Below are 63,380 nucleotides of genomic sequence, written 5' to 3'. Positions count from 1 at the left end.
GAAATGAAAGAGAACAAATGGAAATGTTCTAAAACAGGGGCATAGTGACTTCCTTGAGAATACCAGGCAGCTCTATAATATTAAACTACTGTATAGAGATTTGGTTCCTTTTTTTTTTTTTCACTCAGTGTGACCTTTTAATCCACTGATTTTTAAGTACTGATCTGATTGTTACACAAAGCCTAAACTATCAAACACTTGTGGCCATTCTCAAACTGATATAATAGCCCTTTCCTGTTTGGTGAATGGAAGATCATTTGCTTAGATAAATTTCTAAAATAAATTTCAGTCACACTTTCATTTTCACTTAGAGAAAAGTCATTAGACGAAGATCTGCTTTCATAACTTTACACGTGCCTTATCCTAACATGGTACCTACTAAGTGTGCAGTATGCTGGTTCTGGTATTTTGTTGAGCATTTCTATACTTTGCTGAAGAAAAAAACCAGTTCTTATCATTATTAGAAATAAAGAAACATCTACAGTTCTTTGCTGTGATGACAGACAGCAGAACTGAAAGATCAAAGGAAACAAGAGGGGAGATTATGCCTTTTATGAGTTCTGGAAGTAAAGCTGTATGTTAAAATAAATTTTTACTTGTGTCCATATGCAAAAAAATAATTTCTGATGTAAGCAGCACAATTTTCCAGAGTTTTTGTGAGATCTGGACATACACAGTATCTCAGATCAGTCATCCAAGAACAACAGGTGTTATTAATGTTTGCTGAGAAAAAAAAATCCAACCCTGAAACAGAAAAGCATTAACAGTGGAAAACAATCTTACCTAGAAAAGAAGCAATAAGTAAGTCCTCAATATATTTATTAGTTAAATTTGAGTTTACAAAGGCTCCATGAGCAAAGGTGTTGCCAGGAAAATTAATCCACACACACTAGAGGTTTATGTTCAAAAAGAGCACAGAGAAGTCCTGTAACTTTATTTGAATAGAGGGAGAGGACATAGGGAATTCCCCATGGGGTCTCTCAAAATTTTTAGGGGACTTTTTATCCTTGTATTCTCACCACATTTCCCTCCCCTACTGGCTGAGGTACTTGAGAGGTACAAGCTTCCTGAAACACCTAATATCCCCTTTTTTTCTTTTTCCTTGTGTCTCTATTCTCTTACTCTAAATCCAGACACATAGCACAGTCTTGAGTAACAATCTGTGTCAATTAGTGGAATTCTTATGGAATTTATGGTTCCCCCCACTGCTTCTTTCAGCTGGCCTTATCTACCATCAGGGTCTGAATTTGTGTGTAAAGGCACCTCTTTCTCATTCCTTTCAGTCTAAAGAAAAAACTGGTTCAGCACAAGGTCAAGATGCAGAATGAATGTTGAATGTAAATATCCTTTTCCTTCCACCAAAGCAGATTCTGATAATGTTTTTCTGTACCAACTGTAAAGGGTGGGCACTCAGCACATCAAAGGATTGCAAATATAAGTTTTGAAAAATGACGATTTTAGGATCTCATGAGTGAGTAAGAGACTGAATTTCACAGTTGAAGCCTTTTACATGAAGTAAATTGATGCACTGATCAATGAAATTATAAAAATGAAACAAATAATAGTTCATAATCATTTTTTAAACCTTCCAGGTGTGCAAAACTGTACAGTCTGCTGGAATGAATGTGAAATAGGACCTGAAGCATAATGCTACCTGTGTCACTGACTCACAGTAGCCCTGAGGAAGTCACTCTGACTGTCTGCATGTAATAATGCTATCATATAGCTCATTTGGGTGTGAGCAGGTTCATTAGTTAATACTTGATATTGCTGTAAAGTGCAAAATGTTTTGCGAGTGCTTCGTATTGTTATTTAAAAAGAAATAAACAGGAAACGTCAGTCAGGTAATGTCATCACTGAGACATTAGATCCCTCAATGACAGTGGTAGACACACAATGACAAGGAGTGACAGAGGCTCGAAAAACGGCATTCTTTATGGTTAGAAACGTGCAAAACCGGGGCTTTTTCACAGGTCTTACACAACGCAGGACATTAGCCACTGCATCTCCTGATGGCTCATTCCTCCTTTAGGCGCATGAAGCATCTCTATGAAATACTGAGGTCAACAGACAAGACAGATCCCCATCAGGATTTTTTACACGATAATTAAGCTGATTGCCGATCTCCGGGTTACTTTTCCTCCGAGCCGAATGCTTGTAGGAGCTGGAGTCTGAGAGCACACCCCGACAATCCTCACGGAAATTTTTGGCGTGCGGCTCAGCACCACCTCGGCCGCTCTCATTTTGATGCGGCCGCCCTACAGCGCACCCCTAAAGGCGTAAACAGGCTCGTTCAGCCCATCATAATTTAAACTCCACTTTCAGCATCTCTCTCTTGGGTCCTGCTGACACAGTTTACGGATCTAATCCTAATAGGGATTCCCCGGGAAGGGAGCGGGCCTGCCAGCAACCTCTGCGGGCAGGGCCTGTGGGGGCCTGGCGCGGGGCCTGGGCCAGCTCTGAGCATCTGGCCCTGCGGCGATTAAAGATCCTCCTCAGGGCGCGCCGGAGCGCGCTCCTTCAAAGCGCCGCTTCCTGCCGACTCTTCAGGGAGTTTGGTGGCAGCCTGAGAGCGGCGCAAAACCAAGAAACTGGCTGTGCTGGGAGGACCTGGAAATGAAAGACGCATTAGGAAACGCCGTTCTTCGCCCAGGACAAGTATCGTGCCTTGCCAGAGACCCAAAAAAGGAGAGTCAGAGACCCCGAAAAAGACAGTCAGCTTGACTCGACCCCTGCACGCGGCTGCTCACGCTGCACTGAACCCCACTGCCGTCGCGCTCCCACACAAACCCCGCCTCGCCTCACAGCCACGCCTCTTTCCCACACTCCGGATGGCCCCGCTATAGCTTCACTCGCTGCTCCGTGCCCAACTCCAGCATGGCGACACGCGCCTCACCAGCTTGCCCTGCCCTTTTTCAAAATGGGAGCTTGAGTTCAGCGGGCGGGGCTGCCCGTAGAGGCTGGGAAGGCTTCCTGCCCTCCTCTCCCTGGAGCAGCATGGTGGTGCCGGGCGCTGCCGCCCCGCCCCGGTGCGGTCATGTGCCGCGCGTTGCCGGGCACTGCGGAGGCGCTGCAGGGACGGGGCGGCCGCGGGGCGCAGTGAGAGCGGAGCTGCACCTGGACCGGAGCTGCACCGGCACCGGGACCGGGATGAGCTGCGCGGCTCTGCTCTGGGGCACGATTCTGCTTGCCTGCAGCTGCGGCCCGGGGCCCCCCAGGGTCGGTGCTGCTCCGCTCCTGGCGGCTACCTACGTGCTGGACGATGCCAACGGGCTGGGCAGGGAGTTCGACGGGATCGGGGCTGTCAGCGGCGGCGGGGTGAGCGGCTCCTCCGGGGCTGCCGTGCTGGTACCCTCTTCAGCGCGGCAAGGGGCTCCTGGGCTGGGCATCTCGTCAGGGGGAGCGTGTGGTGGCTTCGGTGGGGCCTGGGCCGGCGGTGTCGCGGAGGGGAGCCCTGAGGACTGGCGGGGTGTGGGGACACCCACACGGCAGGAGCGGGGCTCGGCGCGGGAGGCCTGGGGGCTCTGAGGGGAGCGGTGCGGGCAGTGGTCCGGCTGCGGGGGAGATGGAGCCGGGCTCCGCTCTGCGCCAGCCCTCCGGCCGCCTGCGCGGGGGCTTTTCAGGGTGCCCAGGGCCAGCCGGGTCTTGGGTGCTGGTGGAGGAGAGCTAAGCCAGGGTGGATTTTTAGGTAGAGGGTCTTAGTTTTACACTGCCCTGTGTTTTAAAATGCTGGACGAGCCGCAGCCGCTTGTCGTCTTTCGTGTGGTCCAGGCATCAGAGCCGTGAGATTCCCGGAACTTTTACCCCCTCTTCGACCTGCTGAGATGCTTTCTTTAGCCTCCTGCCTGTGTCCCCTGCGAGCTCCCCTTGCTTTGGCGTATGGTGAGCAGGGAGAGTTGAGCAGAGCAGATGTCCTGCTGGGAGAGAGCTGCCTTTTGCTTGTCATAAAAGCCGTATGATCTCTTTGTTTCTCTGTTCTTTGGACTCTGTTGGCAGTAAATTCCAGATAACTGGAGTAGAAGGAAGTTGCAACCTGTGAAACCAGAAATGCACAGCTGAAGGTTTAGAGACAAGTTATGTCGGGGCTTAGCTGGGTTCCTGGTGCTATAATTAGTTTTGTAGGCTTATTAACTCTGTGAAAGGCATAGACTGAAAAGCTGGCATGTACTTACACGTTTGAAAGTTGTGTTTCCACATTTTCACGTTTTCTTTCCATTTTAGGCCACATCTAGACTCCTGGTGAACTACCAAGAACCGTATCGCTCCCAGATTTTAGATTACCTGTTCAAGGTAGAGTTGGTTTCACTGCTACAATGTTTAATTTCATGCAGAATTTCTTATTGTGTAATATTGGAACTCCTATAGTATATTCAATGCTGCTGAAATGAGACAAAATCCCATCTTGTCAAGCATCTGTTTTAATGTTGATTGTTATCAGAACCCTAAATTTTTGGTGTTTTGTTCAGGAGTTTGTTCAGGAGACTTTCTTCATATTGTTGTGAAAATTCCTTTTGTGTTTTCACAATGTGAATGTGTTTGAAAATGTGTTTTCAAAAATGTGTTTAACCATATATTGGATCATCTGTGTGGGCTAAATCATAAGTCTTTTCTGTGGCTAAGATGGGGGGTTTAGTTGTTCGTAGTGATTGAAAGCAAGGGGTTCTTAGAGACAGTTTGGATTTTTTTGGAGTACAGATAGATTAACATAGCATAAAAATGACGGTGCAGACTGCAGGTTTTTAACAGCAAATCTATTCCAAACTAGTCTCAAGAACAACTTCAGTGGCTTTAGAAGGTATAGGAAGTTCATTGGTTTGTAAGCTGTGTTAGTTAGCAAGTGTAACCTGTGGAGTTACCCAACTTAATATATGGTAAGATTATGGCAATGGACATTAATAGCTTGTTTTGCTTTTGGCACTGTAAATTACTCTGCTGGAAGAGGATGTCATGTCACTTTCAAGTAATGCAATCCAGATGGCTGGAGGGGAATAATTTACCATGCAGTTTAAAGAATTAATTTTCAATGGTAGAGTAAGGTGTAATATGTGCCTGAGGAATCAAAGCTGGTTTTTTGAGACTAAAGCTGTGTGTTACTAATATGAATGTTCTGATTAGGCATGTGGTAAAAGAAAATCTAGACAGATCATGATTTTCAAAGAATTTTTGATGTGCTCTTTTACCAAAACCTCTTAAACCATCATGTCTGGGAGGGGTGTACCTTGCCTCTGTATCCTTGTCTTTTAGAGTCAATTTTCATGATGGGAATGGGAGAACAAATGTGTTAGAAGTTTAAAACAAAAAATGTCAAAAAGAGGAATGGTAAATTGGAAATACTTGTTTTGCTGTAAAAAGCAAACAAAAATCCCAACTTGTAAGTCAAAAGACATGTCATCTATGCAGCAATTTTTTAAAATCAAATTGCATTCTTATGTCTTAAAACGTTTTTTTAGATACCAAAATTATACTTGGGTCATTCCATGCAGGAGGCCAGCTTATTAGTGGTTATTAAAATAATGATTAATTGTAAGTTCTGACTTGAGCAACTCTTAAGCCACTAATGGCTAGAAGAACATCTTGGCGGTAGAATCACTTGTATGAGCTTAAATTTTGTATTTGGCTTCACCAGTCAGATGCCAGGGGAGGGGTATAGTGGAATAGCCAATTGTTTTCCAGTGATGAGTTTTTTCCTCTCTTGCCTGTTTGTAGTTTCCAGATTATTCCTGATCTGTTATGTATGCTCTTTCACATAAACGGTGTAACACTTTACAAAAATGAATAAAAAATACCAACTTCAACAAATTGATTTTAAAAGGAAACAAGTTTGACTTCTAATATCCTTAAAATACTGCTGTGTTCCTCATATATTCTGTTCTGCTTTCATAGTACTTTGGTATTTTCTTGAGCATAGCCTATTTAAAATTTGCATGGTTGTGGGGAAGTGTTGTTAATGGTGCAAGAGTCAATGAAATTGTTGTAAGATGAGTGTACTATTTATCCTGGTGGATTTTCTTTTGAAAAGCAGAAATTTATATAATCTCTCATTACATTTATAATGGGTGTTTATAAAAGTAAAACAATTGCAATTTCAGCATGCTCAAAATTGTACACTTCTCTTATTCTTCTTGTTAACAGCAGGATTCTATCTGTTCTTCTGTCTCTTTTTTCCACAGCCAAATTTTGGTGCTTCTTTACATATTCTCAAGGTAGAGATTGGAGGTGATGCCCAGTCAACAGGTATGGATTTTGCATGAGCAGCATTTAACTGCTCATTTCAGTGATGCTGTAGGTAAGGTGTGCTGCACATGGAGCTGAGGCATGGAGATAGCTGAACTGAGTTGCAATAAACCATAATGCCTTGTACAAGAGAGATTTACACCAACATTCTGGAAGCAGTTCTCACTATCATATGGTTAATAGGTTGCATTCTAAAGCAAATGAGTTCTTTTTTTTCCCCCTACCATAGTAGGTTTCTGAGCATTTCTCACACATGAGTTTTGCAATACCAGCTACTTGGTCTTAAAAGCATGAAATGCAAAGGCATCTGATCAGAAGCAGTTACATTTCTTTTGTTTAATTAGCTGCAACATTTCACTGAAGTGGCATTGGCTGGCAGTAGGCAGTATTTTTTTTCTTCCAGGGAAGGGTTGCAAATGAAATGTCTTGATGTAATTTGCCTAGCCTACCTACTATATTTACATACAGGAGAAACTATTTAGTAACTGGTTGTGACTAAAAGCTGAGGAGCAGAGACTGCAGCTTGGGTTTTTTTAAAATTTTTTTTTTTTTGTGTGTCTTTTTCTCAAAGTAAATCTGGCCACATCAGGAACAGACTTAAAACCAGACACAGTTAATAAATAGAAAGCATAGAATCTGATTTTGTGTTGTTACATATGTGTATATATATATATATATATATATCAGTGTATGTATACTTGTATGTGTATATATATATATATATACACATTTTTTTCCCTGTAATGTCTATGTTTTATATAATTAGATACTGTTTTTTGTTCTTGTGTTTACTTCACAAAAATTGACATGATGAAAAGTACTGTACTGGGTTTAAGAGCTTGGCCATGAATTGCTGGGTGGGGGTAGTGAAGTTGTCTTCAGGCATGCACAGACCTCTTCAAACACTGCTGGCTAAGGAGAGTGTCACATACTTGTGTGATGGTTTCCAGTTTTGAAAAGGAGAACAATAAGATACATATATCTCAGTGCACTAGACTGCAGCTCTTCTTCTGGCCTCACAGGTGTGATCAGGAGTTCATTTGAAAAATGTGATACAGAGCCTAAATTTGGAATCTAATTGTTTCATGTCCCTGACAAACTTACGTATAGCCAAGTGTTGGTAAGGTAAAAAAATGAATCCTATTTTCTGTAATGAAATGTGCTGTTTCAGCAGGCTTCATTTAAAACAAAATCTCATTAGAAGAGCTCTCTGCATACAATTTAACATCAGTTGCATAATTGTTGCAGTCATGTACGCAAGTTGCAACTTGACTTTTGTGTGTAAGGACTTCCCATGCAACACTGGTTCTTTTGCGCCTTTCTAGTTTGTTTACCTTTGCCTGAGGAAATTCAGCACATAGCATTCAATTCCAAAAAAATTTTCCTGCACTTACAGAACACTGTGAAAGTTGTAAACTACATATTTTACTGTAAAAATAAAAAAAACACACACCCTCTTTCCTGTAATTGAAAAAATTCATGGTAGTTCTGTCTTTTCTCTCCCTGGATTTGCCTTGTGCGGAAGAAACAAACTATAACCTTCTTTTATTTGTTTTTTGGTTTAGAGATAACTTGCTTGTATAATGATTTCTTTTCCTCTTAATCTTAATGCTGTAACATTCATAGTGGTTGTTAATATCAAGATATGAGACAATAGCAAATAGAAATTTAGTGTTATCATAGCTAGAGATAGAAAATGCGTAATAGCTAACCACATCTGATGTTAAAAGCCAGCAAAAACCCTTCAAAATAAAAATATTAAAATTATCCTAAGTTAATATGCTAAGAATGAAGGGTATTGCATTTATGTCCCACTATTCCCTTGGCTTTGAAATACATACCAAGGAACTTGTGAACCATGTTGGAGATATGTGCTTGCATACTATGTTAATGAGCAGTGCAGAAAACTTCATGATGTGTAACAGCTTATGACACAGAAGATAATTGTGAGCTACCTGTCTCTTTCCTTCCTAGACGGTACTGAACCCTCCCATATGCACTATGAAAATGATGAGAACTACTTCCGGGGCTATGAATGGTGGCTGATGAAAGAAGCTAAAAAGAGAAACCCCCAAATTAAACTGATTGGTAAATTATTTTGAGCTTTTAGATTTAAATGGCTTTTTATTCCCCTGACTAAATTACCTATCTGTCCCTTAATTAACATTTTAGTCGGGAGATGTTTTGATTTTGCAGTAGACAAAGTAGAATCTCTAATATTTGTTCAGCTTGTCTTGATGCTTACCGTGTTTTACCCTGTTACAATAGTACAACATCCTGACAAGAAGTATAACAAATATCTAATAATTTGTTTGTATTAAGTAACTAAAGCTTTTAGTGTATTGCAGCAATGAACATGATTGATTTATCATGAGAGATGAATTCCCAAATAGTTGAGTAAAAAAAATTGGGAGGGATAAAGTAAAGTTACCGCAAGTATAAATGTGTAAATCTTTCACAGACTGTATTTGATTAAATGTTCTTATTACAAACCAATCAAACACTTCCTCTTTACTGTAGTGATTCTGGTCTTCTGGTTTATCCTGCATCTGTAGTTGAGTTGTAAGAGGAGTTTCCTTACTTCCTGTTTTAATTGTGAGTTGTGTGTGTGCTGTGACAATGCAAGTGTGGAACCTTAGGTTGTTTTTTTGTATTTTGGAAATACAAAATGTATTTCACATGAAACAAGGTAAGAAATCTCTCGGTTAAAAGATGTCTAATTTCCCCACCTTTCAGTGGGCTTTACCATATCCAGCCATGAAGCAAGGCTTGGTGCAGGATTTGCCAGTCAGGTTCTGTTAAGCTTACCATTTATGACTAATTGTAATTATTAATAATATCCCTCTTCCCTCACATCAACTTCTCAACAAAGGAAGGATGATTTACTTTTGAATTAGCCTATGGTATCATATACAAGTTGGCTGGACATGTAGCAGCATCTGGTTAGATTAATTTGTTTTTCTTACTTACTGCAAGATCCAGGGAGCAGCTGAGACTTGGAAATGCTTTTTCATGATCCTAATCTTCCTTCCTCTCTTATGATCAGATCATCATGTCTTCTTTGGGAGATAAACAATTTTTCATGTTCTGGATTTACCCTTTGTCTTTAGCTTTGTAAATTTTTATCTTAAAATCTTTGGATTTTTAAACCTGTTAGAGCTAGTACCATAAAATTGACAGATTATATGCTGTCAGTTGTTCCCTAATAACAAATGTTTCCTAGCTCAGAAAACAAAAGTAGCTATTAATTACTTGATCATAATTTGTATTAGACCATACTCTGCAGTTAGATAAGTTACATTTCATTGTCTTCACTGGAACCAAGCAAGTTTCAAGTGCCTATCTGTTCCTTAATTTTAGGTAGAGAAAATTACAGCTTGCTCTTGAAGCTTTTTGAATGATGTAGACCAACCACTTACCTTATTCATTTGGTTTTCTTCTCTCTTTCCAGGATTACCTTGGGCATTTCCAGGATGGATAGGGAAGGGGGAAAATTGGCCCTATGACTATCCAGATATCACTGCTTACTATATTGTTTCTTGGATATTAGGAGCAAAACAGTATCATGATTTGGACATTGATTATATTGGGGTCAGTAAAGCAAAATCTCCTGTATATTTTGTGTGTATTTTATCTATCTTCACTCCTAAAATCTTGGTCTTACCTCTCTTTATTGATGATTGGAGGAAGAGGAGGAGGATGGCAACAGAATTTTTTTTTTTTTTTGTAATTGCAGTGTTGGCTTGTACTGTTGCTAGGGGAAAGGCAGTAGTTGTGTTAGTTTACAGTCTTCCTGAAATTATGGCTGTTAAAGCAGAGCAAGGGTCGAATGGTTCCTACCTTCCCAGTTTTAAAACAAAGTTACCAAAGAATTTGAGAGTTCTTTTACCTTTTCTACCTTGTTTGTTCTGCTTGTGTTTCAGCAGTTATCAGATGACAAAAACATCAGTTAACACAGTTTGAAAGTCAGCTAACATGACTTAACATAAAACATGGTTGTTATTTTGCAGAGGAGCAATCTTTTACAACTTTTTCCATTATTACCTGCATTATTTATAGTAGATAGAAGTGCGTATTTTACAGTACAACTACTTTGTTGTCCTATAGTGCATTATATGGAAGTAGTGAATGAATGTCTGAGAAAATAAATTTGAGATGAGATAGAGAAGCAGACAATCTGAAAAAACCCTTCAAGTTCACTATTTGAGCAAGAAAGTGTGTCTAGGATTCCTCTAAAATCAATCCTGTACTTACTGGACACTTATTTTTGACTCTTAAATGTCTTGATATGAGAAGTTTAGCTTCAGAAAAGCTGAAAATCACTTCAGCAGTCCAGAACAAAGCTTCAAAAACTGTGGTTCCTATCCCTCAGAAGTCCGACCTTTCTGCTGCAGTGTGGGAAGGTGTTTCTCACTAATACCTCCTCAGGAATGTATCCCCCTTGAGGTTGCTAGCTTATTTCAGTTAGATCAGTCTTGCACTGTGGGTAACATAGTGATACTTCAGCAGTTCAGCTGTGGGGAAAGGGAGAGCAATTGCTGTTACATTTTTCCCTGCCCTATGTTCTTTTAGTAGAAAGTAAGTTCTGCACTTCATGTATTTGAGTAATGTTGACTTTGGTGTTGTTACTTCACAGTGATTAGCCTTAAAAATTTTCTCCTTGTAAGAAAAGGGAATTTTGGCTTATCCAGATATTGTCTCATTTCTTTGTGGATCTGAAAATAAATCTGAAATACAGGGAATCAGTGAGAGGTCTGTGAAGGCTCAGAAGCTATCAAAACAATTTCAATGCTATTATGGTTGTATATGGTTAGCCTTTACCACTCTTTCTGCTGTAAGTATATGTTCTGTATCACTATTTGCTTTATGATGAGATGAGCCTTTCCTTAAGTAATGTTTTGATTGGCTGATTTCTGAAGTTTCATGTTAGCATTTATAGAAAGATATAGAAATATCAAAATCGATATTACTTACCCTATCTATAGGAAAGTGCTTGTACCTCACCGGGTAATCTAAACCTTTACTGGTGCATGTGAGTCACAGTGTTCATGCTGTGGTTGGAAAAGAAAGCAACAAGATTTCTGCCTATGTCTTTTTGGTAGAAAGGAAGACCAGTGTTCCTGCTTTTGAATTTTGAGCTGTGTTTTGTTTAAGCTCTCTTTCCATAAAAGATGAAAATTTCGAAATTAGTTAATTTTCTATCTGTTTACTTAAAATATGCTGTATCTCTTTTGTGTTCAAGCTTGGATGTAGTCCTGTGTAAATTAGAAAGAACAGTTATCTTTATCGATTTGTTCAGTGTGTGAGTTACTCTCGCTCTCTTACAACCCCATGTATTGCAACAGGGGCCCATTCATTAGGCCACGCCTTGAAGCCACAATGAATTTCTCAATGATTTCTAGCAAACCATAGGGCCATTGGTAATGTAACACTGCTGCCATTGTAGAGCTCAAGCAGCTCTAGCATTTTTGTCAGCGAGAAGGAAATCAGGGGACCATAGAGAAAGATTAACAAGCACCTACTATGAACTTTCATAAAGAATTTTCCCCAGAAAAGCTGATAACAAAACCAACCAGTACTTCCCTCTAGCACACGGAAACCGTAGAGTTGATTAATGGATTCTATAATCTTACAGATATATATATATAAATGAAATCTTTAATTCTCCATTGACATATCCTGATTTTTCTAAATGGATTTTACTTTCTCTTTATAGATATGGAATGAAAGGGCATTTAATAGCAAATACATTAAGGTATGTACTATTTTCTTATTTCTGTGGAGTGCTTGTCCTGCTGTGTGCAAACAATTAGCATTTCTGAATTTACGTAGGAAAGGGACCTTAATTCTGCAACTATATCACTTACTGAACTCTGTTTCTTGTGGTTGCATGCATGGAAAGATAACATGTTCCGATATTTAGATTGTTTATTTTGTGTATCTGAAACTGTTATTTTGGATTATTATTTTGGGCACGTCAGTGTATGCTAAATGCTAGGACTTCTAAATGTTAGTGGAAGCTTTAATGAAAGCTAGTTGATGCTACTATCATACAAACTCAAATCATCTTTATACTGGCTTGGATATAGCTAGAAGCTAGAAGATCTAGAATTGCTGGAAATTCTGTCGCTAAGTTCTGTGATTACAGTGCCCTTAAATATTGTTATTAAACCACAGTAAAGGCTCTGTGTTTTTAACTTTGCAAAATTCAGTACCTTTTGTTTGAAAAAGCTGTAGGGACACAGTATTTCACATAACCAACCTTGAGATAGCTCTAATATTTTTCACTACTGAATGTTCCTGCAGCCCCCCAGCCCTGCTTTGAAAACTCTTCTGTTTGTTACATTGTCTTGCAGTGAAATCTTAAGCAAAAGCTTCTGCTTTGTTCCTTTCCTTGTTGTTGCTTTGAGGCTAATACACAATGGGTGATCTTTAAATCCTACCTTTCTATATCTCACAGAATCATAGAATGGCTTGATTTGGTTTGGTTTGAAAAGGACCATAAAGATCATCCAGTTCCAATCCTCCTGCCATGGTCAGAGACACCTTCCACTAGACCATGTTGCTCAAAACCTCATCCAGCCTGGCCTTGAACACTTCCAGGGATGGAGCATTCCCATCCATTCCCCCTTGTCCTATCACTACATGCTTTTGTAAAAAGTTCATCTCCATCTTTTCCTGTAGGCTCCATTCAGGTACTGGAAGGCAGCAATTAAGTCACCCCAAAACCATCTCTTCTTCAGGCTGAACAATCCCAAATCTGTGTCATGTCACCATCATCTGCTTGTCTTGGCTTCCTCAGTGGAGAAAAAGAATATGAACAAACTGTTGAGTCTAGGGGCAACATTCTACTTTATAGCTTTTTGAATACTGTTGAATTGGGACTGAGCATTTGGCTTCTAGAGCTGAATATTTAGTTTAAAATTTGACCTTAAATTCACACAAATATTTAATGAAAAGTTTTCATTAAACATCTCTTTTACCATTTATTCTCTTACAGTGTCACTTGGCACCACTTCTCTCATCAGCACAATAGTTCTGTTTGCACTCTGCCATTTCACAAGAGGTCAATATACTGAAATGTACTGCTACACACCAAACAGTTTTTGTGATTCCTGTTAAGTTCATAACAGATAAGCTCTTAGTTATCTGGCTAAATTTTTAGTTGTGAGATGTTATTCTAGATACTTCATCCACTGAGATGCTAGTTATGTTTCTTAATAATGTAAAAAAAAAAGAAGAAAGAAATGGAGGTTCTAATACTTCTAAATTCTTCAAGAAGACCCTGTTCTTTTATTTATATGAATACTGGGTGTGAGAGAGCTATTCTGCATATGTTATTGTGGCGTGCATTTTGGGTGCATGCAGTTCTGTGCCCTTGGTACTTCCCTTTCAGCATGGAAATTGTGCAGCCATTCATTTTGTTCTTCTGAGCTGTCTCTGTGGTTAGGCAATTTTTCTGAGTATCTAGGTAGCTACAATGCTTTAAATTACAAGGACCTTTTAATATTATGAATTTTTCTTTTGGTAGACTTTTTGTTTCAAAGGTTTCAAACAGCTGAACAGAACTTCATTGCCACTTTTCTTAGTAAGTTTTATGTCTTAATTAGTTTTAGATCTAGATTGTCATCAACACTTAGACTTTGATTTCTGTCCTTATTTGATTACATGAAAAATGGAAATACTCCCTATTTATCTTCACATTGCCAGAGGGCTATTACAAGAAATTATTTAAGGGTCCATGCCTACTGATCTTTGAATCAAATTGAAAAATCTTATATGCATGCATGCATACACACAGTTCATCATTCTTTAAAATTGAAAAAAGCATTGGGTTTTTCCCAGATGCAGCTATATGTGCAAGCTGCTGAAAATATGTTTTTTAATTTTTCTCATTTTTTAAAAAAATTTCTGGTTTGAGTTTTTAGATAGTACCAGCCCTCTATAAGGCTGAGTATGTTTTGTGTGGATATATTTTATCTAAGAAGTTCCATGAACAAATGTGAGCTGTTTATCATCTTTAACAGTGAAATAGTAAAGACAAACTGTAAAGACAGGAATTCTTTTCTACTGACATGTTTGAATTCAAAGTTGGTTGCCTCCAGTTTTGTTGTAAATATGCAATTCTATGTTTATTCATTGCTTTCCTTGAAAGTCAGTGAAACATGAGAACCATTAGTGGGTAAACTTAAACACTTAAAACATCAAGTTTTTTTTGGTTTTTTTTTTGTTCAGTGAAATAGGCAGTGAAAAAAATGTTTTGGCGCTCTTCATTTGAACAGGACTGGTGTTTGGCAGAGATTCCTGTTCTTGTAAAAAGCTGCATGGATAGGTCTTTTCTATTTTAAAACTTCAATCCCTGTTTTTTCAATATACTTTTTTTGGGATCAGGTTAACTTTTGCTTCTGATCACTTAGGGAGGTATGTCCACTTTATAATTCAGCCAGCTCTCATTTTTAGATTAGCTTAACATGACTGACTTTATGATAAATCCATTACTTTTGTGTAAGGAATTACATACATGCCAGGGAGTCAGTATGCTGAGACTGTCCAAGTGGAGTATATGTGTGCACATGTGGTGTCAAAAGTTATCCAAGTGCTGAGAATCTCATTTTTGTGTAATGACTATCTCAGTCAATGAGAACACTTCAGTTTAAAAAAATACTTTCCATTAACTTTTTCTTAGTTGCCACCATAGCTCTTGTTTGAGATGTGAGAACTTTTCTTATCCATCCTGGTCTGTAAACAGAGTCTTTCACTGACTCCTTCCAAAGTTCTTGTTTTCAGTCTGAAATTTCATGTTGCCTCATTGATGAAGGCTGTATTTTAAGTGGTGTTATCTGTTACTAAGGTGCTTCGACATTATTTGGACAGACTGGGTCTATGGAACGTTGGCATCATCGCTGCGGATGGAAATTGGGACATCTCAAAAGAGATGATAGCTGATCCCTATCTTAATGATGCTATTGAGGTAGTCGGGTAAGTGTGGGAGAAGGGAGACATTTTAAACATTGCTGTTGCTTCCTATTTATAAGTCTCCATCTCCAGTTTCAAGAGTCATATATTCTTATTTCATACTTCCTAGCTGTTTCCATTTTTTCCATCATTTTGTCCAGTGGTGATGGATTATTCTTTCTTGTCTTTCTCCTTTCAGTTTAGTACATGTGTAAGCTGACCTTGTCACTCTTCCATCATTTCTTTAAAGTGTCCATTTAGGAGCTGTGTTTTAGGCTTCTTAGCATTAGCAGGTGACAGGAAACTTCTAACTAATCTGCATGTGCATGTTCCAAGTCAGAAAAACCTTAGGATTGAATTCTTGGTCTGCAACTGGTTTTCATTTCGGTTGAACTTGAACTTTCAGAGTGGAACTTACCGCCGTGGGCTTTTCTGTGGCTGCAGCTGAGATTTTTCTGGTCAGAGCTAGAAGAGCTAAAGCTAGAAGTTTCTTTTTCTTGCTTGTATCTGATAACAGATAATATTACAAATGCATGCACTGACAGTAACGTAGAAGTAACATCAAGCACCCAAAGTTTGTAAACTAATACAGCCTATCTCAATTTTGGCAGCTGCGAATGCCTTCTGTTGGTGTTTCAGCGAATGTCAACTCAACTGTTTGCCTTCACTCTTGTTCCATAATACACTTTATTACTTGATTTTGGCAATTTATTCTGCTGGTCTTGTTCTCTTTCTAATCTCTGGTTTCTCAAAATTATACATAGTTTTTAAAAAATTTCATGTTCCCAGTGGAAATGTTGTGTACAGATACAAATTGTTCACTTGTGTTACATTTGTTAACTTGTTTATCTCTGTTGTTAACCTTACTGCGATAAGAACATTCTTGTGGTCACTCGCGTACTGTTTATCCTCTGTATGTAAGGAAGCATGATATGCTCATCATAGTTTATATGAATGCGTGGTTCAAAGGTTATAGCAGGTCAGTTCAGCAGGGATTCTATAAAGAAACTGCTTTTGTATTTGTTGAGCTTGTAAACACTAATCAACTGAAAGTGGCTGCCTGAGAAATGCCAATTATAGTGTCAGTACTGAGTAACTCATTTGGTTTAAAAAAGACTTAAAAAAAACTTTCTTAGGTTAGGCAAGACTTGCAGTTCAGCAGGTGCATTAGGAAATGTTTTAGTAATGATTTCCAAGACAGTACAGCTTGAAGAATGACTGTGTACAGTTCTTGTTTCTTTAGGAACTTGGCAGAATCAAGGATAGAAGTACTTGTTTATGTTTGTGTCTTTAGAACCACAGACATGTTTTAGTTGTTGTTTAAAATGTAAGTTCTTTTTGTCAGAGGTTTTTCTTCAATGTCATACAGATCTTTCCTCAACTCCCCCTCCACCACTGATCACAAAAAAATGAACAGTTAGGTTTTTTCTGTGCAGTGGTTTTGTTATCTATCAAGAAATTAGGGTTACTACAAAATGAGAACAACATGTTTCTCAATCAATGCTGACTTTAAGGTACTACCTACTCCAGAGAGTTCTGCTGACCTAGTGAAAGATAATAGTATTTAGATGTCTGTCCTTCAAATGCTCAGGTTCAGAAAGTTCATAAACATCTTGTAGTTTAGCCATCAGCCCTGTAACATCTAAGTGGCTAATCTGCAAATAGAGTATACTGCATGAAATGTGATATGCTTTGTCTTAATCTGTACTTTCGTGTCTGTAAGAACAAAATGTTTTTAATTTTTCCTTTTCTTATGTATTTTGGAATTCAGTATGGTAGAAGAAGGTATCCTTTGAAGTCACTTTGTATTTGACAATCTTGTATGTATTGTTTGCTGTAACAGTTGTCCAAGTTGCAAAAACCTGAACTGAAGCATAGTATTTTTTCAGCTAGTGCTGAGGAAGATGCTGCCTTTCCAAATATAAAGTTTTGACAATTTGAAAACCAATTTTTTTATTTGTTCCTTCTCTCTGTTCTTTGCTCTCCTTTTTTTTTCCAAGCTGTTGAGGTACACATTGGATAAGCATGGTCTGGAGCAGGTGAGGATCATAGCCAGCGATAGACTGTGGGAGCCCATTTCCTTTGTCATGATGATTGACTCTGAGCTCCACGGAGTGGTCGATGTGATTGGGTAGGGGGTTCTCTCTGTTCTTCTTTCTTGGTGGTTTGTTTATAGTTTGTCTTCATCTTATTTATAACTAACACAGCCAAAGCTTTACCTCTCTGTACTCTTACCTGCAAGGAAAGGATTGATACTGTAAAACTTTCTTACTAACCCACATCAAATCACACAGCTCTTGTCCCAGTAACAGCCTCAACTTTTCATTAAATCAGGAGTCTTCTATCATGTTGAAGATTCGTGTTGGGAGTGGTTGCGTTTTTGAGGGATTGAAGGTTTTTTGGACAGCACTGTTTATTCTGAGAGTTTTGGTTCCTCTAACTGGTATGCAAAAAGTGCTTTAGCTTTACAACTTAGTACATGGCCTTGTAATTTCCACTGGTTTGTTACTGAAATGTTTGTTATGCAGAAATGAATTTGGGCTGTGATTCTTCTTTGAGTTTCAGTGGTTTGATTCTTAGTTCCCATTTTGCTTTGATGACAAATTTGTATTTGGAAAAGATGCAACCAGCTGACTTGTTTTACTAGTTCTGGGTTTTGTCATAATAATATTTTACTAGTAGACTAAATTTGAGATTGACTACTGACTTATTGGCTGAATGAAAATGTGTATACAAAACATTCATTAACTTTTCTTTTTACAGTTGCTCTAAACTTTAATGACTAGGTGCCATAAACTTGCCTGACCCAATCACATGCTTAAAATGTGTCAGTTCCTTGCTTCAATTTGAGTCTTTTCCATTCATCTTTATATATCTGATCCATAGGAGGTGTAGAAATGAATGCTTTTTCTGCAAATACAGGTAGGCAGTCAGTATCATCAACCTTTGCAATCAGTCTCTCCCCTCATTCTGAACATGAACAGTATCTTGACAGCTTTTCATAGGTGGAGTCTTGGATCATGTCTGGATGAAACTCAGTGGTTTTTACACTGTCTAAATAAGCTGTATTTGCTTAACTCTTCATAAGTCTAAGTTTTACATCCCTACTCTGATTCAATCTTAACATGGAAATTATTACACTCTCTTGTGTATTTCAGCTTTTATTGGGATATTGGCATTTAAACACATTTTCAGGAGCGTAGAAAGACAAATTATTCCTACTTTGCTTTGTTTTTGAAAGCTGTGCACTTTATGCCATTACAAAAACATTTTGCTTGGTACTAAGGCAATACCTAGGTTTCCAAGCCAAAGGGGAAATACACAGTAAACCATACAGGAGAGCAAAATGTTGCTAAAATCCCAATTATCTGTCACATTTCCATTAGTGAAGCTATGTATGAAGGACTGCAGCACTGGGAAATGGCTCATTGTCCACTAGAGGGAAAATACTGGGAAAAAGCCCAACAGCCAGCCTAGAAAAACTGGCATTTCTTGTATTCCTGCCACAAATGTATCAATTGATCAAGTTTGCAGGCTAATAGTAAAGGAAATAGTTTTATTTTAGTGTATGTATTAAGTGTGTTCAATAAATGTGCTAAGTGAGGAGAATCACAATCCTGTTTTCTGCAAGTGGTTTGAAAGGTTTTATTTCAGTCAGCAAACCTTGCACTGCATTTGGTGGGTCAGTGTCTTGATTGAGTATAATCAAAGTCTCCATTTGGTGAAAGGATCTGTCCTCATATTAAGGAAGATCTTGAAAAGAAAATTAACTCTCATTATATGTTTCAAGTATTATCAGTTTATACCTTTGTAATTTCTCTAGTCCAACTAGCATGTTTTTTTGAAACCTGAGTTTATTAATAAAGATGTACAAAATCAGTCAAGTTCATGTTTTGTTCTAAGACATTCATGCAGCTAAATTCTTAGCATAATGCCTAGTGCTATATCATACTGTTGATTTTACATTATTTATGGTTTTGTTTAAGATAGTATGAGTTAACATATATTTTGTCTATTCAGCACATTATGGTAATGACCATCATTAGCTAATTTTCAGGACAGAGATTTGCTTTAGCAAGCTGTGAAAATTGCATTGTATCTGTAATACAATCTAAGTTTATCTATGTGCTATCATGTAGCAGAAGAAATAATCTACTGATGTAAATACAATAAGCTCTAGAATGTTACAGCTCCCCCTTGTTCAATTTTCTTGTATTCCACTTTTGGTATTCCAAAGAAATTTTATTTTTCGTTTTCAGTTTGAAGGAAGTGAATCATTACTACTATATGTACTTCCAAAATTTGACTTTCTCTTTGTACTAAATGCTCTTTCTTTTCAAAATATTGTGTAGGGCTCACTATCCTGGGACAAAAACAGTGCAAAATGCTATATTAACTGGGAAGAAACTGTGGTCGTCAGAAGATTACAGTACTTTCAATGATGATGTTGGTGCAGGATGCTGGGCTCGGATCCTGAACCAAAACTACGTGAATGGAAACATGACCTCGTAAGTGTTGGGCACTGTTGCACGCTTTCACAACTCGAAGTGTAGCAATTATTTAAAGTACTGTATAACACATCCATCTGCTCTGGTGAGAAAACAGCTAAACTGAAAGTGACCCCAATGTGGTCTGAATTCAAATATAGTAAGATAGGAAGTCTGCTGTTCTGACCTCTTTCTGAGGTAGAAGTTCCACAAGTTTCAATGTATTCTTGTTCCTCAGCACTCAGTAGTTTATGCAGTTAATTTTAGATGCCTTTGAGACTGGTGATAATTATTAAAAAGAGAATGTTCTTGAGAAGAGCTAAAAACATTGGAGGAAAATAACAATAAAAGTAATTTATTGTATTTTTCTTAAGGTCTTTATCAGATTGTATATCTTCAGTTAAACAGAGAATTACAGATGTAGTTATCTAGTTTTTCCATACAACTTCTTCCTCAGAATCAATTCTTAAACATGCTGTAGTGTTTTGATAAATTTACTGTTTTCTGCACATTTTCTTTCCAAACTGAAAACTAAAAAAATGTTCTCTCTACTGTGAAATTACATAACTTAGTTTTAGAAAAGAATAGAAATACAGTTCATTTCTGGTGCAACAAATGGTAATCTGAAAGAAAGGGTTTGATTAAAGAAAAGGTAGGCATCAAGACGTAAGCAAAATTGCTCAAATCTTTCAGATTCTTTATAACTTCATTCTGGAAAAATAAAGAGAAATCTTCTAGTCTGTTGCTTCAAGTGGAGTGCTGGAAAAATTACTGATACTTGTAAAGGGAAATTTTTTTAGTCACCTGGTTTCTACAGATATTTTATCTTCTCTGCAAGCTGAAATTTTTGAACAGATGAGTATTTCTTGCTTGAATTCCTGATCATTCTGCTTCCTTCTTAATCCTCATATACTTTAATGTCTTTATTTGGGGTCCTTCTTTTCCCATTGCTTTTCTATTTTTCCAAGTCCTTTCAAATTATATATGCCCCGTTTCTTTCGCAGCCTGACAGCTAGGCATATTTAGAAATTATTGTAGAATATTTCCAAATCCAGGTGTCCAACAGTGAAGTTGTCTTGGCTTCTATACTGAAAACAAAATCTTTCTGACGAAAGGCAGCTTATCTTTCTGCTAAGTTTATTTCCTTTGAAGTTGAATTTCCTACTTTTCTTTCTAAGTTTGAAATCAACAGAACAAGTTTGATGTGAGCAAGCTGAGTTTACAGTTCAAGAGCTGTTTATTTTATGATCACGTTTTTGTAGAATTCCAGGATCTCTTCTGTGTGTATGTATAGTGTGATAAGTCTGTGGCAGTGACTTTAGAATGAGGCCTTTGTACTCACCTGTACACAATAGCAAAACAGATTGACAGCTTTTGCCTTCTGCTTAACTGCTCTGTTAAGCTATATTTCCATATTTAAGGCCCAGAGGTCTTAAGTTTAAAGTCTTTGCAAAATATTTTCAGTGAAGCTCAAATGAAAGTGTGTGAAGTGATTATCCTTGTCAGGATAGAACAACAACTCCTTGAGGATGGCTGGTTAAAGTTGTTTTCTGTTTGTTACTTACATGGATAAAGATAAGATCTTTTTTTAGTGATGGTACTTAACTGCTTCCCTAAAAAACTCCACCCAAAACAGCTACCACCATGCACAGAAATAACCAAGCAATCACAGAGACCTGAACTGAACAACACCCAGCAAAAAGCTGTAGACTTTGCTCACAAACTTTTTTCCCATCAGGATAGGAAAAAATCCCAAACAAATGGAGTCTTTACCCTCAATACATGTTTATTTTAATGTACAACTTTTTGTGGTGTTACATTCAGAGAATTTGCCACCAGTTTTGGAAGAAGTTCTCAACATTGGAAGCTGAATTTGCTTTATTTTCCTCTCCTGTGGGTTTTCTTTTTCCTTTTAGCTAGACAGATATTCCTTCCACCCCCCAAATTATTTTCATTGTATGCTGGAAAAAAAAGGAGAAATGGATTCTTGTATTAAGTTAATTTAATACTGTCTATATGAATGAAGAAAATATTTTTCTTCTAGAACAATCGCATGGAATTTGGTGGCCAGTTATTATGAGGAGTTGCCCTTTGGTCGATGTGGATTAATGACAGCACAGGAGCCATGGAGTGGCCACTATAAAGTTGAATCTCCTATCTGGATTACAGGTGAAAACTTTGCAGTTATAAGTTGGTGATCTGACACCGAACATCACTGTACTTTCCAAGGCCTTTATTTATTTAGTGGTTTTATGTGTATTAGTTTTTGTACCAAATTGAGGTAGATTTCTGGAAAGTTTTGTGAATACATTAAAAAAGAAGAAAATAATGTATTTTCAATAAAAAGCGGAAAGATATAATAGTAAGGGAAATATTTATACTTGATGTTTAGCTGTATCAAAAATGAAAAAGCTACTGCCTTTATAGTTGCTACTATTAAAATATTTAAATCTGGAGTGCCCATAAAGGTTAATGTGCTTTCTTGTTTCCTTTCCCTTTTTTATTTTTAATCTTTGAGTGTCAATCAATTCCATTTGGTACTTCTCAATTTGCAAAAATGGAACAAAGAACCTCTGTATTCTTTTCCTGCTTGACATTCTTGGCTTGGGTAAATCACCATTTCCTTGAGCTTGGGGAAAGGGAAGCATGTTCACGTGGTGTCTGTGGCCACACGGATTCACTGGCTACTCTGTAGTCCTGTGATATTTTACTGCCTTTGCCACAGTTCTGTAGAGCAACTATGCAGTGCCATGAAGGAGGAACCAGACAAATGCTTTAATTTTTGTTCTTCTTCTAGTTACTTATAAATGTAAAAGCATTAAAGGAAAAATGGCTGGGTTTCTCATGTACAGAACAGCTGAGCAGTTGTTCCTGTGTCCATATTGCTCAGGATTTTCATGATCTGGGTCATATTCTTGGATAGTTTTGCTTACTTTCTAAAAATCGTACTTATTTAGTTATTTCTCATGGAGTTGCCCATCTGTGCTTTTGCTGCCCTAAATGTTTCCTTTATTTTAAGATAAAAAAAAAGGGAAAATCTAAACTGTGATGAATATTCAAATTGAATGGACATGATTACCTTATATAGTTTGTACTTAATGACTGAATAATTATATTTACTATAATTTTAACTGTTTTGTCTGCCACAGTGTTGATATTTTTAATTTTGCTGTAGTATAATTCTTTAATCTTTCCTCTTATATAGGTAAATGTTGTTTTGGAAGTTCTATTACTTTCTTCCCCAAATCAGGTTTCAGTTTTGTCAGCATGTATAAGAAAGAAATTTAATTAAGCCTACAAATGGTACCATTTTTATTAAGTCTTAATTATTGTATTCTGATTTTTGTCTCAGCACACACCACACAATTTACTCAACCAGGCTGGTCATACTTGCAAGTGGATGGACACTTAGAAGGAGGTGGCAGCTTTGTAGCTCTGACAGATGGCCTAGGGAACCTTACCATCATAATTGAAACTATGGTATGTTCATCAGCAATTCCAGTGGACTAGAAAAGTAACAGGAAATGTTTTATTATGAAGAACCTGTCTTGATCTATGTTATTCAGTATCTGTGAATGTTCTTTGATACTTGTAGCTTTATTAATGAGTTCACTAGAGGTCATTTTTTCTATCTGAACTTCAAATGCCTAGTTGAGACTTCCTGGAGGCCAATATATATGCCATCTTTATCTTTTGTTACACATTATCTTTAATTGGATGACACCCTGGGAGGAAGTTATATCATGTGCTTTCTTAAAATCTGTATTCGTAATAAAATTATTAAACTACTGTAATTGCAGCTATTAAGATAACAGAGAAACAAATTATTGCTCTTATAATTTCAATTCTATGCTGTTGGTTTTTCATGAATTTTGCCATTTGTTGCATTCTAGTAATGTGTGTCTCTTCTGTTACATTTATTTTTTTTTTTCAGAGTCATAATCACTCTAAATGTATCAGGCCTCCATTGCCAAATTTCAACGTCATACCTCAGAGAGCAACTTTCTACCTCAGAGGGTCATTTGTAAGTAGACCTTGAATACATTTGATCAGCCTTGTAAAATGAATTGTCATTCTTAATCAAATACAGACAAGTCAGTATCACAGGTTAGCAAGAAATTAACAGTCTTCAGTATTGGAGGCTGTTTCATGCCTGGTGAAGTTTTAAGTATTCTGTTTCGGTTTTACCATGAGATGAAATGTCATAACTGAAATTGTAGAATTGCTGCCTCCCAGTCTAATCATCTGTATATTGAAGAAGAAATTTTACAGGAGAGAAATGCAACTGAATTTTTCTTTAGAATTTATTCCAAGTCTGGGTGCTCTGACATGCTGACATAGTTTGTTGGGCCAGCACACCCATGATCTTTTTAGTTATCTGTTCATTTTCAGAATAGCTGTAGTTGATTTTATACTGCAGATTTTGTTGTCACATCCTGTGAAGAGATATTTGAGAATCTCCCAGTTGTTGATTTGTTTATTTTCTTTTTTAATCTTGCTAAAGTAATTTCCCTCTAATGTTTTCACAGTATAAACTAGAGGGAGTCATTGTTAGTTGATTCGGATGATTCCTTCTCAGAAGCTGACATTTACTTATTTGGATTTGATTTTTATTTTTTGGCATCAGTAATGTCCTTTAGGAGGAGATAATTTGGATAATACTTTTGGCAGCAAAATAGTTTACTGAGGAAAAGTAGTTGAGTGTCAATTTGGATACACAGCTCCCTTTTGGGGAAGTATCAGATGGCTTATCCAAACCAAGCTCTAGGTCTCTTGCTTTGTTGTTGATGTTGGTAATTGAAAAGAAATTATGGGGGTTATATATGGTTGATAGAGTATTGCAGAAGGATGGAGAAAAAGCAAAATAATTTGCTCAAAAATTAAAATCATAGAACTAGCAACTAGACTGAAGGCCACATGAAAGTGAAACCAGTGGGATATTTCAGTCCAATTACTTCTTGGAGGAGAGCTTGTATCCAAGGTGTATTGTTGGTGAAATAGAAGCTAAAGATTGTGTCTGTGTTTGCAGTGCTTTCTGTCTTTGTAAGCAACATTAGGGCATGTTGGGACAATGCTTTATTAATGAATAATGTATAAAAATGTAAGGCATATGTAATGATTAGCTGAATAGAGTTGTGGCCTCTAATGTGACCAACGATCAACAGCTTTGAAATAACAAAAATTAGACACTTATAGAGGACTGGTGTTTTTCAAGTTGAATATTCAAGGTTGTTTATTTTGCTGTTGTTGTGTTTTAAACTGTATGGTGTGTTCCATTGTAGTATATGGTGGAAACCCTTCAAGTGTGGCACTCTAGACTTGATTTTGAATCTGGACACTCCAGTCTTTTCCAGAAACTCCGTCCTGTAAAGGTAAGTTGGTAGTTTTGATTACAGTCCCTCTGCAGTTTCAGATGTGTCTTACCTCTCTGGTGAAAGTCCTCAAATTTCACACTTAAGCTGCATGTTTAGGGCATGTTTTAATGCTGTTTGAGTGCAGTTTTACTGGCTATATACAAGATTACCTGGAGGTAATAAAGAATTTGGGGAAAATGAGTTCTGAAAATAGCCCAGAGATATTTAAATGCTGTGGCAAGAAGATGGGATTTTTACCTTAAATCAGAACTTCAGAGGATCTTCTTTACTTCTGGAACTTGGGTATTTTGTCATTTAGTGGGTAACCTTTGCAGCTTGAGCTTTCTTCAATTCCAGGTATGGAAGGGAAGATTTACTTTAGATCTAAATGTGGATGAAGTCTACACTTTAACCACACTCAAGACAGGACGGAAATACAGTTGCCCAGAGCCGCCTCCTCCTCAGCCCTTTCCTTCAAATTACAAAGATGATTTCAATATACGTAAGCCAAAATTCTCTTATCCAAAAACTTAATTCGCACGCAGATATAATTGTAACATAGGAAGATAGTAAGTTATGTTATTTGAATCCTCTACATGATGTAGCCTGAAGATCTATTTTGTTTTTGTTTATTTATATCTGTTTTTCCAACAACTTATACCTGTATGACTGTACACCTTATGTCGCTGTTTGACAGAAAATGATTCACATGAACACAGCTCAATGCGTGATAGGAAAAAGAGAGCGATTTATTCAGTGATTCCAGTATTTATAGATTCTCCACAACGACCAGAGATTGGATAGTTAGGTTACCACCTTCCCAACCACACTGGTCATGAGAAACAGCCATCAAAGACATTTCTTTAATGGAATGTGTAAGCATCTATGTTTATAGTTACTTTCCTGGGAAAATGGCTAGAAACTATGAAAACAAGATCAGAAGGCTTAATTCTTACAGCGACAACCTTACACTTGCAATGAAGTGTATTTAATGTAATATCTTATGTGGTGTTCATGTGTTTGCAAAACCAGTGCTTAAAAACTTCCATTTTGGGGATTGGTTTGATATAGCAAGTCAGAAATCTGGAGAAAATTTTCAGGGGAAATTTTTGAGAACAAGTACACTAAAGAAAAGTAATGTTTTAGAGTTGATGTGTATTTTATTTTCTGAACAGGTAATCCACCTTTCAGTGAAGCCCCAAATTTTGCAGATCAGACAGGTGTATTTGAATACTTTGTAAATGCTTCTGACCCTGGAGATCATGTGTTCACACTCCGCCAGGTGGTGGTTCAGCGGCCCATCACTTGGGTTTCTGATGCAGACCAGACCATCAGTGTCATAGGAAATTTTAAGTGGTATGTAAATACTATTTTGTAGCAGCATTTGGGGAAATGTCTTCCTCACCAGTGTGAGTAATGACCAGTTAATCTGTCTCAAGTCCCATTTCTCTTGGACAGAGGGCTTTTGCTTTTGCCTCCAGATTCTCTGTAGTCATGTAGGAATGATGATTCAAGTACTTCTAAAAGTCATTGAGCCCTGCTCAGGGCCAAAGGTCAACTGTGTCTGTCTAAATGACTCTTAAAGGATGGAGAATCCACCACATTTCTTGGTTGCTTAGCCTAATGCTGCAGTGTCTTAGAACGTTTTTTTTCCTTATGTACTGCTGGGCATATTTGTTCAAGCTAATTTTTTACACTAATGGATCTGAGTTGGCATACTAGAAACACCAATGTGTGCCCTGAGTTTATTTCTTAAACTGGACTAAGAAAAGGATTAATTTTGAATTACATAATTTAGAGTTATTTGTTAGCAGTTTGATCAGTCTCATAACTTTCAGACTATTTAGTTGATAATTCAGATGTATTTGTTGCAGACTGCCATCTTCTGAGCAGTTCCTAGAATTGTATGGATTTGATGCCAATGCTACTTCAAACTTTTATTTCTGGGTGAACGTAACTGGTTTACTCTTTTGATGAAAGTATGGTTACAGTTGCAATTCTTTCTAGGAGATAAAAAATTGCTAGGCACTACAATGATGGTAATTCAGAACCAAGCATCATATTTTAGAATAATGTTTATTTAAAATTAATAAGCATTTGGGAAAGAGCCTGTTAACTAATTATGCTTTTAATAGTAGTAATAATCTTCATACTTAAAGCTTTCTCTTCTGCTTAGAAGCCTAGCCTAAATTGTTTTGATATGTTCTTTAGAATAGCCATTCTGTCAGGTTTTTTTCACTTTAATTAGATCATTGATCTGGCAAATGCTTTTTTAGAACATGTTTCACACTTCTAATTTCAGGCCTGGAGTCATGATTGAATCACTTTGGTCCAAAACCTGGAAAAATAACACCCTCTTGTACTTGGAGGTTGTTCTTCAGTTATCAGATGTTTTCTTTTGCAACCCTCTGTTAAGAAAAATCTCACATTCCCCCTATAATCAACTATCCCTCATTGAGTAAATCATACTCAGTGATTCCTATAACAGCTACATAGGACATATGCTAAAATTACTGTACTGAGATTCCTAAAAACTTCCTATTATTTTATTTTAGTTCTGTTTCTTTGAGTCTTCATCTTGATTTCAAAACCAAGCTTGCTTCCTGAATATTCAGTTTATAATTCAAGTTTTACTGGTCTGTAACTTTTCATAATGCTAGTCCTCAATTTCAGGCCCTTAAGCTTGTTTGCTTCATCCTCAGTTTAAGACTCAACTTGTCCCTGGCAGATATTTTCAACAATGAGCACCTGCTACTGAAATTCCGAGCCAATCTTGCGTTAGATTTCTCTGTGAGATGGTACTTCAGTTGTCAATGGCACTTTATTGTGGTTCAGTTTCAGGATTGTTTAGTTGGTTTTAGTTTTAATTTTAAACTTGTGAATGTGAAAGCTTTTTACTCTCTTATCCTAGATTTGTTAGTGTTTTTCTCTGATGGTTTTATTGAACCTAGGTATATTCTGAAAGCATTACTATGTAATTATTTCTGTATTGCTTTGAGTCTCTTTATAATGGTTTAAGGAAAATGTGGGGGGTCTCTTTTTTGATAAATGGGGAGGCAAGAAAGGAATCCTGTTTGTGTAATGGCTATATTCAAGAATATGGAGCATTACATTAGAATTAAAACTCAGGTCATTCTTACTACTATGTTAGAGGTGAGAAGAAAAGTTGCTAGAATAGATATTCTCTGATTCAGTTATCAGCTGAGCTGCTGTCAAAGAAAGTCTTTTCACATTCTGTAAATAATTCTGGATAGTTATTGCTTAAGTAAGTGCCCTTGTGGCTGTATATGTATTACAAGTGCTTTCAGACATGGGATGTAGATCAATTAATAGAGGGAGAGAATTTTTATGGTTAAGAGCCTTGTAGTGCAACTCTGGGGAGGAGGAAGTTGTGTAAATTTTCTAGGTGCAATTTGATGGTTCTGATATTACTTCACTTTATTCTTCTTTACAGCTCTCACTGCATGCATAATGCAGTGCTTTACTGTTGAGTTGGAGTACAATCTCAGGAAATCAAATAATTTCTGTGTACTGCCTACTCCAAAAAATTGATTCCTTCCTTGTTAAAACACTAAACTTCTCTTACAGGGTAAATATGACAGTCACTTGTGACATCTACATAGAAAAACCTCGTGATGGAGGCGTGTTTATTGCAGGAAGAGTTGACAATGGTGGGATATATGTGCGACGTACCAAAGGAGTTTTCTTCTGGGTTTTTGCAGATGGCACCTACAGAGTCACTGGTGACCTAGGTAAGCAGCTCTTTGCAAAAGTGGATACTGGCATATGAACATGTCATTTTGGTAACTTGGATAAAAATGGGTAACATTCAGATTTTATAGTTCACTTGTCATGACTATGAATTTAACCAGTTGTGTTCTAATGATGGTCACTTTTCATAAGTAGAGAAAGCATCTGGAGGCTACTGGCTGGCCCTTTTCTCAGGCTCAGCTTTCTGGAGTTTTTGGTTTTCCACTAACAAAGTCTGTTTTATACTAGCAGATAGGAGCTATTTTGCTTTTCATAAATACTCTGATACAATATTAATTACAGAAAGATTTGATCTGTATTCTTAAACTACACATAAAAAAAAATAAATCCTGATTGACATGAAATGGCTTTTCTTAGAGAGCAGTTCATCTTACATCTGGCTTAAGTGATGATCATAAGTGGCCTCCTTTTTCCTCAAATTATGCATTCTCCTCTTAGTGTAGCTCAGTGGAGCGAGCACATGTTCTGCTTGTGATGCTAACGTTCTTGTGTGTTTATCTGTAGAGCACTTCACGGGCACATGGAAGAGTGTATGATAATACTTCATCAATAGCTAAAAGTTCTTTTCAATTTGTTTTGGCTTAGTGGTATATTTAGTTGTTTAAATGCATTTCCTGCCATTTCATGAGTATAAATTAAAATTTTCAATAGTTTCTGTTGAGTCAACTGTAACTTCCAGATCTACAGTATATCTGATCATATACTTTTTTTTGTGTGTGTCTGTGTTCCTTTCCACTTTTACCATGGAGAGGTAGCATAAAGAGGGTTTTAAATAGCTTCTCTTAATGTACCAGTGCTCCCTATGGAAACTTTACAGTGTGTAATTCCATAAAAACTTAAGTTTCAGCTGTATGAAAATACATACTTGTGTTTAGGATCGACTCTATTTTTTATTTGTAATAAGACCTAGCAACATTACCTGGTTAGTTTTGCAGGCTGTCAGAAATAAGTTTTCCTGGATGAAATGAGTAAATTTTGATCAACCATCCTGTTATTTCAGGCTGAGACTCTTGTTACACAATATGATAATTTTTTCTGTACAGTTATTTTCAGTCATCTTCATATTTTTCTAGAAGGGAGCCTGAATGTTAAATTATCTTGCAGCAAAAACTGCCTACTGAATAAATGAGGACTTGTAGCACTTAATTTTTATCAGGTCTTCATCTTCCCTCCAGGTGTCATTCACACCCCACTTTTGCTTAGCTTAAATTTTGGGTAGAGATAAGCAACACAACAGTGTGGCATCTCAAACCCTGTGATTTAAAATAGTTTCAAACAATACATAAACAAGAACGAGCAGTGATAGCTACTGTCACACTTTGTGAACCTGTACTCTCCATTGAGTGAATCCTCATCTCATGCCAAATTGCCAAGAGCATTGAGGATTTCAGTGAGAAAACAGTTCTGGCAGAACAAGAGAATGTACTGATAATGCAGAGTCCAGGTTTACATGTTAAGCCTTCCAAATTGGTAAAATGTTAATCCTGAAAACTTCTGAAAAATAGATACTATTTTTCTTTCACTGGCTTGGTATTTATCAGTTTCAGCAAAGGGCTGAAGTTACACTTTGCTAATTTAAACATGTTTTGCAGCTGGAGAGGAAATATTAATGAAAGGACTTGCTGGTGTCCGGGATAATGCATGGCACACACTCACTCTCAACATTCAGGTAAGGACTCAGGCAAAAAGCTAGAAAACCAGTTATGACACTTCCAATCCTAAATGGTTTACACAACACTGTGCTATACTATTGATGATGGCTTTGCATTAGTTTAGCCTATCAAAAATATAAACAATATCTGTTATATTAAACCAATGCTAAAATAACCTTACCAAGTTCTGCTGCCTGTATTTTAAAAGAGATCTTGAGAATTTGTAGAAGGTACAGAAAATAACTGGAAAGCTGAATTGAAAGCTAGAGGTAGAAGGGTGAGAGTCTCATTTAATTTGATGGAAAGATGATGGCCTGGCTTCCTGTTCTTAGGACAGTGAGTAAATTACTAAGGTAGCCTGTGTTACAAATCTGTCTCCCACCAGTTCCCTTTGCAGGCTAAGGCCATGTATGGGGAGCTAGTAAAGGACTGGGAAACTCAGGTAAACTGAGTTCCTTCTCTGCTGTGGTGGAAGAGCACAGGCATTATGTTACTGTATAGGTGGGCTGCACATCATGAGAAGTCTGTCTGCATTTTTTTCCTTCCTTCCCACTCCACCCTTTTTGACCAGAGTGACTTGGGGAGGAAAGTAGCTCCAAACTGTACTTTAAATATCCCTGTGCAATTCGATGGGTGCAAGTACCTAAAAGGCTTTAAATTCCTCTTCTGAATGCCTTTGTCTAATTTAGCCTTTGCAACTGCAACTGGCTTGAAATGTGGGGAAGCTTGAATCCTAGCTGGGGAGATTTATTACAGAAGGTAACGCTTTTAAAGTTATGCACTGAGTCACTCATGTTAAAATGCCACTGAGTATTAGAAGCTGGTTTTTGTCCCTCATACTATCACTTTTGGAGACAAAGGGACACTTGTGTCTAAGGCATTCACCAGAATGGATGTAGTTCAGTTTTGGTTTTGGTACACCTACATTTATGACAGTGCATGCCATCTGTAAAATGGGCCAAGATACTGGGTTACTGAAGATGAACATTAATCACTTAAAACAGTGTTGGGAATTTTAAAATCACAATGCTTCTAACTTCCATCAGTGTTGTTAAAGTATTTTGTACCTCGTATGCCTTTGATGTAATGAGTGAAGTAGAGAGCCATCTTTATAATTCTCACACTGAGTCCTTGAAAGACATTCTTGGAATTTACCTGTAATTGTCTTTCAGATGAAGAAATACAGGTAAACTGAAGTACTTTTTCCTAAATACTGTTTAGTGGAATGCACAGAAGATAAACTGTAATTTTTCCTGAAACTGCTTTTAATTTCTACATCTTGAAGTGGCTTGAGTGATACTTGAAGGTTCTGCTATCTCCCCTTTCTTTTGGCTTAATGACTAAATTACATCTTTCTTTACTTTTGACTTCTGCCTAATTCTGCAGAATCAGTGCCAAGTGTATCACATCACCTTAAGAAAGTTGGGCTGTTTTGAAAGTGCCTGATATAAGGAAGAGGAAAACCAGTTTACCCTTCAGGTTCTACACTGAGTTAGCAAAGCTGTGAGTAGGAGAAGAGGAGCCTTTAATGTATTCACTGTAAAGGCATTAGATCTATTTCAAAGAGCTGATAGACACCAGAGGATTCTATGCAATATTTAGATGCATCTTTGCATGAAAAATGTGTGAAATGTAGTTGAAAGTTGACTTGACAACCTTCTGCTTTGTCTTGTGTCCCATGTGAGCAGGCTCAGTGTATACACAGACCCTGGAAAACAAAGCTAACATTTTCTTTTTTGTAACAGGGCAACTCCGCCTCAGGACTGTTAAATGGTTATCCACTCTGGGAGAATGTCACCATTTCTAAACCACAGAACGGCTGGGCTGCTCTCGGAACTCGCTCGTTTGAGTTGGCACAGTTTGACAACTTCCAGGTTGAAGCTTGCTGAGGTGGCTTTGGCATTTGGAGAACCTGGTTCTCATGTTACTTTGAAAAAGAGCCAAGTCAAACTTGGAGGAGAGCTGACTGCCAAACTGTGATTGATCTCTTGGCAAAGAGTCTGGATTCGGTCCGTGTTATTTGTTAAAGGTTTACTTGAGTAGATATCAACATGATTGTAGCTTTATCCCCTATTGCTGTGGGATTTTTGCCCTTCAGTTTTTAGGGGTAAATTTTAGTTCAAGATAATGACGAAAACAAATTCTTGGATTTAGATATCTTTTAATAACAACATCTTAACTTACCTGCTCACTTCTAAGATAACTTTAGAAGTTAACAGAAGACAGATGCATCTTAAGCTGCATTTTTTAACACTTCCACTATTATGTCCATTGCTTTCACTGTGAAAGAAAAAGTTAAATGCCAGTAAGCCTTATGAGCCAGTGGGCCCCATACTTTTGTAGGTCTATCATTCTCAAATTTCATTTGGATAAAGTACCTAGATTTCCTATAGTAAAAAAAAAAGATGTTTTGTCTGTTTTTTTTGGTGCAGTCTGTGACTAGACATTACAGTACTCCAAGTGCATTTGATTACTTCTTTCAGCTTCCGTTGCCAGCCCTAAAATATATCCTATTTTCAGTGGAATGGAAATGTGCCTTATGACTGATCAGGGAGTGCAGGATGTGGCTTATTTCTAATCTACCTCCTCTTTCCACTGAAAGGGTTGAAATGGATGAAAAGATACCATAACTTACAGTTTGTTGATGATAATATTGTGGGGTTTTTTGCATAGTGCAAAGAGTGAAAACATTGCATCATGGATATTTTCATGTCAGGAAACTGGCCTTTTGTTCCTAGAAACTTGGGCAAACATCTCTCTCTTTTGATGGTTTTAGAGCTTTGAATAGAAAATAATTAAAGCCTAACAATGGTATTTAGTTTATTATATTACTGTGGCACAGAGGAGATGTGGCTACTATCACTTCCTATAAAAGAAATTAAAAAAAAAAACCCAAAAATCAGTCTTGGCCTTTAAGAGTTTGCAACCTGATCATAAGGTGACATGGTGGACACAGAGGGAATGGTTTAGTGTGCCAAGCAGTGGAAATGACACAAGAGTGTCTGTTTTTAAACTTTTCCTAGCCATCATGGAGTGAAGTTCAGAGGATAATTCAGATCCTTGGGAATGGAGGGATTCTGTTTAGCTGTTGCTTCATTTTATTTTTTTCCCAAGTTACTGTGTTATAAAAAAAAAAAAACGATTGAGAATATGAAGTACTGAATGGGTTTTTCCTCACATACATTTGCAGTTCAGTCAGTCCCAGAATTTTTCATGTTTGTTATTGTTCAGTTTGAATGAAGATGATGTTTATTCCCATAATGAAACATGCTTCCTGTGTCCATCTACTTTTCGCATTCACATCCTGTTTAATTGACAAGCAAGTCGTTCCACATACTTGCTAGGGCTCTACTCTAGCTGTATGAGGCCCTTTGTAGCAGGCAACATCTGGGAAAAAAGATTTGCAGTGTACTTTGATTCATAGAGATTATTCTTCTGATCCCCTTTATTTTGAAGGCTGAGTCCAGTAATTGTTAACTTCAGTCTTTGAAGCTGTCATCTTATATAAAGTTAATGTTATACAGATCAATCCTGGAAAATTTTTATAAAGTTGATCTTCCGTTTTCATTTTTAGAGAAGAGTTCTTAAAATTCCATCTCTAGTAAGTAAAAATGTTGTGTCTTTTAGCTGTTATATTGATACTACTTATTCATACTTGGAAATTTCATACATGACAGTAACCTTGGAAAATGGTGTAAACCACTAAACTTTAAAAACTAGCAGAAGGCTTCCAAATGTGAAGTAACTGTTTACTTAAGTGGGTGAAAAGTGAAAGGCAATTTTCCACGTATGGATGCAGATCTATTCATTACTTGCTTGATTTCCTAAGGAATGTCACTGGTCACTCCACATGTGAAGGAATCTAATTTTAGGTCCTCGTATTCAAGTAATATGAGTATAATAATCTGAGAATAAATTTATTTTAGCTGTGAGGATTTTCATTTGGATGCTTCTTGGAGTCTTCCTGGTAGCTTCTGTGGCTGCAAGCAGAGAGATCAGCAATGATGTAGTTATTCCAAAGGAGCTGTCTGTTTTTTTAGCCTTCTAATGCACTAGTGTAATGAACTGTACCATTATATTGTGTACTAAACACAATGTATTTTATCACTGGAAATGTTGATTTTTTTTTTTTTTCCCCTAATCTTAATTTACAGTGTTTGAGGATTAAAGTGTTATGAACAGAGTAAGTGATTTAATGGTGACATAATGTTATTCATCTTTATATGCCTGTAATTCTTCACCCTTCAGTAGACTGTAATATGTTTGGCAATAACAAGCTGTCGGGTTTTTCACTGAGGAGTGGATTTATGTTGTTGATTATAAATGCTAATCATTCCAAATGGACAAATAAAACACTTAAAAATGCTTTATTTGTGTAGAATGCTTCTGTAAAATGGGTCTTGGTTTTCTTCAGCAAGAGAGCTGACAAGTTTTCCATTGTGATTTCTGATAATTATGCTTGGCATTAACTTAATTGAATTGGAAGAGTATAGCTAACCAGTCCTTATTAAAAATACCTCAAAATCCATATGCATTAGGACTTGTACTATTGATAAAATGATTTTCTTATACCATTCAATATACATTTTGCTTCTTTCTGGTTTCTTGATTTGGATATTATTTTTTAATTTAGTTAAGGGAATTAAATTGTATTTCAGGACCAGTGATACAAAACTGTATCACTCATAAAACTAAGGTCTTATGAGATTTAGCTGAAAGCTAGGTTTGGAAACAGTGTTGTAAGGATGTACTTCTGTTGTTTAAAGACCCCTGTATTTTGAATATCCTTTTGAATCTATCTTCAAACACCCTATTTTTGTTTTTTTTTTTAAGCTAAATTTTAGGGTTTGATTTTACAAGGAGAAATTCCATAGAACTAGTTATGTTTCTCAGTCCATCATGCCAGGAGATATGACTTACCCAGGAATTATTGCCTTCCAGTAACCAGGTACGTGCTACCACCTACACAAGCACTGCATCAAAATCAATTCTGTCCCTACTCTGCCACCCTACCGTTTGAGGTTAGACATGGGCAGTTGTTGGGATTTTTTTTGCTCCTGCAAAACACTATGACTCCTTTGCTTTAAAATTACAGGAGACTCTTTAGGCTCCTTTTGCAGCTGCCTCTTTGTATCTGTATCAAAAATAAATATCTACTTCCAGATTTGAGTGGTAGTGGTTTGCTTTTGCCTTGTACAATCAGTTTTATTGCATCGTAACAACAGGTTGTTTTCACTTAATAAATTTTCATTGGTTTACCTTGAGTTTCTATCCAGAGTCCATTTTCTGAAGGGGAGTGGGTATTATGAAATTAACCATCATAATTATAGCTGTTTTTGATGATTTTAGCAGTATGGCCAAAGACGGACAGTGCTTGGGGACTTTATTATCCTCTCTTTGATGTTTTGGTATTTTTGTTTCTTTATTTTTTGTTTGTTTGTGTGGCTTTTGTTTGTTCATTTGTGGTTTTTGGCTTGTGTTTTTTTGTTTGTTTTCGTTTGTTTTTAAACCCTTTGTAAGTACTCCATTCATACAAGTCTAGGACATGCTGGGAGTGGCAGACAGGCAGGTTGTAAAAATCCTCTAGTTTTGAAGACTTCCTAGGCTGGTAGTGGAATCACCAGGTAGCTTTTTTAGAATTCTGAGAGTAATGTGCATTGAAAAGTCAGCATGAGCAAATTCCTCTTGCTGTGCTCCTTCCATTTATGCCCAAGTGTCGCTGAAACAATAAGGGTTGTGTTTCTAGAACTTGTGTTCTAAAAAAAGCCCAAAACGCCCACTAGTAATTGAGCAGAGGAAAATGTGTGCTGCAGCAGTGTTGCCAAGCTTTTTCTGTGTGCCAAGATACTTCTCTGCGGTTTTCATAATGGCTAAGAAAACAACTGTGAAACTCTGCTTTTCCCCTCAAGGAATCATATTTGGATAAGGTTAGAAACAGAGACACAACCCAACACCAGTTTTGTCAGGGGCTCCTGGTACCTTTGCAATGAGTGCATTAAACCTAACTCTTTTATGTACCCCAGGTTAAACCTGGACATGTCTCTGGAAAGCAGAGATGAAAGTATGCTAAAAGTATTTGTTGGAATGTTGACTTTTTAATTTTTTTAATGCTTTTTCTGTTGGTATCAAGTGTACCTGTCTGAGTTTAACTTGACTTAGTGCAGGAAAACAGTAATTTTTGGTTTTGCTGTGCTCACAGATGCATTTCAAAGACAATAGTGTAGTAGAGGGGGGCTCAGTACAGAATTAACTTGAAGATATGTAGGAGGAAACTGAACCTAGTGTGCAATATTATTCTAATTTTATGCAGCCATGGTCTGGGAATCCTTCATGGTCTAAAACAGAGGAGGTAACACCAAAATGACTATTAAAAAAATAAAAAAAAAATCACCAACAAAAAAACCCCAAACTGCACACATGCTCCCAAATAGTATAGGGAAAAGTAAAGAACAATCTGGATTTAACTTGGCATCCTTTGTTCAGTTTCTGCTGGAAAATACAGCTGTCTTCCTTACTCTTTTCCATGGACAATGATTCAGTTAAAAAGTTAAAATGCCTATAGAGAATACAAGACTTCATTGTTGCTAAAAAGCAAATGTTTATCTAATTATAGGCACTGCTGTTTCCCAAAAACAGTATAATCAGAAAAGGTTAGAAAACATGAGAATAGGTTATGCAGCTGAAAGGCATGTCTGTGATGTGTGAATCATTCCTGCTCCAGCTTGCAAATATTCCTTCCCTGTGAGCATAGCTGCAGAGCTCTATGGGAAGGGCAAATATTTCTCTGTTACTGCCACCCCCCTTCCAAGTTTTTTGGAAGTTTTGTGTACATTGGCCAATCTGAGATCACACAGGAGTGACTCTGTAGCATCTTAGTTTGATTATATAGTGTTAACAGAGTCATTTGAAGGAGCAGCTGGCAAGGTCTAGCAGCAAATCCTGTTAAGGATGTCCATATTCCCTTCTGATGTGATTGCTCTTGTAGTGGGAGCAATAAATGGGAGTGTTCTCTGGCAGGAGATCTGGCAGGTTTTGTGCTGAACGGAGGTGCACACAAATGGCTCGGTGCAGAGATCTGTAAAGCTTCACTGGGATGCACAAGGTCTCTGGCATAAGCTGTCTATTTCCTGTTCAGTCTAAGATTGCTGTTTAATGGTAATGATTTTTTTTCTTGCTTTTCTTTCTTATGAGCTCAGCTGATACTTTGTCCTGAATAAATTGTTTTGCCAGCATTATACAAAACGTGCTCCATGCAGGAGGGCAAGCCTGTACCAGAAGGAGGAGGCTGAGAATACTCTGTTGATCATTCAGCCCATCTTGCTAAACAGACTGTACATTTTTAGGGCCTGCCTTAGTAAAGTGCTGAGACAAAAGGCTGAGAGAGCTTCCACTTCTCTTTTGTAAGTGGCTATTCTATGGATTTTGAAACAAACAGCATCATTGCTTTTGTTTGTGATCTGTGTAAGGGATGCAGGGAGATCATTCAGCCTTTCTTCCCAATTCAAGAAAAAAACAAGATTGATACTACAGAATGTATCTTGTATGTATTCACTTGTAGGATGGATTGAGTCCTTCATGAAACACCTGTGACTCTACCTTGAGAGATGAAGTACTTTTGTTAGATGAATGCTTTCATACAGATATGTTAACGGTGAGCACCCACTCCCCAGGCCAGTGGAAGTTTCTCTTATGGTGTTACTTCACATGGGAGACTCATTTCAAATACCATAGTATGACAAAAATATTTTTTCTAAATATTAGTTCTAGTAGATCTCCACAACAAAAATTCCAGCCTCCCCAAATGTAAATACATTCAGTACATTGGTTTCATTCTCCTTTCCTGTTTGCATTTAAAATTGTTATTACTTTGAGATATCTGTTGCCCTTCTCAAGCAAATACTTAGCCACATGAAAATGCAACAATCTTCATCTTTTCAACAATTGAATCTTTTTACCTTTGTATTGCAGCTAAGTATATTTTGTTGTGCTGAATCTGATTATTACCACTTCACTTGATGTTTATAATAAATAAATAAATAAAATTAATCTATGCCAAGATCTGATTCAAGGAAGCATCAGAAGGGCCATGTAGGCATCTAAAATTTCCTGTAGTGTTTTAGCCCCCAGGACACAAGTCACCTTAACTGTATTTTTCATTTCTCCCACACACTCTCCAGCACCATATAGGGTGGCCTCCTGGGTAACATTCTCAATGGTTGAAGGTGGGTTTTTTTCTAGTGTGTAACATAGATGGGTTTTTGATCACTTTTATTATATAATCAGGCGCTGGAATATAATAGTCTGGAGGAGATTCTTTCTTTTCCTTTGACCCACGTTTCTTTGGTATTTATTTATTTTTTATTTTTTCTTCAAGAAGCCTGATGCAGAGAGGGTGCTTGGTTGGTTTTATTACATCAAACCTGATTACAGTAATTCTGTGTTTAGAAATCTCCCTGATGAGCATATACTGCATCCTCAGATGCCTTTGAAGACTTCTGCTGGGTTAGTTATCTGTGCTAAATCATTTCAGAAAGCAGTTTCTCTGAAAAAGTAGCTATTTTCTGCTACAGTAATATTCTGATTCTAAGTGTGGTGGTGTTTTCTGCCCTTTGATCTTTTTGCCTTGCATTTTGTAACTGAAACATCTTTTCCTTCCAATTTCTACCACTTCAAAAGATGGTGGGCTACATTGCGCTTTAATCTGCAAGGACCTTGGCACCATGCAAATATTACCAGGGTCCTCTACTGCAAATGAGAGAAATGTGTGTTGCATGTTGCATTTTTCTGATGCTCTAGAGACTCTCTAGGTTTTCTCTGTTGGCACAGTGCTCTGAAATCAGAATATAATGAGTTTGCATATGAACATGTACTGAGTTTTCAAAATGTACTCTTCTGGTTTTAAGTGATTATGGAACACTGTGTATAGTCCTTTTTAAAAATTCACCGTATTAAAATTCACTATAGTTTAAAATTAAATAATTAATAATTAAATTTAATACAGTTGCCAGAGCTTTAAATGAGTGGTGGATGGAGGTTTGGAATACATTCTAATGTTGTTCCTGGGTTCACTTCACATGCCTCCATTTCCTCATGAGGAAACACACAGGGATACCATGACACTGAGCACCCTTGCTTAGTGGACCTGAAACAGAGCTGCTCCTGTAGCTTCCTTCCTATGAAGACTTAATGCCTTAGTGGGGACGTTGATTGAAAGCTCGGTGTCACCTCCTGTTAAAATTGTGAGGAAATGACTGCCCTGAGAACAAGCCACTGCGGGTGTGCCTCAGCTGTGCGTTACAGGTGGTGGGGAAGGGATGACTTTATTTTCATTTGAATCTGCCACTGAACATGCTGCCTTTTTTACTCGTTGTGTCTGCATAGAACAGGGATAATGCTCTACCTCTAATGATAGTCACAGTATGTGTGGGGATCTCTTCACAGAGTTTTGGGAAGGACTCCATTGATTCAGTGCACATTGGAATCCTGTGGGTTCACAGTCTGGCAGTCTCACAGCAGAGGAAAAACAGGCAAGAGTGGTGGAGTCAGTGAGCTGAAACATAACGTCACTAACAGCTGCCCACTACCTGCAAGGAGATCTTCCGAAAAAGGGAAGGGAACATTCTGTACTTCACAGAGCTGGCTTTCTGAGGAGCCAGTAGAATGGAGATGACTAGGGTTGGAAATAGCTTTGTTTGATACAGAAACACATAGTGGAATGATGTAAAGCTTACATGGTGTCTTCTCAGGGTTGGATCAGTCCCTGTGTATTTAACATGACTTGAAAAGATAGGAGGAGTGTTATTGCATCTGTACAAGCCCGAGTCCATAATATGCTCTCATGTCCAGGCTCTCTCCATTTTTTTAGTGAGAAAAATTATGTAAATTGTACCCAGCAAAAGAGCAGAACGGTAGGAGAGAAAAGCAATGCCAAGTCCACCTTTCTATATGCAGTCACCTTTCCCCAGTGTTGTTTTCCTGAAGCTAATGAGAACTGCTCACATTATTGTGTCAGGAGCCACTTCTCCTCTGGAGACCCAAGTCCCTGTGAAAAGTCTTTCAGTCCTAACCAAAACCAGATAAACAGCATTGCTATTCCGGTTCACTGAGTGTGACTGACACGGTATTTGAAATCACCACTCAGCCCAGACAGTCAGGAGGGGTAGCTCATACTTCAGGCTGCAAAAAAAACCCCACCTCATTACAGAAAGTCTGAACTGTTCTCAGAAAAAAAAAACCCTAAAAAAAAATCTATAGTGGTATCACAAAGATTGGTTTCCGAATGAAAAATTGAGGTTTGACATGAACCTTAGGACTTTTTATCTTTTGTGACAAGTTCGTAAAGCAAAAGAGGCCCTTGCAGTCTGTGCTGGAGGCACTAGATGGCAGCGGAGGCACGGCTAACAAAAGAGCTGTCTTGCTGGCTTTGGGGCCAGCTTCTCCGAGCCATGGAAAACAAGGAATGAAGGCAGCTTTACTTGAGAAGAAAGATAAGGTTGAGACTACGGGCTGCCGTCTGTGCACAAAACTCAAGGCTTCCCTTACAAGGAATGCTAATTCCTCCTTTAATAATTTTGCATCTCCTTAAGGCAGATTAACCTATAAAAACCCAAATGCTTTGTAAAGCATCTATTACCTACAGTGGATTGCCTGGATCAAAACCCTTAAATGAAGAAAAAGCCAATTTCCAATTGCTGCCAGTGGCACAGGTTTTGTGTGAGTCTTGGTAATTTTTAACTTGTGTTCAAGCTAAGAAAGGATCTGCAGTGATTATTTTTAGAGTACAATGAGTTTGGTCTTTACTGCTACAGCCTATATCCTAAAATCTTCCACATGCCACAGCCCCACTATCAGAAGGTTTCCCTGCGCGCTGTGTGCAGCTGCATCTGCTCTGAGACTGACTGGGAGAGCTGTGCTCGTGCACAGGTGGATCACAGGGTGAAACCCCAGACTCGAGCGAAGAAGAATGCTGTGCAGGAGCTTTTTACAGTCTACAGCTGCAAGATGGTTATTTCCCAGCAGTTCGAGGTTTTCTGAGGTGTGGGGCTCATGTTTTCTGCTGAAGTTTTAAAATTTGAAATTGATAGCTTGGGCAGCTGCAAGGGATGGAGACACTGTGAGAAAGAAGCAGCATATTTGTACTGAGAGGAATTGTCATCCAGCTTAGACTTAAGCAAGGCAGTTCTTTACTCAGTGGGGTCTGGAGACAAGGAATAGCAGTACCCCAGTAAACATGTGGAGGTGGGACACAAAAATCACATCTGAAATTGGAACTGACTTTGGGGCGATGGAGAAACAAGAAGTCAACAGTGTGAAAGCAGGGGAGGATGGGTTTGTCCATTATCAAGTGTCTCAGAGCATCATAATCTGAAATATGGGAGAGGTAAATGAGCTGTGATTACAGGGAAAGCAATTCACTCCCTCATGCCAGGTTTTCAAAAGCTTTATGTGCTGTAGGTTAATAGCCAGCTATTTGCTTTCACTCTGGATTAAGCCCCAGGCTTCCTGAGGTGATGTCCTTCCCTGTCCCTCACAGACCGCCACGGTCAGGCAGCTCAGCTCTGCACATCAGTGTGGGCTAGCTCAGCTCAGCCTCTCCAGCAGCACCTTACTCAAGGAAATCCTTAGTTATGGGTTCCCTGGTTTTCTTTCTGTACCTTTTGCATTATCCTAAGAGACTACCTGGATGTATGCAGGGACTAGGAAGCAGAAGGTCTTTATGTAAACTAAAACAAAGATACAAGATCCTGACATGCCTAACATCGAAAAGTACTGCTATGCCTTCTCTTCAGTAAAACAAAATGAGAAGTTTTTCTGATTTTGACAGAGATTATTACAATACCTAGAGGATGTGTGAAACTGGAGTGGGGATTTTCTGTAGCCCTGCTTTTATGTAAGGCATCCATGAGGTTTGATTCTCTTAAAGGGTGGATATACCATTTGTGGGGTGGGGAGAATGCACAAGACAAGGAACTTGGTGCTTATTTCCCTTATGTGGCTAATAAGACCAGTATTTCATGTGAGTTTCTGTGGGAGAATAAGATTGTTTTCTGTGGTAGGGTCAAGACCCTCTGTCTAATGAGAGGTAATGCTTTTTTAAAAACTACAGAAATTTTGATTATTGGTTTATAATCTTAACACTGTCTGTGTATTTTTTGGTCTGTTTTCTTTATGAAATTCCTCTGAGTGCTGGTTATTTTTACAGGCCTTTAGGTGCTCTGTGCTTCTGGATCATGGCTCTTTTCCTTGTTTGCTCTGACAGAAAGTGATCTTCAGGAACATCTCAGGTTTTCATTTTGCTTTTCCTTGCTATAACTTTAGTCTCCTGTGCAAAAGTGAGAAAGAAATGTGGTTACTGAACTTTGACAGGTTTTTCGTTTCACCCACAGCTCTTTGAAGGCAAATCTCTTACCAAAAACGTGCTTGGATAAGTGAAGGATGTCCAAGAAACCAAAAGAGAGATCCCAAGATATCATGTGGCCTGTTGAGGACAGTGGTTATTTGCATCTATCTTTGGAGCAGGTGAATAATAGGGCCCTGTCTCAGCCAGCAGAATAACACCAAGATGACTGTGCTTTGTATAACCAGTGCAGGCATGCAGCTTGGCAGCCTGTTAGCAATGTTTTGAGTAATTTTGAAAAGCTCCTTCTGCATTATTTAGTGAGTGAATTTTTTAAGACAGAGCCTTTAGCTCCTGAGAGAGAAGGAAGAGCCCGGGCGAGGTGCTGCTGTAAATCTGTTCCTGCCAGTTTCTGGTGCTCTCCTGTTGCTGGATTCCCCCCCAGTGATGCAAAACCAGCTGTCTGGGTGTGCTGCCGGTGGGCACTGGGGCTGCCCTGTGCTGTAAGGCAGAGCACAGAGTGGTGGAGTTGAGGAGGAGGAGTTCTAGTGAGAAAACAGGTGCCAGTGCCTCAGAGGGCTGTACACCACGCTCAGCAGAGCACAGGCTTCGCAGGGCTGGATGTGGGAAACACAAGAGCAGAGCTTGTGTCAGCCCCTGGGCCAAGGGAGTGCAGTGGGGTTCCTGGGAATAGCTGGCTGAACAGCCCTCTGCTAGCTGTGGGGTGTTTTGAGTGAGGGAATGGAGCTAACTCCCAGGGGGAGTGAAGGCAGGGGTGACCTTCAGCAGGAGCTGAGGGTAGTGAGCCCTTCTGCAGATTGTTCCATGATTTCTGGTTCGGCTGCATTTGTGCGATCTGCCCTTACAACTCACTTGGGGAAGAATTCAGACTGAGAAGCCATACTAGTTCACAAAAAAATGTGCAAAAGTAAGATAAAAAGTCTGATAATTTTCCAAGATTTTCTTATGCTTGAGGCGCATAAGAACTTAAAAATAGAAATTTTTCATTGTGATTCCGTATTGAATCCATGGGGTGCGTCTGGCACATCTTCCTGTCTTAGGTTCAACCAAAAGCACCAAAATAAGTGCCTTCAGGCATGACTTCCCATCAGTATTTCATGGTAGACATGGACAGCCCTTTGTAATGCTGATTTTAGAAATACATATTACCATTCCAGAGCACAGCAGAGCAGTATTTTTCACACAGAGGAAAGAAGAACTCACAACAGAGCAACACCCAGCCTGGCAGTTGAGTTGGTGGGTCTGGATCTGGACCCTTGTTCTCTGTGCTTTACTCCTGGAAATTAAACTGACAGTCTGTTTTTCCATAATGTTGAGGCTGATTGCTATTTTGGGAGGGGGTACATGAAGCTTGACTCAGGACTCAGCCTCATCTTATGCTAGTTTACAATTGTTGTCAGATGAGTTACGATATTTGAAATGAGCTGTTGTAAAAACATATGTATGTTCTTAGCTGGCAACAAATTTTAGTATTTTAATGATGCTTAAGACAGCTCCAGCACAGAGAAGACACCCTATTAAAAACAGTAAATCAAGCTCTGCAAGCACGATAGCTGAATTAGAGTTTGAGCTATTCTAATGTCTTTGCATTCTGCTTTGTTGCTGATGTGTACACACACAGACATATAAACTGTTTGCAGTTATAGTTTTGCAATTCAGTGTGTTGCTTACAGCAACAATACATTTTAAGCAAACAACACAATATTGGATCAGCTATCACCAATAAAGCTAGTTTTGCTTCATAAAATCCTCAGTACATTCCTTTTTTTCCAAACTGAGTACCTTGTAAGCCACAATTGGAAGAAGCATCTTGTATAAAGACTAAATAATAGCTAATGGATAAATATGTTTCCCATTTACCACTGTCTGATATGGATGAGGGGCTGGGGAGGAAGGTCGAGTAGTATGGGGTAAAAACTCCCATTCTTGGTTCTGCACTGAATGACTGTGGCAGTATCCATATCTTAATAGACTGGACAAAGGAGAAATCTCAGGTACTCTGACATGAGAAGGCATCTTGAACTGTGCTCAACCTTAAATTCTTCTTTTATGGAATAGGAATATTAAACATCAACCCTAGCTCACTCTGACAGATGAGGTTTAATTTATGGGCTCTCTGCTCTCTGTGTCAGAGATCTAAACCCATGTTATCTCAGGCTTCAGAACAAGCTCAGTAGCTACTTCTCCATTTTCAGCTTCTCATACTCTCTCTGCATCTCAAACTACATGTAAACAATGTCCTTCCATCTTTTGCCTTTCAACTACAGAAGGCAACACTGCTTAAAATTCTGGTCTTTCATATTCCATGAGCCCCTGGGAAGTCAATAAATGTCAAAGAAATGTTGAGTTATTTATGTATTTATTAGGTCTATGCTACATTTCTGAGAAGGCCTTGTGGCATTTGGTCATCACATTCTTAGAAGACATGTCACAGGATAACAGTACTGTACATATATCAAAAAAAATTAGATTTTTCCCACACTACAATGAATTTGTGTTGTTCTTGAGACATTACTGGTTGGAAAAGCACTTCCTTCTTCATTATATTTGTTGCCAAATGACTTGCATAGTTCTCCTTTATTTTTTTTTTGTATGCTTTTTTAAGGATTCATAAGCAAATTTAAGTGCAAGAAGGAACCAGGCTGATTTCAGAATTTGTGCATTTCACACAATAATTTTTCTCTGAATCAGTTTCAAGTCATGAGTGCTCTCTCATAGAAAAGGCAAAAAAGAAGAATCTCATCAGGATGATGCTTAAACCTTTTGGTAGGATTCAGGTAAAGATTTATGGCTCTAACATTGGTGATAGCATCTTTCTGGCTGCATGGTTGGTACTCTGTGATGAATTGTAATCCTTCACTTATACAGTTTGGCCAGGCATACTCTGGCACTCAGCTTTGGCTAGTTACAGATATGGTCAGCACTGCCTTCCCCACTGAGTTTGAATCAAGTGGTGCAGACAGCAGCTTTCTCTCTAATCTGGATGTCCCACCCATGGATGTGATAAGCACTCTGTTGTCATACCCCACTGTAGTCCCTCTGAAAAATCATGCAGCATCAACAGCCTTGGAAACAGAAGTTATTTATAGAGACTAGAGACTCCAACCAGAGTGGCAGAGGGTCCTAGGGGTTCCCCTCTCCCCCTCCCCCTGCCCCCCATCCCATAATTTCTGTGTGTCCCTTGTTTTGACTGTGGGATGTATTTTAGAATTCACCTGAATTTGGCTTATGGCTCATCTTTTGATTTGGATGGCAATAGCAAACTAACTCTGTGTCCATTAGTGATGTTACTAATAGAAAGTCAGAACCTGTAGCTCCTGTGGTCTGCACGAAGCTTTCAGAGCAGTGTTACAAGGCAAGGGACTACACAGAAACAGAAATGTGTGGTTTGTGTAAAATAAAAAGCTGCTCTCCAAAGTTTGGCAATGAGCAGAAAGATGTGAGTCACACATAGCATGCTCGTGCTGGACTTGAAGAGATTGACTAAGGACACTGTTGACTAATTCTTTTCCTTTAATGAAAAGCTAATATGTGCTTGTTATTATCCCAGCAGGAAAGACTGCTTTCTAAGTCTTATCTACATTCAGTAAACACCCAATATGTGGCTTATCATCCATAAAGGGACAAAATGTTATGCCTTATGCCTGGATTCAAACCAGTAGTTCATGGGCGTTCGAATACTTCAAATACGTTGTGCTCAGACTACTGAGCCATGTCTTCTGAAATCCATCATCTGCTGCGGTGTGATAGTTAAAGCTGGTAAATGGGTAATGCTTATTTAATGAATTTTAATAACTTGTTTTTATGAGTAATCTGTCAGGAGGCCCCATTCTCTTTATGCATTTGTCCATCGATCTGTTTACGTGAACAGCTTTCGCTCTGTTATTTACAAATTACTCTCAGATTGTGTTGTTCTCCATTTAGAAAGTGCTGACAGTTGAGTGGACAAGATGATGTTTTTGATCAGATAATCAATGTCCAGATCATTTATGGCTGTAAATCAGAGGCCTTCCAAAATGGTCCCACGAATACTACTGGCCAGTGGCATGTGTGGTGACATGTTTTTTCTCCCAAATCGCCCATATACACAAATACATAGTTTATGATTATTTTAAAATAAAAGGAAAATCTGATGCTGTGCTAAAAGTAGAACAATTATCAGCTAATGGTTTATGGTAGTTTGGTATTGTTTTTAAGCTTTCTGGATGTATGTTGGTTACTTTCTAGGCCAATCAGGGACACAAGAACACATGCCCAGGTGATTCTGCAATAAGACATAGTGTAAGTTACATCTGGGACAGCAAGGAAGAGAAATGTAAAAAGGAATAATGGTTACCTCCAAGATATTAAATACAGGCAGATCCACATCTTGATGGCATACTCACTTAGATGGAAACACATTCACCTGAGTGTGCATAAAATATTATTACTTTTTTAATGGGTCAATTTAGCAGTAAGCCCAAGAAATCCAAGGTCAATTATTTGTATTTTTAATTACTGTAGATAATAAATAATATGGCTGCCAATGTCATTGGGGTACCATTTAACTGAGTATGAAGGTGGAGTGCTATAGGACCTTCAAGGAGGTGATAATTTCTGGCGACACAAGACTGCAGTCAACTGGGAAAGGAGTTTATTACTGACAGAATTTTTACTATGCTGGCTGTAAGTTTATTAAGCAGTATACTGCATAATTTCTGTCAGCATATTGTGTCATTTTCTGAGCTATATAATAATATTGCTTTGAACTTCTAAGTGCCTTCCATTTCTGTAGCTTCCTAAAAAGTTATGCCCATCTTAATTGCCATGGCACCTCAGAGAGGCAAAGAAATATTTTCTTCCTCCTGGGAGATCAATACTACTTTTAGCAGTGAAAGTGAAGAGAAATGACAGGCTCAAAATCCAGCTGAAGGTTTGTCAGGACTGGGCTTGCAGAGGAAGCAGCATCTTGTGTCTTAGCTGTTGGATTGACAGGTTTCAAAGCAGCTGGTCTTGGCCACAGACTTTCTGCACAACACTTAAGTAAATTCCTTTTGCTTCACTTTGCAGATGTGGCTGTATTTCCTGCTCCTGGCCTTGGCTTTTGTAGGAATGGGTTCTTTGGGGCAGTATGCTTTCTGGTGTGTGCTTTGCTCAGTGAAATGGCTGGGTTCTTTGAACATTAATCCCTGGAAACACCTCCCCTTGCCCAGAATAACAATGTATATTTACAAGAGTGCCATTTTCATTTCATCAAACTGATGCCTTGCACTTTCGTCTCCTTTAGCTTGTCTATTCTGCCTATTTATCTATTTTTATTCTAAATGGGACTACTGCAAAGCCTGTAGGAATTTTTTGAAATTTTTTTTGACTTTTTATAGCTCTTTTAAAAGCAGTAAATGTGTTTTATATAGACACAGAAGAAAGGGGAAAAAGTCACTGTGACTTGGTGTTTACCCATCAAAACAAGGAATGGAAGTAAATCCCAGGGATAGTTATTCCATTCAATAGTCCTGCTTTTTACAGAGGAGAGAATTCAGCAGCCTTGCAAGGGAGGCTAATCAAAGTGGAAAAAATGAGGGAAGGAGATTAAACTTGAGGATAAAACACCTATATTGATGAGAAATAGGTTAAGTAATGCTCTGGTTTTCAATTATGTTAGAGCAGTAGGTACTGAAGCCTGCTCATTATTTGAGGCTATAAAATGCCACATTTATTGTGTCATTTTTCTTTCAAATATTTTCCTGTTGGGCTTGTAGCTCTCACTACCTGAAATTCCCACTGGCTGTCCCAGAGAATGCTTCTCTTCCCAGCTTTATACTCAGAAATGTCAAATCCACACCTGCTAGCTCTCCCTCTCTTAAAACAGTGCTCATTGCTAACTTTTTTCATATACTCCTTGTGAAGAGAAACATCATGTCCTACTCACCCTCCTGCTGACCATCAAATCTGAGCTGACTCTGTGGGTTCATAGCCAGACAGCCCTCTGGGTCAGTCTGTCCTGGTGTCTTACTCCTCACTGAACTCTCCAGTTCCCTCAAGCTATTATTGACTCAGTTTTTCTCCACACAATGAGCATGTGACAGATCAGTTTTATTTTAGGGCCTGAGCTATTGCTTTATTAATCAAACAGAAAGTATTTGTCTTATATTTATTACTTGTCTAAGTCAATCACCATCAGCCTTCCATCAAATTCTTACCCCAAAATATGCCCAGAATGTCACATTTTTGCTTTGCTAGTCACAAGGTATCAGAACTTCTTTTCCTGCTACTTGGGGGCCTCAAACAAAAGTAAATCTCCTTACTGGCGTCTGCCTCTCTCCCTTTTACAGGTGTGCATCCTTTCTTTGATGTCAAAATATTGTCTTGGGGGTTCATACTTAATTCAGCTATTGAGATGTAAGGATTTAACTGTTGCTTTTTGCAAGTGGTCCCTTGGACTTTCTAAGAGTTTCCATGCAAATGACAATGTGTTTCCACAACAATCTGCATGGCATGCTAACTGCTATACAGGATATGTGTACTGTGTCTTCAGTATATTCCCAGCTCTATTAAGAACCGGTAATCAGTTTCACAGTAAAGATTCATGTTCTTTCTGTTGATATTTTCACTTGTTGTGGGCTATAGACTAGCAGAATATTATCCTTTAGCCTGTAACTGGTGACTTCTGTTTGCTGAATAATAACTGACTGAATTCAGACAACCAGATGAAGTAAAAAGCAAAGAGCTGTGAGCCTTGCATTGCCTCCTTTCTGTGTTACTTGATGGTTTTCCTGGTCTGATAATTATCTAATGCAGTAATAGAGAAAAGGTCAGAGTTATTGTGAGGCTGCTTCTGAACGTAATTTTTCAACTCATTTTTGACATGTCATGTATATAATCACCCAGTGATGAATATTTGCATTTCATTGCCATGATTTAGGAGGGGCTTTTTTTGCCTGTGCTTCAAATTGCTTTCAGTGCTTTCTGCAAAATGTGCTTTGCAGCAATGCAATGTACTTTCTGAGGGCATTTTAGAAATTTGATTTTGTTCTTCCCCTTCACTTCTGGTGTCAGTCTGGTGTAGGGGCAGCACGAAGGAGGTTGGAGAGTAGGGAAGGAATATGTAGAAGATTTGTAACTTAATAAGAATAAAGAATATAGTTCAGTTTATAATATCATCCTGAAAATTACTTCTCTGCAGAGATTCATGTTCAGAGGTTTTTTTAACCTGTGTGCTTATACATGCTCACAGTGAATTACTATTATTAAATCTAAAGAGGAGGGAAGCACTGGGGAGGAAACACAGTGTTTCCCTGACTTTTCCAGATCCCTGCAAATACAAAGAAGCTTGTAGGACCGACAGCACACAGCATGAGAGGTGCTCAGAGGTGTTTGTTTTGATAGTGCTTGCAGTGTTTTTGTCTCAGAAGCAGTGTTAGTATGCAGGGCAAACCATACATCTGGTTTCACTCATCTTGCCTGCGAGCCAGTTCAGTGCCTTGTGGGGAAAGGTTTAGAATAGTGGAGGTGGTAACAGCTTTTATAAGTTAAAGTTAGGGTATAAATGTATCTTCAGGGATATCTGTATGCCAGACATGTGCCACTTTGGATTCAGGCGATGGACTCATTTCCCGAGTGGTGAGCACACACACAGGGCTGTGAAGACATGAAGTGCTGTAGGGGGTTGCATCTTCTTGCAGACAGATCTTATATCATCTGTCTAAAGTGTGGGCACCATTGGTCCCATAATTCAGGAGTTTGGAGCCTTAAACCTGACAGTATTTAAGAGGTGTTTAGACAATACCCTTAATAAGTTACTTTAACTTTTTATCAGCCCTGAATTGGTTAGAGAATTGGACTAGATGATTATTGTAGGTAGCTTCCAAATGAAATATTCTATTGTAATCTGAGGTCCCTTCCAATTGAAACAATCTATTCTAGTCTAGTCTAGTCTAATCTAATCTATTCTATTCTCTCTCTATGGCTCTAAGTAAAATATCTCAGTTTTTTTCTTTAGAGAGTTCTCATGTGGCTCTCTCTCTCCTTCAGATGAATTGTTTTGTGTAATAGGTCAAGAAAAGAGTCCAGAGAGGTTTTTTATGTAGTGTTATATCTATTGACAGTAGAAACAGTTCCCACAATTATAATCTGTAATCTAAGTAGTAAATTTAATCTTTTTTGAGAGCTGTTCTCTTTCCTCAATTTGGAGTGTTTGGTCATCCCAGCCCTAACTGAAGAGGTAAGAGAGTGTCTGCTTATTATTAGTGTAAATTGCATGTTTGCAAAGAAATGTGTGAATGTAATTGAAGAGCAATGAGAATAATCAAAAGCCTAGAGAAACATGGGTTGTGAGAAAAGAAAAATTAATGTGTAGCTGTTTGATTTTCTAATATGTATAAAAGACTACTGTGAGAGGAAGGCAATAATTCATTTTCCATGCCCAGGGCACAAGTAATTATGGCTTTAAACTGCAATTCTGAATCTCTCTGAGCATTCTCCATCGGCTTGTATTTCTTTCAAGTGGCCGATTACTCACCTGCTTGGTATTCTCATAAAAGGTGCTCAGTCCCAGCCACGCAGTGTGGCTCCACCTATGAACTCTGTGCCTCTCAGGCAGGCTGCTGTGGGGCAGCTCTCTGATCCAAGTGCAGGTGGGGAAAAAATCTGGTGCAGGTTGAGCAGGGAGCCCAACAGCAGAGCAGAGGGAGGAATTTGGATCTAGGACTCCATTGTGAGACTGATACAGGAGAGGGCCACATGTGAGCCTGCAAATGAAATCACCATTCAGGGTCCTTTCACCTCTGAGAGCTTGACTTTAGCATCTTTCTCTTTTCCTCTTCATGACCTCACTGATAACCATCATATGTCCCACCCCCAATCATGACACCCTGTTCAGTGGTCTGTAATAGGTCAGAAGGCAGTTGGGCTCTCTGCACTGATAGTTAGCAATATAAATGTTATCTGTGACTGAGGGGAACTTTATATTGTTTTTTAATCTGTTGGACATCCTACTTGGAAGAAGGAATAATTTTTCAGCTGCAGGAAAACCATGGAAAGGAAATCCTTTGTTGTTGTTTGACTGATTTTCACACTGGTAAATGGAAAGAATCAATGGAAGTTACCAGCCTAGGAACATCTATCTTCCCTTTTTCCCACGTGAAAATTCCCAGTCTAAAATGAGATCAACTTTATTGGGAAATGGAACTAGAATTCAGATATTTGCATTAATATGGTGTTCTACTTCATACTCCTTACAAGACTTGTAATCAGAGCTGTCTGGATAATACTGATATCAGTTTAAGTCTTTGAGGACTTTCTCAGTCTGACAGACTACCTGTTGATTCTTGTAATTACATCTCCCATACTTGAAATCCTGGTTTTGAATCTTTTTCTTTTCTAATCAAAAAAGTGGAATTAATTTTGGTTGTGTATTTAGTGGTCCTGCCTGGGGCTACTTCACATTCATCTGGTAACCTTTAGCAACAAATGCTGTGAAGGAAAGGGAACTAAAGATGTGTGATGGCTTCTTTTAGTAACGTCATCCCTAAAACATAGTGTCCTCCATAACAATTATTCCATCTGCTGTATGGAAAATAATCTCTTAGGCTGCATTTCCCTCGTAAGAATGATACAGATGTAGGTAGCACTTCCTTGGCTGAGGATTTGGCTCATATTTCCTCTCCAGTCCCTGGATCTTTCCCCATATGGATCACAATCAGGCATGTCTGGCACTAGAGTATGTCTGCTGCTCTCTCCTTTCTCAGTCAAAGGATTTAGGGAAGAAGAGTGTCTGTTCTAAATTATAATTCTTTTTGCTTTATTCTTGATCTAAAAAGGCAGCTGTAATTCTTCAGAATCCAGCAGGAACTGAAGACTCTTTTTGAGACGGAGAAGAATATCCAGGAAGAATTTAAAGTACAAGGAACTAGGCAGGAGTCTCAGCTCCTTTGTCACACAGTGGGTAGTCAAATTTTTGAACTCACTGTTAGCACTCAGAAGCTGTGTTTGATCTTGCTATGCTGTTATGTGGATTATGCTGCTCACCAAAGTGTGATTGCTGTTGGTTTAATGCTGTAAGTAACCAAAAATCTGATGCAGCCCAATTGCCCACAGCCTTTAGGCAAACTTGCCAGAGTGCAGCTATCGGTGAGCTAGAAGAGAGCATTGCTGAAGGGTCCTGAAAAACAGCCCAGTGGAACTGCAGGCTGAGATTGACTCCAGGCCAGTACTCTGTAGCTTGTGATTCCACTGGAGCTTCTCACTGAGAGATGAAGCTCCAGGCTCAGCTGGAGCAGATCCGAGTTCTGCATACAGGGACTAGAGAAAGCAGATGGGCATTCATCATATCCATAGAACCTTACAAACCCAGCTTTCCAGGATTTGCATATAGCTGATGGATTTGAAGCTTAAACCCAGAAGGATCACAGGGAAAAAAGCCCTTACTTACATGCAGTAATATCTTTCCAACCCTACAGCTTCTAGTGCAACTGCTTCCCTGCTCTATCCTGCCTCTTTTATTTTTTTGGAGGGAAATGGCTCATTTTTCAGTTTGGTGGTAAATAGAGCTGATGACTGAAGCCAAGATGTTTTTAGACAGAATAATAACATTCTAAAAAGAATGATCCACACAAACAACTTTTGTTACTGTAATTCAGAGTCCTGCAGCATGTAAAGAAATAAATTTTGGAATTCCTTTGCAAAGAGACAGACTTTCCAGAAGCCTAACCCAGAACCTGCACCAGTTTTGCTAGATTTTTTTTCAAGATTTACAACAATTTGCTTATCTTTTTTCTGGTTCATCTTTTCCTGTTTTGCATTTGGAAGTAGTCTGTGCTGATGCAGAAAGCACTGAACTGCTGCAAATGGATCCTGATATTTTCATTCTGAGCAGAGGCAGTGAAAGGGGGAAGTCTCATGTAACTCTTCTCTGAAGATCCAGAAAATGCCTCAAAGCCCAGAGACAGACATGAGTAGCCTTACATACTCACACTAGGCACCACCCTGACATGAAGGAAAGCTCTGCAAAGAATTACTGTGATGCTCTTACCACTGTAAGAAGGACTAAAAAGATTTCATCAGAGATTTTGTGGTGCTTTTCAGGCACAGCTCTAGGTATTGAAGAAATGTGTGTCTCTGCTTGTTGTAGGGCTTGAGGAAGTTTAGTGGTTGTGAAGCTGTGAACAACAGCATCTTGACTCTGCACTGCTCTTCCCTCCCTGAATGCTCCACTTAAATTGGAAATAAACTGACCATCAAACCTAATCTTACAAAATCCTGGCAATTCCCACGTAGATACTGAAAGAAAGAGAACCTCTGCTTTACATCCCTGCCTAAAGTAGCCTTAGAGGATCGCTGTCCATTTTAGTATTCGGTTTACTCCTTTTCCATCAATAAAATTGTCCTTGACTATTTTGTGTTTGGATGTACCAAGGCCAAATGAGAATGTACTCTTGGCAATACAGATAAGTAACTTAATTGCATTTCATATATTTACTTCAGACCAACTTCAGTGAAATAAGTGCACAAACAAACCTTTCTGACGTGGGCATGTGTACAAACAACTTTGTGATCAGAAAACACCTGCACACAGAGAGCCAGTGCTCCTTTACACTTACCTAGAGCCACGCAAGCTGTACCAAAAAGGCATAATCATGTTAGACTTTTGGGGTGGAAGTATCCTTTTGAGTTTCACCTCTGCTCCATCTAATTTTCCTGGTCTTCTGCAATCTGTATTATTTTTGTAAGTAAGAGGAAACAATTTGCTTGCTAACATTACGCTGTTTTAAATAGACTTTCAGGTATAGATTTTCCATAAACCTAGAAAGCAGCCAAGCCTATCTGTTGGCTTTTAATTCTGAAATTTATTAGCTCTCCACATCCATTTCGGATACAAGCACAGTCTTTAATTGCTCCATTTTTATTCTCACAGAAGATGCAGTAAATCTTAATGGTTGTGCTTCAAACATTAAGAAGCAATGTAGTGGTTGTAGGAGAAAAGTATTCAAAACACATTAAATTAATCAGTACTTAATAACATTTCATTTTCAAGCTGTTCATCAGAATTTGTTTTGAGTTTGAAAGAGTAAATGTTGCAAGAATTCTATAAAGAGAAATCCAATTGGAACACTTTTCCCCCCCAAACTTAAGATTTCCTTATAACATTTTCCTAACTCCTCCTCCCCTTCTGAGATTTTCAGAACTATGAAAACAATATTTTTTTTGCTTTAATTATAATGCTAGTTGAGAATGTGTTATTTTGGCTACATTACCAGCTCACATACAGCTTGTTTATAGCTCTCTGCAAAGCCATTTTAATAAGGTCAGATTTGCAATTTAAATTAACTTTAATATTTCTTGCAAACTCCAGTTCTGTTTGTTTATGGAAGGGGTAAACATACTGGAAATTTATTGTTTTAAAAATACATTCCTTTGTTTCATTTTCAAATTGGTACATCAGGTAGTAAACAATCTTGACTTTATATATTTTCTTATGTGAAAGGAAGAAAATGATTTCTTTTTCTGCAGGAAGAGAAGAAAAGAATGTGGAAAAGAGAGAAAGAATGAAATCAGTTACTCAAAATGGAAATTTCATCTGAAGAAACAATACACAATGAACAATTTATTTTACAAGTGAAGATCTTTCTCCTCTTACATTTTTTTTTTTTTCTAAGGATTTTTGCTTTAAAGTTTTTTTAAATCATGTGTAAAAACAAATGCCTACATATGAATATCTTAGGACTCTTCACTGGTAATTTTTATTCCCATACTGGCACTGGATCTGAAAATTGGGCAGTTGGTCACGACACTATGATACCTCTTTTTTTTCTTTCAATTTGATGACCTTTTTCTTTCATGAGAAAATTTTCTTTCATCCCTATTTGTATCAACTACAGATACTTTCAAAGCCTAGCATTTTAGCAGCTAATGCTACACTCCTCACAGAAGACTCTATTATAAAGCCTGAACATGAAACACATTCAGTTTTGCAATTTAAAAGATTTGGAAATGAAGAATTGGTTTTTTTTTCCTAGACTTTGATTAGAATATATAACACCTATCACGTGGTAGCCTGCCAACAGGAATGTGAACCTTATCAGATGAATTTCTGATAAAAGGTTTCTGAAACAGTGTGAAATAATTGTATTCATTTTCCACTGCCTTTGTTGACCAGTTAATGTTTGATATTGTCTTATTTCTATGAAAGCTATGCAACTGTTTTGTAGATCCTCTGCATGGTTTGATTCCTGCCACTTTGAGCTAGTGGAGTAACTCTGTTATCCCACTAGTTGTGAGTAATTTTATTTTCTGAGTGCTAAAAAAAAAAGTGAAACATTCTTGGCTGGAAGAGTAGTTTGCAGGCAGACTCCCAGGTCTTCTGTTATAGAATGTCGATGCCTCACACCTGTCTAACGCACCCAAGAGCCTATTCCTTAAGCCAAGAGCCAAAGCTGCTGCAGAATAACTTGTTTACAGATCTGAAATATATTGTGGATAGGTTTGAAGTGACGGTTCTCAGTACCCTGGCAATGGCAAGCAGGCAGGTGTGATAAATGCACCCCTGCTTAGAGAAGTCCTGCCACTGCTGCATTCTGCTGGATCCAGGGTCACTGCATTTTTCCCAGCTCTTTGCATCCCTGCACAGATGTGTAAGTCCCTCCCTCCTTTTCTGCTTCCTCCCTGAAGGAAGGTAGGGGTGACAGTCAGTCTGTGGGCTCAGAAGCCTTTTTTACCTTCACAGCCAGCCAGTGGAGAGGCCATGCAGCACGTGTGAGTTTGTGCCTGCAGACATGGCTTTGCTGAGGAGAGAGGTTGCTAACCAGTCCAGCTATGAAAAATGTGTTGCTTGGATGTTTCAGAACTTCAAGCTTTATGTTGTGGTTTGTTTGTTTGTTCTGCTTGTTGTTTTTTTTGCCAGCCTGCTAGCCATTTTTAAAACAGAGATAAACATAGCCTTCTTGTGAGGCTAAATGCATAAGGGTGTGAAAAACACAGCAATTTTGCAGGCAGGAGTGGGAAACAGAGGGCAAAGCTTGGGAAGCTAAAAGGAAGAAATCGGAAGATGCTAAAGGAGGTGACACAGAGGTTATGTTCAGGATTTATTTCCCTTAAAAGTTATTCTGTTTCGTTGTTTTTAAGAAGATAATTTCATCCTGCTTTGTAGAAATAAAGCTCTTGAGATCATTTGTCTCTAGCAGTAACAACAGAAAGAAATAAAGGAATGGATACAGATTTTCAAGGCAGTGATAGCCTTTGCCCTGCTTTGTTCTGATTTGTCTGGAAATGGCTTGGCAGAAACATGGTTATTGGTGAGGGCAGAGATTTTTCTTGTAGCTATTAAAAATGAAGAATTTTGCTTCATAAAAAGACTGAGCAAGAAGTTTTCATCAAAGTATCTTTTCTTAAACTCAGTGAAAAATTGAAGTTCATAAAAATATATGTGTTTTGACCAACTTCTTTTCTCAAGAAAATTTCTGATCTGAAGTTTGGGTTGGACCTCCACAGAACAGTGAATGACCTGTTATTGATAAAGCAGCTAGTAGCTTGATCTTTAGGACACTGAACTAAACCCTGAAGTTTGCAAAAATCCATGGAGCTGACCTATCCTACGAACAGCTGGATGTTCTGAGGAAGTTCACCGTTTTCCATCCAAAAAGTAAACCCAAGAAATTGTAGAATGCAAACCCTCTCCCCTCCTAAAAGAATTAAAACCCCACAACTTCTCTTGATGTACAAGGAAAATTTCTTTTGAAACCCTGGTTGTTTGACATAGAAGAAATACTGTTTTCTGACCAAACTTTAATATTAGCTGCTTCAAGGAGCTTCCTTCTACTTTTGCAAGAGAGAAAAAATAGATGCATGGGAAAGACTAATTTTCCATCAGACTGTCTGTGTTTCTGATACAAGCAGGAAAAGAAGGTGATTTCTTCCCTGGGGCTTCTCTTGAAGAAATATCACTCTTCTGGTTTTCCCATGCTACACCTGGTGCATCAGAGCTTGCCATGTGTTGCTGCATCTTCTTAGGGTAGCGTGGTAATTTTGTTTCTGGTTGAGTCTATTAATTAATTTCATAATTATACATGCTATGTTTCTTCTCTGCTCCCTGTCTTGCTGTGCATTGCCTACAGCTACAGCACTGAAGTTTTCACCTGGTGGATTCTAACTGTTTGTTGTTGATATCATTGTGGGATATATTTAATAATTTCTTCAGACTTTGTAGGTTGAAGAGAGAGGTTAATCCCATTTAAAATGTAATATCTGTCAAAGCATTTAAAATCCAATTTAACAGCTCCAAAACCTGACTCTTACTGGGTACACAAATAAGAAAAAAGCTATGCTACACAAGATGTCTTGATGAAACATGACCTACACTCCTCTCCACCCTTAATAAGTCAGTGGGAAGAGATAGGTTTGTCCCTGGGATACTGTTACAGTGAAGACATCATTAAGGAGGTAAAATTGCTTCAAACATTGCTGCTGAAGGTTTCTGCAATGTGGAGAAATAAGAAATGGTTGAAATTACTCCTTGGTCAGGCTAAAAATCAAAAAACCCACAGCACAGAATTTCAATCCACATCCAGACTCTTGAAAAATCTTAGGGCAAAAATGTCTATTGGGAGCAGTCTGTTTCTGGGTGTGAGATAACGGCTAAAAATAATTTTCCCATTCTGTTTTTTTTTTTTTGGTTTTTTTTTTTTTAATTAATGCAGTTTTTCTTTTCTGGCTTTCATTTCCTACAGCCTGACCTTCACATAATCACAAGATGGTCAGGATTGGAAGTGACCTTTGGAGATCATCCACTCCACCCCCCAGGCTAAAGCAGGTTCACCTATAGCAGGTTGCACAGAGCTGTGCCCCGACAGGATTTGAATGTGTCCATAGAAGGAGACTCTGCAGCCTCTCTGGGCTACCTGTCCCAGTGCTCAGTCACCCACACACTCAAGATGTTTTTCCTCATATTTAGATAGGACTTCCTGTACCCCTGTTTGTGCCCTTTGCTCCTTGTTCTGTCACTGGGCATCACTGAAAGGAGTCTGCTGGACATCTCCCTTTAAGATATTTATAAACACTCCTAAGGCCCCCCTCAGTCATCTCTCAATCTAAACAGGCCCATCCTCATAAGGGAGAAACTCCAGTCCCTTAATCAGGTTTGTGCCCTTCTGCTGGACCTTCTCCTGTAGTTCCTTGTCTTGTACTGAGGAGCTCAGGACTGGACACAGCACTCTGGACGTGGCCTCACCAGCGCAGAGCAGAGGGGCAGAGTAACTTCCCTTACCCAGCCATGCTTTTCCTAATGCATCCCAGGATACCACTGGGTTCTTGGCTGCAAGGGCACACTGCTGGCTCATGGTTATCTTGTCTAACAACCACTTGTCTTTGCCTGTCTCTCGTCTATGCTGTCAACAAGGAGAACTGAGGCTGATTGGAAATAAAATTATTTTGGAATTTGGAATTCCTGGGAAACTCATGCTCTGGATATATGGTACTTATATGGTACATTTCTCCCTTCTGAGAAATGTACCATATAGTAGAGGACCTAGTCTAGTTGAGGACCAAGACCTTTCATGATTTTCTTTGCATCTGCCCTGTTTAGATTTTGATGCTTTGTTAACATTAAAATCTCCTGTTTTTATCAACTTCTGAGTCTGTTGATGACTTTAATCTGAACTTGGACTTAAAATTAAGTTTGGAGGGTCGTATTTTCAAAATGAAATGTGCTGGAAAAATTTCAAGAGTGTGTTCCTCCCTTGATTCAGAGAGATGAACTATCATCACATGCCAGTGAGAATTCTCAATGACTGTGTGTATTACATCTTCTTTTCTTTCTGCTAATAAATTGAGCACTCAGGAATGGCTACTGTTGAGGGCAGAGTGCCAATCTTGATCAACCAGTAAAGCCATTCACCTGAGGAAATGTCGTATTTCAATGAAGATAATAACCCATCTGTTCGGTTATCCATTATTGCTCATATTTTTTCATCTCACTTCTCACAAAGGATGAGGGATGTAGGCTTTTCAATCCATTTGCTGCTGCTTCTTCTCCCCTTCCACTAATATATTACTAGTACTAATTCTTTTTATGTGATTCTTCTGCCTTACGAGATAGGAAGACTGAGTGATATTGGTTGGCTGTATAACAGCTGTAGAGGTTGCATGGAGAAAACATCTTTGTTGTTTGACTGTGAAAAAAACATGAGTTTTCCACATTTTGAAATGTATAGTACAACCATATTTAATAATCCCTACAGAGATAATTATCAGGCTGAAGAGTGAAAGGAAAGGAAACAAATGGTCATGACCTCTGCAATAGCTGTGGAGCAGGAGCAGGGGTTGATGTGAACCACCTCTTCTTGCACTGAAATGCACTCTCCAAACCCTGCTTGCAAGAAGAACTTAGGGGAAGTTTTAATTCATCTCAGGTTGGAGCCTCTTTTTAGGCCTGTGTCCCAGTGATAAGAGCACTAGGTGTAGAGTAAGGAATCTGGTATTCTTGGCTCTGCCACTGACTTTCTACATCACCTTACTTGATTTATTTAACCTCTACATCTTAAATTGTCATCAAAATGAAGATAATTTTACCCACTTTACATGGATGTTGAGATTTATATTTTGTTGGTTTTTTTTTTTTAATGACAGTACTGTGTGATCTCTAATGACCAGGCCACATGTCATTACGCTCTTGGACTCTATTTCATGAGTTTTCAGTGATAAAAGCTATTGTACTTAGCCTTAAACTGTTGGATATTCTGGCCTTCCTTTCCCAGAGACATTTATTCATTTGCTATTCATCCCCCTGTCATAGTGCTGCAGCAGTACACAAAGATCAGTCACTGCAATGTAACATATGCCAGCTCCAAAAGGACTTGAGCCAACAGCACTCAGAATAAGTGAGTTTCTTAATGTAACACACAGCTGATAAAAAGAGAAAGATAAATGGAGCCCATAATTCATTCACTGCTTGTACTTTCTGGTAGTGAGACATATCAGCTTGCTGAGTAGGATTTTAAATGCAACCCCCTTACTATTTGTCATTAAACTCCCACCACCCCCCAAACCAGTTATATAAAATGAAGTGAAAGCAACCTTTAAAAATGAAGTGTAACCAAGCACTACAGTTAAATGAGATCACTTTCCTTTTAGGTTTGTTATTTTCAATCAGACCTTATTTAATGAGAAATGAAATGAAATTAAAAAAATTCTCTGGTGCAGTAAAAATATAAATGTAAAATGCTGTTAATGCTCTTTCACTACACAGTGGCTATCATCATAGCTGTCATTGGGGTTGTTAAAAAACTGATTAGATGAAGCATTGTATCCAGAAAGCCTATGCACACGTTAATGGATTTTTGTGCATTCTGTGGTTAACCAATTAAAATTCACCTAAGTACTGTGGGTTTGAAAGTCCGATAGAAGCACAGAATTTATTGATTTCCTGTTTCAATCCAGATTGTCTACCGTGAGACAGAGCAGAGGGAAAAGCTGAGTTACGGGTTACGTGGAAAACTGGTGATGGGACTGCAAATGCAAATAATTGAGTAAGATGCAGCTATGCATAGACAAAGATGCGTGGGGAAAAGGGCAATATGTTGAGAGATACTTCCACTATCTTCTACAAACTGCTCTTGAAAACTTTTTTGCTCTTGAAAAGCCTTATTTTTCTGCTCTAACACAGAATGTTGCCATCATGAGGGAAAGAAGACAGACAGACACTGATCTTTTCTCTCTGGTGAGCAGCGACAGAACCCGAGGGAATGGCCTGAAGTGGTACCAGGGGAAGTTCAGGTTGGATACTTGAAAAAGGTTCTGCACCCAGAGAGTGGCTGGGCACCAAAAAGGCTCCCCAGGGCAGTGATCACAGCACCAGCCTGGCAGAGTTCAAGAGACATTTGGACAATGCTCTTGGACACATGCTGTGACTCTTGGGGATGGTGCTGTGCAGGGCCAGGAGAGGGACTCAGTGATCCTTGAGGGTCCCTTCCAGCTCAGATGATTCTGTGATTCTTCTGTTAATTTAAGAAATGTGCTATTGTCTGACTTCACAGATTTTGGGAACCTCATGTTATTTAGTAAATCCATGAAGAGTGTGAGAGGTTTGCATGACGTCAGAAGTGCCCTTTCTCTGCCTATGATATCATCAAATAGGAACAAACATTATACAGGCCCAGTAAGCTGCAAGCATCTGGGAAATGTCATGTAGCAGATTATTTTTCATTTACACTTTCACCTATATAGTACAATATTAGGGGTACGCATTTATGAATACTGAGGCTTAAACTGGGAGAGAGATATATTTTATAAGGTGAAAAAAATATAAAAAATGAAGGACATTTCTACTCCTGCCCATAGACATGTCCTTTTATGGAGTTATTCTGTAAGACTGTGGTTTTTTTTAAGAAGTATTTTGCATAAAAGAACCTTATAACTGATCTTAGTGCAGCACCATAAGAGAGAAGACAGCATTTGATTAAACTTCATTTATATTAAAAATTAATAATTTTTTAAGGCCAGGATCATCAAATTTGATTTATAGCAGGCCATCAAATTTTAGTCAGTAATTTCTATTTTAAGGCTGATACCTACATTTAAACTAGAGGCAGTCTTAATTTAAAGCAAACACATGATGGAGGTGCTAATACTGAAGATATTTCCGCATTGAAACTGAAGTTTGAAAAAGCAGTTGAAGCAGTTCTGTTGACAACAGCGTGGTTTGATGGGTTCATGACTGACACAGCTGGTAAGAGAAAGCTTTGGGTTAGCAGTGGTCACCCTGCCTGATGCATGGCTTACATTATATGTGTGTGTGTGGACTCGCTGTGACCCCACTTTGCTGCCAGCCAAGCATGTTTGCCATTTGCTGAACTCCTGGAGCTAAAGGTGCTATAAACACTTAGTTCCAGAGCTGATGAATATGCATGTATGAATGCACGAAACATGGTGGGTCAAAGAATGTTGAAGGTCTTACTAAAAGGTAAACCTTCTTTCTAGAACAGATTTCTACCAGCAGATTAATGAATTTAGTGTTAATTTTGTGCTTAAATCTGTCTTCACAAGCCATTTCCTTTAAGGGTTAATGCTTGTGTCTCATTGCGTGTAATAATAGTTTTCTTAGGACAGTTGACCTACTGTTGGCACAGTTCTGAAGGTGTTTATACCATTGTGTTATCCAAATCAAACTTAGGTAGTGTTTGAAAGATTGCTTTGGGAAGATGGATAATTTTTTATCAAAAAATCTCACAAAATCCCATATCTCTTTGTGGCTTATACAAAGCCTTGATGGTTAAGATGTAGTTCAGGCTAGGAGATTTTGTTCATTTTTTATGATTGACTGCTGCTTTCTCTCTGATATTTAGGATCTTCACATGCCAGCCACTTCAGCTGTGATCTGCAGAGGTTCACTCTATTGAGCACACCTGCACATACCAAGCTGTATCAAAACACTTTTATTTATCATATTATTTAATATATGTGTTGGTTGGGAAGAAGAAGGAACTCTTCTTTCCCTGCTTTTTTTTTTTTTTTCTGAAATATGGTGATCACACAGTTCTCCTACCAACTGTTTCATTTCTCTCTTCTTTATTTCCTGGCAGGATAAACTAGTGCTTTGAGGACC

At 38.4% G+C, this 63,380-nt stretch overlaps 1 protein-coding gene and 1 long non-coding RNA gene across 3 annotated transcripts in view; both read left to right on the top strand.

The window, feature by feature from the left end:
• LOC117244533 overlaps positions 1-1,684 on the top strand; it is a 10,638-nt gene extending 8,954 nt beyond the window's left edge. The window contains exons 3-4 of the long non-coding RNA XR_004497836.1: positions 1,284-1,337; positions 1,593-1,684. This is a non-coding gene — a long non-coding RNA (uncharacterized LOC117244533). The remainder of the gene's footprint in view (positions 1-1,283; positions 1,338-1,592) is intronic.
• A 1,144-nt stretch (positions 1,685-2,828) lies between these two features.
• Positions 2,829-34,819, top strand: GALC (galactosylceramidase). 2 transcript variants are annotated; one of them, XM_015631141.3, is made up of 17 exons: positions 2,829-3,318; positions 4,222-4,290; positions 6,171-6,234; positions 8,209-8,322; positions 9,686-9,825; positions 11,951-11,989; positions 17,190-17,320; positions 19,542-19,697; positions 21,721-21,845; positions 23,029-23,156; positions 23,611-23,700; positions 24,959-25,048; positions 25,388-25,532; positions 26,206-26,386; positions 28,619-28,782; positions 30,394-30,470; positions 32,199-34,819. In XM_015631141.3, exons 1-17 carry the CDS (start codon positions 2,878-2,880, stop codon positions 32,340-32,342), a joined length of 2,298 nt encoding a protein of 765 aa, XP_015486627.1. In that variant the 5' UTR covers positions 2,829-2,877; the 3' UTR covers positions 32,343-34,819. The 2 variants fall into 2 exon arrangements, with proteins under 2 accessions (XP_015486627.1, XP_015486628.1); XM_015631142.3 differs by lacking the exon at positions 17,190-17,320 and adding an exon at positions 15,086-15,213.
• The last annotated feature ends 28,561 nt before the right edge of the window (positions 34,820-63,380 follow it).

Source organism: Parus major, chromosome 5, assembly GCF_001522545.3.
Source record: "Parus major isolate Abel chromosome 5, Parus_major1.1, whole genome shotgun sequence".
NCBI lineage: Eukaryota > Metazoa > Chordata > Aves > Passeriformes > Paridae > Parus > Parus major.
Note: the sequence above shows the minus strand (reverse complement) of the source record. Positions and strands in the feature narration are given on the sequence as shown.

Bases quoted from the DNA above. Each gene is read 5' to 3' on its own strand.
- GALC (XM_015631141.3), top strand. From the start codon at position 2,878: ATGGCGACACGCGCCTCACCAGCTTGCCCTGCCCTTTTTCAAAATGGG. The intron at 11,990-17,189 runs GTATGTACTATT...TTTTTTTCCAAG, and splicing joins TTAATAGCAAATACATTAAG to CTGTTGAGGTACACATTGGA. The intron at 19,698-21,720 runs GTAAGTGTTGGG...TTTTTCTTCTAG, and splicing joins GTGAATGGAAACATGACCTC to AACAATCGCATGGAATTTGG.